This window comes from Malus domestica, chromosome 10, assembly GCF_042453785.1.
Source record: "Malus domestica chromosome 10, GDT2T_hap1".
NCBI classification, from domain to species: domain Eukaryota; kingdom Viridiplantae; phylum Streptophyta; class Magnoliopsida; order Rosales; family Rosaceae; genus Malus; species Malus domestica.
In genome coordinates, this window is record NC_091670.1 from 33,829,071 (window position 1) to 33,889,436 (window position 60,366).

The 60,366-nt window shown below is 36.9% G+C and overlaps 3 protein-coding genes and 1 long non-coding RNA gene across 6 annotated transcripts; 2 read left to right on the plus strand and 2 right to left on the minus strand.

The window, feature by feature from the left end:
- Window positions 1–14,033: 14,033 nt before the first annotated feature.
- LOC103446022 (ABC transporter D family member 2, chloroplastic-like) lies at window positions 14,034–20,967 on the plus strand. The gene is made up of 11 exons (XM_070806705.1): window positions 14,034–15,220; window positions 15,305–15,494; window positions 15,602–15,669; window positions 16,068–16,394; window positions 16,486–16,556; window positions 17,160–17,253; window positions 18,022–18,250; window positions 18,788–19,026; window positions 19,126–19,450; window positions 19,931–20,202; window positions 20,582–20,967. The coding sequence occupies exons 6-11, from the start codon at window positions 17,206–17,208 to the stop codon at window positions 20,747–20,749; spliced, it is 1,281 nt and encodes a 426-aa protein (XP_070662806.1). The 5' UTR covers window positions 14,034–15,220; window positions 15,305–15,494; window positions 15,602–15,669; window positions 16,068–16,394; window positions 16,486–16,556; window positions 17,160–17,205; the 3' UTR covers window positions 20,750–20,967.
- A 112-nt stretch (window positions 20,968–21,079) lies between these two features.
- Window positions 21,080–24,256, minus strand: LOC139188822 (uncharacterized). 2 transcript variants are annotated; one of them, XR_011572146.1, is made up of 6 exons: window positions 24,091–24,256; window positions 23,901–24,003; window positions 23,731–23,799; window positions 22,948–22,976; window positions 22,200–22,267; window positions 21,080–22,059 (listed from the first exon to the last, which is right to left on the minus strand). It is a non-coding gene; the product is annotated as an uncharacterized lncRNA (long non-coding RNA). The 2 variants fall into 2 exon arrangements; XR_011572145.1 differs by having other exon boundaries at window positions 21,251–22,059; window positions 22,200–22,976.
- Window positions 24,257–28,441: 4,185 nt separating this feature from the next.
- Window positions 28,442–33,812, plus strand: LOC103446023 (ABC transporter D family member 2, chloroplastic-like). The gene is made up of 10 exons (XM_070806706.1): window positions 28,442–28,731; window positions 28,817–29,006; window positions 29,113–29,180; window positions 29,503–29,829; window positions 29,921–30,085; window positions 30,311–30,539; window positions 32,090–32,328; window positions 32,434–32,758; window positions 32,851–33,122; window positions 33,505–33,812. Exons 1-10 carry the CDS (start codon window positions 28,591–28,593, stop codon window positions 33,679–33,681), a joined length of 2,133 nt encoding a protein of 710 aa, XP_070662807.1. The 5' UTR covers window positions 28,442–28,590; the 3' UTR covers window positions 33,682–33,812.
- Window positions 33,813–37,718: 3,906 nt separating this feature from the next.
- On the minus strand, window positions 37,719–44,226 carry LOC139187716 (uncharacterized). 2 transcript variants are annotated; one of them, XM_070806799.1, is made up of 22 exons: window positions 43,725–44,226; window positions 43,278–43,477; window positions 42,511–42,590; window positions 42,304–42,390; window positions 42,130–42,180; window positions 41,924–42,041; window positions 41,757–41,813; window positions 41,535–41,599; window positions 41,271–41,354; window positions 41,132–41,182; window positions 40,802–40,864; window positions 40,644–40,690; window positions 40,432–40,501; window positions 40,275–40,337; window positions 40,076–40,165; window positions 39,914–39,952; window positions 39,576–39,803; window positions 39,399–39,484; window positions 39,206–39,254; window positions 39,009–39,089; window positions 38,814–38,907; window positions 37,719–38,274 (listed from the first exon to the last, which is right to left on the minus strand). In XM_070806799.1, the coding sequence occupies exons 2-22, from the start codon at window positions 43,393–43,395 to the stop codon at window positions 38,084–38,086; spliced, it is 1,812 nt and encodes a 603-aa protein (XP_070662900.1). In that variant the 5' UTR covers window positions 43,396–43,477; window positions 43,725–44,226; the 3' UTR covers window positions 37,719–38,083. The 2 variants fall into 2 exon arrangements, with proteins under 2 accessions (XP_070662900.1, XP_070662901.1); XM_070806800.1 differs by lacking the exon at window positions 43,278–43,477 and having other exon boundaries at window positions 43,725–44,214.
- Between the last annotated feature and the right edge of the window lie 16,140 nt (window positions 44,227–60,366).

Consider the following 60,366-nt stretch of genomic DNA (forward strand, 5'->3'; position numbering starts at 1 on the left):
ACTTTGAAGTTCAACAAATGCTTTGAATTTTTTGAACACATTTATCACATCTGATTTGTTTTTGAGGAAATATACCCAACACATCCTTGAGTAATCATCAATGAATGTGATGAAGTATTTGTTCCCTCCAATGGACTCATTTTGCATTGGACCACATACATCTGTGTGCACCAATTCAAGTGGATTGTTTGCTCTCCAAGGTTTCTCATTCTCAAATGGTTCTCAGTGACTTTTACCATACACACAGCTTTCACATACTCCTTCTTTTTCTGAGAAATCAGGTAAACCCAACACCATTTGTGTTTGCTGCATTTTCTTCATGCTAGTAAAATTCAAATGACCCAATCTTCTATGCCAAACCCATGGATCTTCTTGTATTGCTGCTTTCCTTGCCACTGAGTTGACAGATTCCATGGACAATGGAAAACATCTATTTCCAGTCATTGCAACTTTAGCAACAACATTATCAAGACTACTATCATCACATATTAATGCACAGTTTCCTCCAAATAGAATGTAGTACCCATGCTGCATCATTTGCCCTATGTTCAGTAGGTTTTCATCTAATCCAGGAACTAGCAGCACTTCATTTATGTATATTCTCCTTTTTCGTGTCTCAACTACAAGTGTCCATTTTCCTGTAGCTTGAACAAGGTCTCCAGTGCCCATTTTTACTTTGCAGGTCACTGACTTATCAAGATTGATCAATAAGGACTCTTGAGAGGTCATGTGATTGCTACATGCGCTGTCCACAAACCACACAGACTTGCTTGATGCAATTGAACTTGCATGACAAGCATAGAACATTGTTCCTGTGACTGCATCTTCTTCCTTTGCACAATTTGCAACCTGTTTACCATTGTCACAGTCCTTAGATAAGTGACCAAATCGACTGCATCTTCCACACTTGGGTTTTCCTTTATATCTGCATATACCAAAATGGTATTTGTCACATACTTGACATAGCAGTTTCACATTTCCTTGGCTGCCACTTGGTTGTTTGTTGTGTGCAGTAAATTTGTTGTTCCAGCCACTACCACTGCCATTATTCCAGTTGTTACCACTGCCATTGTTCCAGTTGTTTTGAGACCAATTCTTACCCTTCTTATACTGACCCCATTTTGGGTTTGTCCTATACTGAGACCCTTTGACACTTCCAGTGCCATTTCCATTTCCTCCAACTTTAAGGCTGCTGAAAGCCCTCTCAGTACCTGTGTATTTCTCTCTTTCATCATGCAAGTCTTCTCTTTTATCATAGACTTTCACTGAAGCTAAGACTTCCTCAACTCTAATAGTGTCTAGATCTCTGGTTTCTTCAATGATTGACACTATGGACTTATATCTCCTACTTAGACTCATCAACAACTTTTGAACAATTCTTTTCTCTGTTACATCTTCTCCTAGAGATTTCAAGTTGTTTATTATCTCAAAGAACCGAGCCAGGTAGTCATCTAGAGATTCAACATCACTCATCCTTAGATATTCAAAATCAGCTCTAATGGCTTGTAATTTCACAGCTCTTACCTTTTTATCTCATCTGAACTCTCTTCTCAGGATTTCCCAGGCACCCTTTGCAGTCTTCTCATTTCGGATTCTGGGAAAAAGTTCATCAGTGATTGCTCCTTGAATGAGGCTTAGAGCCTTGGCATTCTTGATCTTTTCCTCCTTTGAAACAACTGGTCTTTCAACTGGAATGTGCTCTGACTCGTTTTCTCCTTCTTCCTCAGAGATTTCCTCTGTGGAAGTTTGTTGTCCAGCAAGACCAGCTTCAACCACATCCCATAAATCGTAGGTTATGAGAATGGTTTCCATTTTTACGGCCCAAAAATCGTTTGATCCATTAAATTGTGGTGTTCGTAAATCACCACCAGATGAGCTTGATCCAGCCATCTTCTTAGGCAGCACCGCTCAAATGGTTATAAAGGTACCACCTTTAAGGTTTTTTTTTTCGGAGATGGATCTTTCTCACAATATCACGCCATTTCTTCGGAATCAGACCTAGAGCTCTGATACCATGTTTGAAATGGTACCAGGCATGTTGTTTGAGGTTGATAAAGATTGAAACTTTGAATAAAGGTTTGAAGAAATTTGTGTTTTTTCAAGAGAGAAAATGGAGAGCAAGAGTCTGTGTGTATTTTTCATATATCTCAACAAAAGCAAATTACAAGGACTATATTTATCATCGCTGGTCTAAAAACAGATCCTACATATAGGGACCTAGTACTCCTCTCCGGCCATTAATGGTTATCGGAGGATATCATCCATCCACTTGGAAGAAGATGAGAATGCTCAGTACAATTAAAAAGATAAGAACACCAGCTGTAATCTTTCTAAAACTAGAAAAAGAAACTAGCCGTTGCATTTAATGGCTCCTTCTAATTTTAGTAAGGTCTTCATTTCTTCACACTTCTCAGCTTCCTTTCGATTTCATCTGCAGGTTTACCTTCTGCAGGTTAACTCTAAAGCTAGGAAGCAGCTTAATTCTCAACACATACGTGGCCTTCAAGTAACGCAATATACGTTTAACTGCCATCCAATGGGTATCCTTGGGTGAATGCATAAATTGGCATACCTGGTTAATAGCGTAAGAAAGATCAGGCATTGTGATAGTTAAATATTGTAAAGCACCGAAGACGCTTTGATACTGTTCTTCATCCTTGTAGGCAATGGTGGACCCATAGAGGGACCTGGGAGGTCCAAGGACCCATCGGCAACCCTGAATCGTTGCTTGAAATTTTCCAGAGACCCCTCGCACTCAAGAAGGAAAGCATGTGTGTGTAAGCTGCAACGGCTGATCGGCGGCGTCTTTGGAGAAGACGATTTCGTGAAGAAGTTTTCTTTTTTTAAGGCTTGGCCCAAAACGCTAGTTTGGCCAACTATTTTTTATTTTTTTAATTAAAACAATATACAAAACGCAGTCATTAGTGTATATTTTGTTTTAAATTCCCAGCTAGCACGTCTCCCAAGTCCCACTCTTCCCCATCCCATTGCCCTGATTTTCACATATTCACCCAATCCCCAATTCTCTAATTTTCAAAACCCTCAAATTCTAAATCCTACCTGATCCCATATTTAAACTTTACTCCAATATCATACCTCAATTTGTTTCAAATCTCCACACCAACACCATTTGGTTCAAAATTCATGCTAGTTTTTTGGTATTCTAATCTAATCTCAATTAAATTATATTAGATATTGATGGAGGTTTATAGTCAATTATTTGATATGATTATTTATATGTTTTATGTTTTATGTTTGTATTCTCATGTGATTATTGGATTTTAGATGGAATTTTTGTTTATTGGTTAATTGGTATATGTTTTTGTGTTTTTATTTTTTTTATCAATTATGTAATGTAGAGAGATAAGAAACATGGAAAGATTTTCACCAAAGCCAATAGCATCCTCTATTTGTTCAGATAATTCAAGTTCAAGATAACATGAGTGTTACATTGATTTGAATAATCTTAAAAGAGACCTGAGAATAAAACTTCAATGTTATAATTAAACTTTTCAATGTTATTTTTATCTATTAATTTTTTTACCTTTATTATTGGGATCCTTCAAGTTTAAAATCTTGGATCCACCACTGTTTGTAGGGTTCACCATCATAGACACTGAGTTTATTTCCTACAGGAGCCAAAGTAGCAATAGGCTTGGCATTTGTAAACTTTGTGCGTTCCAACAAATCAAGAGCATACTTTGATTGCATCAGATGCATGTGATCATCAAAATATGTGACTTTAACACCCAAGAAATAACTTAATGGACCCAAGTATTTCATGGAAAATAACGTGCTGATCTTCTTGATTAACCATGACATTTGAGTGTTGTTGTTCCCTGTGAGCAATACGTCATCAACATATATTAACAAGATCAAATAAACTCATCTTTGATTAAAAACAAACAGAGAGTAATCACACATGGACTCTTGGAACCCCAATTGAAGCAAAAAATCAGAAAACCTCTGAAACTAGGCCCTCGGTGCCTGTTTTAATCCATATAAACTTCACTGGAGTTTGCAAACATGATCAAGATACTGTTTATCAATGAAACTCGGTGGTTGTCTCATATATACATCCCCATTGAGATACCCATGCAAAAATGCATTTTGGACGTCCAACTGTCGAACATGCCACTTCTTTGAAATTGCAAGACTTAAAACAAGTCTAATCGTGCTATGCTTGACAACAGGACTAAAGGTCTCCTTGTAATTGATCCCTAGTTTCTTATGAAAAGCATTTGCCACAAACCTCGCCTTATGCCTCTCAATCGAGCCATCTGCACGTTGTTTGATCTTAAACACCCGCTTATTTGGCAATGGGTTCATGCCACTATGATAAGGGATAAGGTTCCAAGTGCCACACCGCTGCAAGGCACTGAATTCTTGGGCCATTGCAGTCCTTCATTCCTTGTGTTTTATTGCCTGGCTAAAACACGTTGGTTCAAAAACTTTCTTATCAATAATAACATGCAAAGCATATTTAGGATTTGACTTTTTTGACCCCAGCTTTGGACCGAGTCATCATTGAGTGTACTGGAGGTGAAAGATGATTTAAAGCATCAACCGTTGTAGATGGTATTGACTGAGATTGGTTCACACTAATTGAAGGCAATAATTCTTGCTCATTTGAGAGAGAAAGCGGTGCACGAAAGCAGGGAATACGATCAGGTTGTATTATAGGTGTGGTGTGACTATTTGTGGTGAAGGACACATGTAATCTAGTGGAAGGCTCATGATTGACTATGGGTGAGGCTAAGGTTTGAGGAGTCGGTGGTGGATGAGTGTTTGAGTTTGGAAAGGTTATGATAAGGTCAGGTATATGTGAGTTACCTGTATCGTGGACGTTTTCCTTGAGAGATGTAAGCTCCTTGAATGAAAAAAAGTCCTCATCGAATAAAACATGGCGAGACAAATAAATTCGTCTCGTGGATAAATCCAAACACTTGTATTTTTGATGATTCAACGAGTATCCTAAGAAGACACGCGACTTAGACTTGGGTCGAAGTTTATTCCGTGAGTATGGTGTCAATCAAGGAAAACATTTAGAGCCAAAAACTTTAAAAGATTCATAACTCGGTTAAACAACTTTTCATACGGGGAGACATTTGACAAAACTCTAGTTGGTAATCTATTTATTATATAAGTGGTTGTCAAAAAAGAATCAAACAAATATTGATCAGGCATGTGAGCATGAGAAAGCAAGACAACACTAGTTTCGACTATATGACGATGTTTTCTTTCCGCAATTCCATTTTGCTCAAGATGTTTGGGGCATGAAAAAAGTTAGGATATTCCCTCAATTGCAAGAAACTGTTTAAAAACATGACTTATATACTCACCGCCCTCATCACATTGAAGAAGATTGATGCATTAAACATTTTTTCAACATGTGCCTTGAATGTAACAAAAATCCCAAACACTTCAGATTTGTTTTTCATGGGAATCATCCACAAATAATAAATAGTAACGAAAACCTTCAATTGACATAACTGGTGAACACCACACATCTGAATGTAACAGTTCCAAAGGAAATTTAGACACATACTCTAACTTGTGAAAAGGAAGTTTTGTACTCTTGCCCAAAGGACAAGAATCACAAAACGTTACATCTGCAGTACCAAGACTTGGTACTTGATTATTGGAAATTAAAAACTTAATAATTGAGGACGTAGGGTGACCAAGACGGGAATGCCATTTTTGGGTCGAGACTCTAACTCATAATTAAGAACGCTGAAATAGGATACTTGGACAATCCACCGCCACCTGGAAATGGGTATAACCCATTCTCACATCTCCCTCAGAAAAGTGTCTTCCGGGTCTTGAGGTCCTTAACAAGAAAAAAAATAAGGGAAGATTAGTAAATAACAATGGTTATCAAGGGTAACCTATGTGCGAATATAATGTTTGTGGAGGCAGATGGGCAATGGAGAATTTGGTTTAGTTCAAATGAGCAATCTTTAGTGTGAATGTGATTAGAACCAGAATGTGAAATGGAAAAGCAAGTATCATTACCTACACCACCAATATTTTCTTTACCATTGTACTCCTTAGGGTTTACCAGATTTTGAATGTCAGGAGTCACATAATCGTTGGCACCTGTGTCAAGCAACCAAGTTCCATTTTGTTGTCGATTCAAAGTGATTGGTGAAGAGGCCATAGCAGTGAGACGTTTTGTTGGCACACGTCCCTCATATGCAGCATTCATTCGTTGATAACTGTCTAGAGCAGGATGTTCAAGCTTGCCGCAAATCTGGCAAGTGATTCTTTCTCCACTTGAAAACCATCACGTCCATTGCCACGGAAACGTCCACCACGTCCACGGGCAGCAACAAAAGCATTAATCAGAGCAGCTTCAACAGCAGGTACAACTCCATCATTCGCCTCTCTATTGTCAGAAGAAGGGCTTTAAGGGTTGGGCACATGATAGGAGTATCACGTGCCTGAGCTGCACTCACAAGCATCTCGAATGCAGGACCAAGATTATTAAGAATAATTTGAACCAGTTCATCATCACTTACTGGTTGTCCGGCAAGAGCAAGGTTATAAGAGACCACGTTCATACGATCTAAATAGTCAGCCACAATGAAGTCCCCTTTTTTTGTCTGGAGTAGTTCATTCCGCAGAAAGAGGATTCTATTCTGAGAAGTAGAGGCATAACTTTGCTCAAAAGCCTCTCATGTCGCACAAGCAGTGCGCTTGCTGGCTACCATTGAAAGAACAGATGCAGTTAGCAAGCCATTAATCCAACTGAGGATGATTTGATCATGTTGTGTCCAAGTAGTGTAAGCAAGATTGACAACGGTACTGCCCGCTACCTGCTTTGCAGGGCAGACGAGAGAGTCGTCGACATATCCCATCAAATCTCGACTCTTTAGGATTGGCAAAATCTGAGTCAACCATAATGGATAGTTGGTGCGGTCAAGCTTGATATGAACTACGGTGGTCATGGTTGATGAAAAAGGGTTGGTCGAGGAGATTGCAACAGGGGCAGTGGTGTTTACGATGTTGTTTTCAGCCATTGGGAAGGTGATGGGCTTAAAAAAAATTGGATCTTTTTGTGGTCGTTAAACGGAAAGGCTCAATACCATGTAAAACTCGGAACACTTAAGGTTTTCAGCTGAATTTGCCTATCCATATAATGATGGATTGCTTGTATTTATATCAGTTTACATATTACAAAAGGGTTTTGAAAAACCCCATTTACACACACAATTTGAATTTCAAATGATACAAAGCTATCAGACTTAGCTAAGAAACATTCAAAAGAAACCTAGACCTAACAAACTTGTCCTGGGATAACAGTTGAACTTTAGAATATCCAACTGAAGAGTTTGAACTAGAGTTAGACGCTTGATAAGTCTGACTTGGTCTAACATATATATGATCAGATTCTATACAAAACTTTCCACTTTATGTCACTTATAAACTATTCAAACATGACACACGAGCCATTTGCCTTTAGTTTGTGCAGCAGTTTATAGCTCTTCCAGTCAGGCACGTTGTACACTTTGCAAAAGTGAAGTGACTTCCATGCATCCTTTTTCTTCACTACGTTTATTTTTGGTGTTTGAATTGAATAAGTGTGCGGAAATCATTTCTTTTGCAAAATGATTTTCAATATATGCTTGCACCTAAGAATCAATGCGTGTAAACAACTCCATGATTAAGGTATTGAAGTTAGGGTTTGGGACATTTATTTTGCAAGCAATAACTACCCTATACGCAAGGAGACTACAAAGAGGGAAAGATGAACTTGAAACAATGAAACCTCTGATGTTAGATCGAATATGATTTGCTTGTCATAATCCATGGTTTTAGGGTGAAATTGGCCAATGAGTTCGTGAAGAAATTGTAGTAGCACGAATTATGAGCTCTCCAGTAACGTAACTATCGATCAATGAAAGAAATTTATTTTTCCGAGGCTTGCAAAACTCTCGTCATTGTCCTTTGAAGACTGCACCTTTCGCTTTCTAATCCATTTTTGTGAGAGTCTGGTACTGCCCTCCTACGATTAGGTTTGGCTTCATCATCGAATTGATCCGTGAATGATCAGTTACTCCAATGAGAACTCTCGGCCAGGTACGTTTCAGTTTGTGACATTTTCATTTGAGCTCATCCAATCTGTGGAGGAGGGAAAGAGAAACTTCAAGACTTTGTACGGTAATCTTTTTTTTTTAACAAACGATATGAGGGTGGGTTATGCCTCTCAATTGGCTAAAATAATGTGGTTCAAATTTGTTTTTAACGATAATCAAATCTAAAACTTCTTACTTATAAGTGAAGAGAAATATCATTAAACTGTAATACTAAATGACGTAGGCTAATATTTAAAACAAAGAAAAATGGCACCTCTTACAAAACAACGACTCTTTGTATTTGAGGTGCTTCATAGTGTAATTTTCAGCTCTACCCCTATGTAAATCTCGCGAAATATCATAGTCGAGCCCAAGACCCCAACAATCCTCTCACCCCAACCCCATTAATCGGTTTACATGTGGGCCCATTTGTAGCAGACTACTCAATAGGGCAAGAATTGACTGAAATTCAACTTGAGTGGTCTGAAGTCAAGATGGCATCTGCCACGTCCAAATCTCAAACATTGGAAAATTTGGAAAAATAGTTAAAATTTAGATTATGAATAAAATTATAACCAACAATTATAACTTTCTATAATTTTAACTAAAACTTGATATAAATATACTATAATGCCTGGAGTTTACACCCATTTACTTTGCTCTACTACGTTCACACCATTTGTCAGGCACACAGTTGTAAAGCTTCTAACCCACGAGAAATTTTTCATTATGTCTAGTCATACGCGTGATACACTACGTATTATTATGTAAGCCATGAGAAGTTTATTTCTTGATTTGTTAATTTTTTAACATAAATATCTCACAACTTGTATAATGATACATGATGTATCACTTGTATTCCGGTACACTGAACTATATCTCCTGACCCAAATGTAGCATTTCGACAAAGACCAGGAATTTCGAACTGAGCTCTGAATATTTTCAATTTCTGGAGCTTTAGAGTTTTGGGCTTATCCTACGACAGGTTCTTGCAAAGAAACACTATGTATTTGAAGAGAGGATTATGACTGAAATTGCAGTGAAGGAAACTTGAGTCTCTGGGTGTTGACTGCAGAGCTTCTTATTGGGAAATTAGTCCGGGAAGAAGAAGGGAGAGAGCGGGAGAGAGTTTGGGAGTTGTAGAAAAAAGAAGAGGTTAAAGAGCACAAGTGATAGCCATTTTCCCTCTTTGTAATTGGGTTTGACTCACTTTTGCGTTCATAATTTTCCAAAGCAATTGCAATCATCGAATTCCACTACACAATCTCTCTTTCCGGCATCCTGTCAAACAAAACTCTCGCCAAACCCCTCATCACACCTCTGAGTAGTAAGTAATCAAAGAATTAACAACAAAAACATCCGAATCAAACCCACAACGCACAACAAAACAATGTACTTAATTCCTTAGCCAATTTTAAAGCAAGGAAAATTAGGAATTGAAATTTGAAATAAGGATTGAGAAAAATGGGAGAAGGGTTTTTACTTGGAAAAGGGATAGAACCATAAACTCTAGTAAAGAGCATTATAATATTTTTATGTTAAGTTTTGGTAAGTTATGAAAATTTATACTTGTGGCTAAAATTCTTTGTTGGTTAAAATTCTATGCATTTTTATCACAAATGGTATCTGAAATTGACCATCCAATCAAGATAATTTTTGAAATTGAAAATCAATCAATGTAGTCTCTAAATATGGATGCTACAAATCAATGGCATCCATATCCGTCAAAATTTATGTTAATGTGCTAATGTAGCACACATGTGAGTCCCACATGGATTAAAAAATAAAAGAAAATTAAGAGTGAATTTGCGACTCAAAAATCCCAGAAGGGTAAATTACGAGAGGGACGACGAGGGATTACGATCCCATGAATCCAGAAAGAAATCCCAGAGGAATTACGATGACGAATTGGACGAGAGGACGGTAAGTGCTGCGGGTCATCCTCCTGGAATTCCATGGCTACTACATAGTCATGTGATGCATTCCCAACAGCAAATTGCAAACATCAATTGCAACAACCACAGTAGCAAATATGATTATATGACACCAAATGGGATTGCACGTCAATCTTCCTTTTAATTAAAATCAAAATTCATTTGAATCTGGTAGCTCATTGACAATTGTTCATAAGGGTTGGACCGTCGAATCGAGACCCAGATCAATTGCGTGAGGAGAAACCGAGGGGAATCATGAACTTGGAGATGTTACTCGGAAATGGAAACCCCCGGATAATTTTCGTAAGTTGTCGATTGTAAAATCTCATCCCCGGAATTTCACCATTCATTACGTATCTAGTATTTTAAATTCGTATTTCACGATTACGTTATCTTTATTAGTTAATTTAATTCCGTTAATTTTAAGTTTAGTAATTGATTAGTTATCGAGTTGGAAGTTTCTTAATCAATCTTTATCTTTCGTTGATATTTCGAAGTTACAACTAGTGTTTTTAAATAGATCTCGAACACACGAACGCATAGGTGAAAGCCGTTTGCGAGTCTGAATTATAACGGTATAGTTGCTAACGTTTGAAGTTGTGAATTATAGATTGTGGGAATTGTTTAATTTCCACATGTGGGCTGAAAGTTAAGTTAGTCTAATAATAAAAAAGGGACAATCAGATTTTTGGAGGGTAGAAAGGACCAATTAAAGGGAGAAAAGCAAAAATCTTCCTCTCCTATTTGTGAACCTGTGTGCTCCACCAGCACACTTTCAAACCGGCCAATTTCAGGCCAATTCCTCCATTTCTCATCTAATTTTCCTATCTCCTTCACCTGCAACTTGCTCAACTATCTTCTTCTTTCCATCTCCACCAAAAATCAAGGATTTTTTAAGGCCTAATTCGGGTAGAACTCCACAGGAGAACCCGAGGGTTCTTCTTGACAAATTGTCGTTCAGGAGAGTATCATCATTCACCATCACCCTTAATCAACTTCCCTTAGACCTAGGAACAAGACCCAACTGGTGGGTGGGGCGTTGGAATACCAAGGAAGCCGAATTGAAGAACACCCACCTTAGGGTTTCGATGGGTGCGAGCCAATTTGAGGGCCTTTCCGGCCAAATTGGACTCGACCACAGATATAAAGTTTACTCTATTTGTTGAGATCTTCATTCTTGTAAAATTTGAGAATTTTTGGAAAAAATCAAATTTCCCAATGTGTGACATTTGATTTATGAAAATATTGTTGGTAGAGTATATTATTGATAAGGTTCACCACTTGATTATTCTAACAATTGACAATCTTACCATTGAATTGACACCCAATTTTAGTATGCTATGGTAGATATTGTTTAAGGACCTTAGGAACTTGCAAGGGAAAACCTAGTGATTGGATCTTACAGAATAAGTGACGTAAGATCATGGACCCTACCTTAGAATGACGGTTTGATTCCTCATTAAATGTTGTTGTGGGAGACATATGAGAGTTTTTAAGTATGTGAATTATCGAAGGAAATCTAAATGTTGACTTGTACCTTGTTTAGGCAGTGATAAAACGTGATGCCTTGACTCTCGTGCTAGGGTGCATTAGTGCGGACTCCAGGTGAGTGACTTTAACATATGTGATATTGGTGATTACCTTGTTTTCGTAATTGTTATCCTGTGTGGATATGACTTGGTTTTATATATATGTTTTCTATTGAATTGTTATTTTTAATGCTTAGCCATTGATTCAAGTTATGAAATGAGATTTGATGTGTGTATATTGAAATATGCTTTGATTTGTTTGATTGGCATGATGTGACGAAATGTGAAGGCTAGTGGTTGGCCGTTAACCCATTGTGATGGGGATTTGTTGCTTCGATATTTTTTTATTTCCCGCTTCATTGATTCGTTCTAAATTTAGTATTTGTGCCTTATTTCCCTTGGTTGAGCTTTTGTAAATTAAGTAACTTGTGCTTGTCTCATTTCTTTGAGCCGTTATACATTATGGTTGTTGGTCTTTCGCGATTCCGTTGAGTGATGGTCCGGGATCGTGTCCACCTTGAGTTTTATTGAGTTTGGATTGAGATAGCTTCAAAGGTGTAGGTTTCGGCCAAACTATGTCGCCCTAACCCTACCTTTCATTGTGTTGTATGAGAATATGGTTGTGAGATGTTGTGATTGTTTCAGATGAATTGTTGAATGTCTGGGTGACTCCTTCGAAGTTTTCAAAAGTTTGGTATTGATTTCTCATGCATGATTTATATTCAAGGTTTATAAATTGTGATTGATGGCTGGTTTTATTATTGTATCACATACTTTGTATTATTGTCACTCACACGAGCTTCGCAGCTTAACCGAGTTGATGTTTGCCCGATGCACCATTTCGATGGTGTAGGCATTGACCATACAGGTGACAGGTTTGATTAGACTCCGAGAAGTCCGTAAGTGGGGGTAGCAGTGAAGTTATCAAACACGTGGAGCGTTAGGTTACCCTTGATTCACTCTTGTACCTTATCTTTTGGGACTTTCTTTTGAGCACTTCAAACTTGTTCTTAGTAAATCAAAGATAATACTTCTTTTTGGGATGTACATATTTGTAAATATCTTGTGAAGAACTTAGCCACCTTCTTTTTAGTTTGGGTTGCAGTTAAAATATTTCATTCCGTATGGTATGTCATATTCAACGAATGTTATTTTTCCTTTGCCACGTGTCAATTTGCGACGTATGTTGGGATCGGGGCGTGTAAATTTGGGGTCTTGAGAATATGGGTTTGTGGTATAAGAATTAGGGATTTTAGGGTGATCAATGGAGTTTGGCGTCGAATAAGGAAATCAATTGGGTTATTCTACTCCAGCTCCAGCTCCAGAACATGGGTTCGTCCCACTCCAGCTCCAGCTCAGAATATAGGTTCATCCCGCTCGAGCTCGACTCCAATTTTGAGGAAATCATTTGGGTTGAGGATTCTAAGGGAAATGAGTGGAGGTTGTTGCTTAAAGTTTGAATGGGTGGTGGCAATGGAGAAAGGAGGAGATGGAGGTAGATATTCCGGTGGAGGGGAAGAAGAAGGTAAACATTTTTTTAATTAAAAAATTATTTTTTCAAAGTAATAATTAAATTTTTTTTTTCTACATGGCCCAAGTGTGGCAACACATAAGCATAAATGTGACAGGTCTAAATGTGGTAGTATTTAATTAGACTTGTGGATCTATATATGTCTCACATCAGATACTAACATAAATTTTGATAGGATTCTAACGAAATGACGATATTGATTTTAAACAATCGTATTCAAACACTACATTGATCGATTTTTAATTCGGATAAGTTAATTTTAAAGATCATTTGTGATAAAACTCAAATTCAATTCATGATCAAAAATTTTAATATTTTTCTAAATTCCCAAACACTGCAGCTACTTCTTCTCTTGCTCGTATGTGCTTCTTCTTCTCAGCAACTCAGCATATCAATGGAGCCAAATTACAGCTGCCCAGAACCCAAAATCCACCAATTACCTGTTGTGTTTGGCTCATATACTTATGAGTTGGCAACAATTTTGATAGTGTAACTTTCTGAGTGCTACAGGGAAATGGCAGTAGCCACTTTGTGTTAGGCTTTCGGTTGTGGCATGGATGTCTTGTTTCAAGAGAAGACATGGTGACTACCACAAGCAAAGTTGGAAGCAAGACTTGATTTTGTGGTTTCTTGCACACAATTGTGCATGTTTTATTTTATATGTATTAAATGACAAATGGAGAAAAGTTGTACTTTATAGACTAGGTATAGACTTTGATGCATGCTAGGTAGGCTAGGTGATAATTATGTCATGTGAACTTAAGACTTTTTGGTCTTGTTTGTTGGCATAGTTGTTAGTGTATGTCTATAACTAGATGCAATATTTGTGCATTTAGAAATGCATTGAGAGAGCATCTGAAGGAGAATACAAAGGAGAGAAAATATAGAGTGAGAGTGAGAAACTCTTGGGGAGAGTGAGGCTCTTAGTAAAATTCTATGAGTGGGTGTACAAGGGATTTGGGATTGGGTTATGTCGATTTAACTCATGTTTACTTGTACTGTTATTCTCATAGTGAAAAGCAATATATCTCCGGGGACGTAGGCAGGATTTTTGCCGAACCTCGTAAATTTCTCGGTGTCTTTATTTCTTGTATTTTATTTTGTTCAACTGAGTGTGATTTGGTGAGGTTGTAATATGAATCTCGTTTCCGCACTGACAAACGGGCCAAGGCACAACATTACCCACTTATTCTCTCAACGTCACGGTACGAATACCATATTTGCAAGCCCATAATTACATCCTGGGCAATGCTTTCAACTCCACGGAAAGAAACTCTAGCTTCAAGAATTTCAAGAACTAATTTTTTGTGGATAGAAAGAGGGGAGAGAGAGAGTGATGAGAGAGAAACTTGCCATCAGGTTGGTGAATTGATGGGAGCTAGAAACTGAGAATTCGAGAGAGAAAGATAGACGAAGAAAAAGAGGGAGGAGTGGAAGAGGTCAACAGAGATTGACGGAGAAAACGAGCCAGGAGATTGGCGGAGAAAAGGAGCCAACAAATTATTTTTGTAATTTTAAAAAAAAAAAATTTAATATCAGTTGCCTTGCTTGGACAATTTATTTTACGTAGCGGATATGCCGATATGCAGCAGGACGGATTACCGTTAGCGGTGGCGTTGTATAATTGGTCTCATTCGTACGATGAAAACTGCTGAAATGGTTAATTTTTATTTTCAGAGAATCTGCACTGCAGTCTGCAGGTAGATACTCATTTCATTTGACATTTGCAATGCTAATCACACTATCACACCTGGACTTGTTTGGATGGAAGGAAAATCCCAAGGAAAATCAGTTCAATCACTGGAGAATTAAACAAAAAGAGAGAAGACAAATGGAAAAAATGATAATGCAGGCACTTTCTCACTCTGATCCTCCTCCGCCTATAACTCCCCCAACTACCGCCATTGCCGCCACATTGGAGTGAGAGTGAGCGTCGGAGTCGAAAGAGGAGCAACGACCTCGCATGCTCATTGGCTCCTCTTCTCCAGATTTCCATCATTGTCCACCATGTCCACCACTAGTAGAAGCGGCTGCAATTGGATGATGAGGAGGAGAGAGAGGAGCAAAGACGTCGACTCATCACCTGGGCGCTGTGCAGCCGCCTCGGGCTCTACAGTGCCGCCGCCAGTTCCGCCAGCTACAGAAAAGGTCCACTCTCTCTTTACTTTTGCTCTTTGATTTGATACTATTCTTCTTCTTCTTCTTCCTCATGAGCTGGTCGCATTATTGCAGCAAAGGGAGGTGCCTAAACTGCGACCGCTTCTCCGAAGATTCTGGAAGGTGGCGGCTCCCTATTGGTCCTCCGATGACAAGGTACAAGCGAGGATAAGGCTCGCCGTAGTCTTCGCTCTCTCTCTCGCCACCACCGGTATCAGCGTCTGCTTCAATTTCCTCGGCCGTGACTTCTATAACGCCATTGCCGGTCACTCTCTAATTTGTTAATCTTATTGGTAATTAATTAAGTTAATTTTTTTACTGAATTTTGTTTCCTCTTTGCTTCCATAATTGGATTTTGATGATAATTTGAAGACAAGAACCAAAAACAATTCACGAAGCAGCTGCTTTACTACTTAGCTGCATTTGCCGGTGGAATTCCGGTGAGTACTTCCTCTGCTTAGTTTTTTTTCCCCTTTTTTGGGGTCTTCGCCTTCATCCTCCTGTAATCACAAGAAAGGAAGATACAAAAAGGCAGTTGTTAAGATTTTGTCAAAAAAGAAGGCCACAAAAGAACAATGAATGGTGAAACTAATGCGAGAGGTTTATGCCAGTAAATTGCAACCCACAATGGAAAAAGCTTAAAAGTTGCTAGGTTAGCTTTTCGGGTATTCTGTTCACAAGTTTCCACTTCTTTGCATTTTGATCATCGCCAATGGGTTCATACTCGTACGATTGTTGTTGATTCGTTTGCCTATGCAGTTATGTGGTCATGGGAACAATGACCTGGTCTTACTGATGTTGATATATTTGTTACATGAGTTGACAACTTTTTGTGCAGATTTTTGTGTTGCGATATTATGCAAGACAAACTCTTTCTTTGAGGTGGAGAGCTTGGATGACAAAATATTACCTGGATCGTTACCTAAGCGACCAAACCTTTTATAAAATTCAATCCCAATCAATCATTGATAATCCAGATCAACGCATTGTTGATGATCTAAATTCGTTCACAGAGATTGCCCTATACCTCTCCGTAACACTTTTCAGTGCTGTGATAGATCTCATCTCGTTCAGTAACATCTTATTCAGTATCTATCCTCCGCTGTTTGTTGTTCTATTTGTATATTCAATTGGTGGAACAGTCATAAGTATCTTTCTTGGAAAGGTAACTTTACCTCTGTTTAACCAAAAAGTATTTCCTATGTTGTATGCAATTGGAACTCGGTTTAATGAAAACGTTGTATCCGTGTTTTCAGAATTTGGTTTCTTTAAACTTCATGCAAGAGAAAAAGGAAGCTGATTTTCGTTATGGACTTGTGCGCTGTTGGTATATGGTCCAGCCCATGATCAATGTTCTAGATTATTCTAGTAAGCAAGAGAGATGGCTGGAGCATGCTAGACAATTCTAGCATGTTATTAAGTTGATGGAAGAAGCTAGAGAGTACTAGCTTCCTTGGTTGCAAATGGAAAGATCTAGAAGCCACACTTTTGTGGCTAGTCTAGATCTTTCTATGCTAGAGGTTTGAAGAATACACTAGAAACTAGTAGAATGCCAAACCCTCACCTATAAATATGGGTGTGATGTTGTAGTGAACCAACAAATCAAGAGAGTAGTGAGTAGCAAAGGATCAAGTCCAAAGCTAGAGTTCCACTCCAAGAGTGAGAGTGAGAGTGTTCCACTACACATTGTGTGAGTGAAGTTTAGTGTGATAGAAAGTGTGTGTCCTACTTTCTTGTATCCATCAAGCCTTGTCTTTGGCTTGGTAAGACTACTCTTGTTGTACTCATCTTTTCATATAGTGAAGATTGATCCTTGTTTGGTGGACGTAGGCATAAATTGCCGAACCACATAAATTTTTGGTGTCCATTTTCTACTTTACTTTGTGCATTCTCTATCTTGTAGTACCGACATTCCTAACATGCGCGTCAGAGAAAATGCTGAATCCATTGCTTTCTATAGTGGTGAAGCAAATGAAATGCAACTTTTGCTACAACGCTTCACAAGTGCTTTCATAAATATGAGCGTATGAATAATTTTATCTTCTTCTGTTTTCATTTACACTGAAGACTCCTTTTTCTCTCACAAATTTAATTTTACGCAATATTGTTGTGTCTAGTGTACTCACTTTAAACTACATGATCTACTTTAAATAAACTTGGATCGATTTATGGCAGATGCGCTGGTGTCATTGGATTATTGATGATGCCTACTGATAACCCCTATAAACAACTTCAACATCCACTAAAAAAATCTGTTTTTCTACATGTAATTTTTCTTCACAACATAGGTTTATTATCAGTGTATCACCATGTATGGGCTCTCATTACCCTTATTCAAGAAGCAAGAAAGATGAAGATGCTAAACATGTGTTACTTAGCGTCTATAATTTAATTTGTAAGCATGCGTTTGATTTCTTAAGTACGTTATATACATGTATCTCATCTGATAAGCATCATGTTCCAGTTTTCAAAATTGATCACGTTGTTTCTGATATTTAGACTTCAGTGCCTGGGTCTTGATCTCTGTTGAATCTCTGTTGATGTCACTGTGATATCGGTGGCTCATTCAAGAGACTGAGCTGCATCATTATGCCTAAGAACTATACAGTTATGCTTAGGACTTGCTGGTTTTTTTTAAGTTACTTTTGGTACACAGATGCCTGCGAGGATTGATCTAGAGCATGTTCTGTTTACATTTAATATATTTACTGATTTAAAATTACTATGCGTGTTGATTGTTATGCCATGCACATCCAAGTGATTGTGTTTTAACTCATATTCCAACCTTGCAGAAATTGTTGATATGTTCAAGAAATCTCGAGTTTTTCACTAGTGGATACAGCTATCTCATTCAGATTATTCCCGCTGCTGTTGTTGCTCCTATGTATTTCTCAGGCAAAATTGCGTTTGGTGTCATTAATCAGTCAGTATCTGCTTTCAGTCATATTCTTGCAGACTTCTCCCTTATTGTCTACCAATTTCAGACTATCAGTGCATTTGCAGCTGTAATTGATCGACTTGGTATTGTCTCTGTATCTTTATACACACACACACACACACATAATGAGGATCTGTTGCGTAACTTTGATTTGACCAGATAGAACTTCATAAGGAAGCTGTCTAATTTGCGTGATACAACGGGGTCTTAAAATTAAATGAATATGCATGAGACTCCCACTAGAAAGACATTGACAAAATACTGACACGTTTTCTTACAGACATCATTTGCCCACATCGTATAACTTTTTGTACTTGTTCAGGTCATCTGAAGCCATCTTCAATAATATTTGTTACCAAAATTTCCACTCAACTTTTCTACTCTTCACCATAATACTCGAAGTTCTGAGGTTAACTCTTGAAGTTGATTAGATTTATTCAATCGTTTACAGATTCATAATAATATGTACCTTGTCATACTGTCTGACTGTTAATAAATTGACTTATGATGTCCAATATGGCAATGCTTTCTCTTCTGACTCCACGCAAGGAGATCTTTAGTGGCGTAGGTGTGTTTTAACTGTAAACACTTATTTGCCTAGTGATATCTAAAACATACAGGTGAATTTGACGATTTGTTGGATAGCAGCAACCCGGAACGTCATTCTGACCCCTCGGAAGGGATAAGTCTGATATATAGTAACGTCAAAAGTTTACCGGAACCGGAGTCAAATGGATCCATTCCCATAGAAAAGCAACAAAAGTTAGTGGATATAGAGCACTTGACCGTGGAGACTCCAAGTGGTACTGCATTGGTTAGGAATTTATCGTTGGTAATCAACAAGAATGAGCATTTATTGGTTAGTAACTCCATTGATCTATTGAATTTATCATTAGTTTACTAAGTATATCTTGACACGGAGCTGAAGAACTTTTCCCGTACATGATCATTTGAACAGGTAACAGGACCAAGTGGAAGCGGTAAAACATCTTTGTTAAGAGCTATGTGTGGTCTTTGGAGTACTGGAAAAGGAAAAATCATATTCTATGTGAAGGACGTTGAAGATAATCAACCGTCCATTTCTTCTGGTGTAGTAGTTCTTGAGATAGATACTGGTAGTGATAAATATGGGGAACTTGGAAGGCCCTCAAATAGGAATTATGAAGGCATATTTTTCCTTCCTCAAAAACCATATATGGTATTGGGAACACTTCGCCAACAGTTGCTTTATCCTACATGGGCTGAGGATGCGATTTCCACAACCGACGGTACTAAACCAACTGGTATGGACTTCAACTCCTTTTGCCACATGGTATGTATGCTGACTGCTGAGGAAGCTATAATTGTTGAGAGTTGTCCCACATCGATGATGAGGCACAAGGTTTGCTATGTACTTATATGGTCTTGGGCTACTTCTCATATTGCAAATTGGTTTTATAGTGGAATCCCAATTTCATCATGGTATCAGAGCGGGTTGTCCTCGTGTGAAGTCAAACGGCCACACACGCTTCACGTCACCCAATTGTTGTCCACGTGTAGGCTTGAAAATCGGCCACACGTGCGGGGGCGTGTTGAGAGTTGTCCCACATCGGTTAGGGACAAGGTTTGCTATGTGCTTTTATGGTCTTGGGCTACTCCCCACATTGCTAAGTTTGCTATGTGATTTATGGTCTTGAGTTACTTCCCATATTGCCAATTGGTTTTATGGTGGAACTCAATTTCATCAATAATCAGCTGTGACAATTGTTTTGTAATTCTTGCAGGATCACTTCCTTTCTCGAAGCAGGCACCAAAATCAGAACATACGAGTGAAAAGCCTAGTAAGCCCACAACGGAGGACCTGATACAGGTTTTGGAGGATGTCCGACTTGGCAATTTATTATCCCGATTCAGCAGTTTGGATACTTCAAATGACTGGTCTAGTGTTCTCTCCCTTGGAGAGCAGCAACGCCTTGCTTTTGTACGTTTACTGCTTTCGAAACCACAATTAGTTCTACTGGATGAATCTACCAGTGCTTTAGATGAAGCCAACGAGGTATTACCACACTCTTTCCTAAGAATTTCAAGGTTCATTTGTTTATCTTCCTAGTCCTTCCCACATGTATTGGACTTTTCAGTCCAGAGTATCTTCGGGAATTGTCCCTAACGCATTTAGTCAAACTTCGCGCTATGTACACAAACACCTGAAACGAATAATCTAGTCTATAATCCGTTGATACGCATAAGCTAATGAACTTGTTCCAAGTCTTTTGGAAGTGTTGGTTTTGTACCACTCATTCGATATCATATGCACAGGATGTCCACCTGCTTCAATTTTTTTCCCATGAGGCCTAGAAGCATAGTTGTTGAATCACTATGAAGATAACATGACATAAGTCGTAATGATGATCTCCCGGTTGTGCTTCTGTTGGCAGGTTCATTTATATCAGCAGATTGAAAAGGCAGGCATAACGTATATAAGCGTTGGCCACCGGCAAACTCTATACGACTTCCACAAGAAGAACTTACGGATCTCCACCGAGGAACCCAGCAGCGCCGAACCCAATTGGAGCATTGAATCCATCAATCGAGAAACAGTATAAAACTCATGAAACCTATAACTGTAGCTGCCTTTTCTTACATTAGGTCACTTGTTTGTTCTGTTTCTGTGGTGCGGTGCAAGTGTTTTCCGGTCCTTTGTAGCATATGTAGTTTCTGCAAAACTTTCTAGGGTTTATATATGATCAGATTCTATACAAAACTTTCCACTTTATGTCACTTATAAACTATTCAAACATGATATGCAAGCCGTTTGCCTTTTAGTTTGTGCAGCAGTTTATAGCTCTTCCAGTCAGGCACGTTGTACACTTTGCAAAAGTGAAGTGACTTCCGTGCATCCCTTTTCTTCACTATGTTTATTTTTGGTGTTTGAATTGAATTAAGTGTGCGGAAATTATTTTCCCTTGCAAAATGATTTTCAATAGATGCTTGCACCCAAGAATCAATACGTGCAAACAACTCTATGATTAAGGTGTTGAAGTTAGGGTTTGAGATATTTATTTTGCAAGCAATAACAATTCTATACGAAAGGAGACTACAATGAGGGAAAGATTTGAACTTGAAGCAATGAAATCTCCGATGTTAGATCGGAATTTGATTTGCTTGTCATAATCCATGGTTTTAGGGTGAATTCGGCCAATAAGTTCGTGAAGAAACTGTAACAACATGAATTATGAGCTCTCCAGTGACGTAATTATTGATCAATGAATGAAATTTTTTTTCTAAGGCTTGCAAAATTCTCGTCGTTGTCCTCTGAAGCTACACCTTTTGTTTTCTAATCCAATTTTTTGTGAGAGTCTCGTACGTACCCTCCTACGATCAGGTTTGGCTTCATCATCGAATTGATCCATGAACAGTTGCTCCGGTGAGAACTCTCAGCCTCTGTCGACAATTTCAATTGAACTCATCCAATATTTGAAGGAGGGAAAGATAAAGTTCAAGACTTTGTACGCTAATCTATGAAACACAAAAAATGACACCTCTTACGAATGCACAAGACTCTGTATTTTAGTTCCTTCGACAGTAAGTTAAGCACACTTGGTGCTAGAGCCACCACCTAAATCTCGAGTTAATTTTCTTCATTTTTAACGTATTACTTGAGTTGAGGTTAGGGCCTGGGTTACACGTGGGCCCAATTGTGCCGGACTACTCAATCGGGCAAGACTTGCCCGACCTTGCACCTGAGTGGTCTGACGTCATGCCACGTCCAAAACCCAGACACTGCAGCTTCTTCTTCTCAGGCTCGTCTGTGCTGCTGTGACACGCCCCGATCCCGATAATTCCCCGAATATCAAGATAGGCACGTGCTAGCCGACACCCGAGGGTGACGAAAGCCATTTATTGAGTGCAAATGCTGAAAACAAGGAATTGATAAGGTTTATAATATAAAAGAGTAAAGAATATGCATTTAAGGAACGTGTTCAGAGCATACAACTAACTAGAACACTAAAAGAATGATATAAAATGGAATGAATAAAAGAATGAGTCCCACACCAAGAGGACTCGAAGATGCCGATGCGGAAGTGCCTTGATGCCGGAATTGTATGCCTCGATTCTAAGTCCTGAAGGGGGCGCAAAACAAACATGAGTGGACCAAGTTGATATATATATAATAAAACAGTTATCAACGTACTAACCCCCAGGTTTTATGAAAACACATATATAATGTTAAACATAGGTTTTCCGAAACCTAGCATGTCGTGCAATGTCTCAAATCATAACTCATATATAATAATCACTAGTGAATTGTCCGATAACCCCCAGGCCCCATGCCGGCTCCCTGTCTCTGAGCAGACAGTCAGAGGAAAATACACTTCAGGCCCCATGCCGGCTCCCCGTCCCTGTGCTAAATAGCCAGAGGAAACACACTCCAGGCCCTATGCCAACACCAAACCGTCGCCCGGGACGGACCGGAATCTATCCCTACGTCCCGTAGCGGAAAGGACCACTAGGTAAGTACAAAACCATTGAACATATATATATTGAAAAACAACTTCATAGTATAAAGTCATCCATCATCTATACTATAAAGAGGTGTTCGAAACATGTTCTAAATATCATATCGTCATCCATCAGATATTCTATAAGAACATGGGTTATAGGAAAAATAGTAATAATTCAAACTAGCCTTAGTAAGCATGTTATCTCACAAAACGTTTCATAAAACGTAATCATCAAATCATACTTTTCATGTATGCATTTCTACTATTAAAACATGCATTTTTAGAAGGGGTCCACTCACAGTACTTCGCCGTCGAAAAGCCACGCAACCTATCGAAGAAGGAACGCCACTATAATTGCCCATAAGCACATAAAGAGTCCAATAAATAAAACTATATAATAGCAATTGAATTTGGGAAAACGGACATCAGAAACGGATTCAGAACGTCAAATTACCCTAAAAAGAGTCCCGGACGAAAACCCGAAAAGTCAACCCTAAAGTCAACGTTGACCGGGGGTCAATGGTCAAATTAGGTCTAACGGGTTTTAGGCTTGAAATCCGGATTAGGGTTTAGGTTAAATAGGATTAGGATCTATTGGGTTTTAGAAACCTAGGGTTTTTGGGTTAAAAGGGTTTTAGGGTGAAAAGGCTTTAGGGTGAAGAAATGGGGTTTGGGCTTAAACCCAAACACACACACACACCACAAACACACACACACACGGGCTGCACATGCAGTGCACAGCCCACACAACACACACACACATAGGCCGGCCCTAAGGCCTCACCAAAGGGCTGGGCTTTAGGCCCTAATTAAAAGGAATTGGCCCAAGGCCCTTTGGGTCTTTAAAACAATATAAATAAAAAATAAAAATGAAACGGGCCAGGGGATTGGGTTGGTCCAAAACGGGCTAAGGCCCGTGGGTGAGAGGAGGTCGGATGGCCTGGGTTTGTCGAAGGAGAAGGCCGAAAATTCGGCCGGAAAATCATCCAACTTTAAACGGCCATAACTTTGTCACTACTCAACGAAATCAAGCGAGACAAAAACGAAAGTTGTAGCCCTCGAAGAGAAAAAGAGAATGGTACCTCACACGACGTCTAACTCGCCGTGGTTTGGCCAGAAAATGCTTCGAAAGCCTCGGAGGTCGCCGGAAACTGGGTAAGATTCAAATGGATATAACTTCTTCAATACTCAACGCAATTGGGTGAAACAAAAAGGAAAGTTGTAGTACTCGACGAGACGAAGAGATTGATACCTTGCACGCCGGCCAACTCGCCGTGGTTTGGCCTGAAATTGCCTCGAAAGTGGCGGGTTCCTCGCCGGAAATGGGTGTTCCTACACCCGAGTTTGTTTTCATCCTAAAACCTCCAAAAATCACGAAATAAAACCAATTAGAACCCATTCTCACAAGATTCTAGGACGAAAGAGAGGGATTTGAGGCTTACCTAACCGGAAAATATAAAAATCTCGCCGGAGATCCTTTCCGGTTTTCTGTGTTCGCAGACACGAGAGGGAGAGAGAGCAGGACGAGATGATGATGATGAGTGGCTTCCTCGCGTACGCCTGCGTGCGTGCGTGCTGCTGCGGTGCAGAGAAGAGGGAGAGAAGAGATATGAGAGAGAGCTGAGAGGGAGAGACAGAAAGACAGAAAACGAAAAAGAAGAAGGAAGGGGCTTCACGGGGGGACAGAGAGAGTGAAGGGGGTGCTGCCACGTGGCAGCTTGAGGGAGAAAGAATACAATGTTAAATTTTTCAGATTGGGTAGATAAAATGGGACCAAAATAATATATTTAAAATGTTTTAGGGTAATTACATACATATATTTTTATAAATAGGGGGTGAGTGTTACATGCTGCTTCTCAGCAACCCAACATATCAATGGAGCTAAACTACGGCTGCCCAGAACCCAAAATCCACCAATTACCCACTCATTCTCTCAACATCTCAGTACAAAAGTAACATATTTGCTAGCCCAAAATTACATCCTGGGCAATGCATTCAACTCCACCGGAAGATACTCAAGCTTCAAGAACTAATCTTTTTGTGTAAATAGAGAGAGAGAGAGAGAGAGAGTGTGATGAGAGAGAAACTTTCCGGCGGGTTGATGAATTATTGGAGGTAGAAACTGAGAATTCGAGAGACAGTAAAAGGAGTGTTTTCAATTGAGATTTTGAAAATTTTCATTCTTTTAATTCATATTAAGGGTAGTATGTAACTACACCAAATAAGAATGGTTTAAGTTTGTTATGCTTTGGTTAGTACAGTTGAGTGAGTTAGATAATATAAGATTTGTTAATAAGCAAAATGTATTGTGTATATACACCTACCTTCAATGTAATTTTATTACGGGTAAATCGCCAAAATGGTTCCTGAGATTTGCATAACTCATCACTTTGGTTCATGAGATTCCAAATCGATAAAAGTGGTCTCTAAGATTGTCTATCATCCATCATTTTGGTCATTCCGTTAAAAACTCCGTTAAGTGTCTCAGAGCTCTTGGCATAAAGTTTGGGCAATTTCAAAGTTTCGTAACTCAATCGTTTCTTAATCAAATTCGACCCATAATATATCAAAATAAAGATAGGAAAGTATAGAATAAGATTATACCAATTTCAAAGCCCAATGGTTGCCGGAGATGGTTAGAAAATAGCCTCAAAGTTGACTGATCCGAGTGAAAACTTGAAAACTCGCCGAAAACTGGATAAATTTTAAACGTTCATAACTTCTTCAATACTCAACAAAATCAAGTGATTCAAAAACAAAAATCATACTTCTCGATGAGACGAAGAGAATGGTACCTTTTTTGACAGCTAACTCGCTGTGGTTTGGCCAGAAAACGGCTCAAAAGTGACTAACTCGAGACCAAGACAGCCAGTTTCGTGCCGTCTTCCGGCCAAATCACGGCGAGTTAGCCATCAAAAAAGATACCATTCTCTTTTTCTCGTCGAGAAGTATGATTTTCATTTTTTAATCACTTGATTTCGTTGAGTATTGAAGAAGTTATGAACGTTTAAAGTTTACCCAGTTTCTGGCGAGTTTTCAAGTTTTCACTCGGACCAGTCAACTTTGAGGCTATTTTCCAGCATTCTCCGGCAATCATTGGGCTTCAAAATAGGTATAATCTTATTCTACACTTTCTTATCTTCATTTTGATATATTATGGGTCGAATTTGGTTAAGAAACGATTGAGTTACGAAGCTTTGAAAATTGCACAAACTTCCAACCAAGAGTTCTGGGACACTTAACGGAGTTTTTAACGGAATGACCAAAATGATGGATGGTGGACAATCTCAGAAACCACTTTTATCGATTTGGAATCTCAGTGACCAAAGTGATGAGTTATGCAAATCTCAGAAACCATTTTGACGATTTACCCTTTTATTACACAATGAAATGAATCTTGAGCTTTATTCAACCTAAAATTCTTAGAAATTCGAGTGTATTCAATTAGGATTTTAAAGAAGTTTATAAAATCCTAGGTGTTTTAAGTAGGAATTATTCAAAGAATTTTAAAAAGTTGAGGAATTTGAGATAATTGGAGATATTTTATAGTGTATTTTTAACATTCACAAATCTTATCTCTTCCCTTAAAATATCGATGGAATTGAATCAAAATTTTACTTAAAATCTCTACAAATCAATTAAACTATAAGAACAAAACAAAACACATGAAAGGGAAAGGTGGGGTTTTTTTGGAGATTAGCGGCAAGACTGAGTACAAATATGTACTGTGTCTACATGCTATAATAAGGACGACTATATATTGAAGCACCATGAAAATAATAAAGAGTCCTTATACAAATTCGGAAGAGAAAAGCAATACCTTGAGGAATGGAGGAAGACTGTTTTTCTTTTGTTTGAGAGAGGAAGACTGTTCCTCTTCTATATGATGAACGTGAAAAGAAATCAAAGGAGGTAGAGTTGGATTCTTGATGTCATTCATTCATTAAAATCCTAATAAATGTTTGGTATTTTTACTACACCTAGAATTTGGTGGATTTTTTTAAAAACGTAATTAACTACCCATGGATTTGGATGTATTCTTTAAAATCCTCTAAAATTCTAATTTAGTCAAATTAAAATTAGGATTTTAATGGATTTTAAAATCAGAGTGTAGTCAATTAGAATTTTAGAAAATAATTTTATAAGACTTTAAATCATGGTGTAGTCAAATTAGGATTTAAGATAATTTTAAAAATCCTTCCAAATTCATAGGTAGTCAAGTGAGATTTTAAAAGACATTTTTAGAATATAGGATTTCTTTCAAGCTTATGTTCCAGTCTCTCTCTTCGGCTCTCACTCCTCAGCCGTAAGCAGCAGGAGAACTACTTCTCTAGTCCGTATACAGGTGAATCAACACTCACTCACACACCTTTTGCCCTTTCCACTATTTTTCTTTATATTTTTATGCCTCAATTTGGTAAAGGGTCATTTAAACTCATTGAATCTGCCATGGAAATGGTTGGTTTGTCAACGAAGTTGCAGATTGACTTGAGCTATGAAAATATTCCATTTCAAATCAATCGGCAAAGTAAGATCAAAATTCAAAACCCATAATCTATAATGTAAGAACATATTGACCCATTTGTAAAAAAATCAAAACCAAAGAAGAAGAATTTGATTTGCACCTGAAATCCAATTGAATCACTTGTCCATGCCCCCGAATTGAATTTGAATCAAAACCAACCATTCTTCAGGGAGACAAGAAATGGATAAAAAATAAAAAAAGTGCAAATTGGGTTGACAGGGCAGCTTGAAAAGCAAGCAGATGCAGAACCATGTTTTAGAGGGCTCGAAGGGAGAAATTTTTTTTTTCTTTTGTTATCTAAAAATAAAAATAAAAACAATCTAAAGATAAATGAAAAGAAAAAAACTAGGCAAATCCATCAAAACCCACAAATAAAATCTATACAAATTCATAAAAATCTATAATAAAAATCTATATAAATCAGTCAAAATCTATATAGAATTGTAACGACATTAAAATCTTTTGAAATCTGTCATTTAAAAAAATCTATTAAAATCATCTGAAATCCAAATTGACTACACCCCTTAACTACCTATGATTTCAAACTCCTTTAAAATCCTCTTTTTAAAATACTAATTAACTAAATTCGAAATTTAAAGTCTACTAAAATCTTACCAAATTCTAATTTAACTACACCTCTAAAACCTTTCAAAATCTTAATTGAATACATCCTTCTAAGATAGAGAGCAGAGAAATAGAGGGAGGAGTGGACAAGGGCAACAGAGATTGACGGAGAAAAGGAGGAGGATACGGTGAGGTCCATAAAAGGTCATTAGATACCGACAGAGAAAATATAAGATAATATTATTTTATATTATATTTTATCTATTTTTGTTAACATAAAATAATAATTTTTTAATATCAATTGCTCGGACAATTTAATATTATTTTATATCATATTTTATTTGTTTTTGTTAATTTAAAAGAATAATTTTTTAACATCAATTGATCGGACAATTTATTTTACGGAGGGGATACGGCGAAAACTGCCGAAAAGAATAATTCACATTTTCAGAGAATCTGCACTGCAGTCTGCCGTTAGCGGTGGCGCTGAATAATTGGTTCATTGTTACGATGAAAACTGCCGAAAAGAATCATTCATATTTTCAGAAAAGCAAACACTCATTTGGCATTTGCAATGCTAACCAAACTGTCACACAAGGACTTGTTTGGATGGAAGGAAAATCCCAGGGAAAACCAGTTCAATCACCGGAGAATTGAACAAAAAGAGAAGACAAATGGAAAAAATGATAATGCAGGCACACTCTGTCTCATTCTCCTCCTCCTCCGCCTATAACTCCCCCAACTACCGCCATTGCCGCCACATTGGAGTGAGAGTAATCGTCGGAGTCGAAAGAGGAGCAAGACCTCAAATGCTCATTGGCTCATCTTCTCCAGATCTCCGTCATTGTCCACCATGTCCACCACTACTAGAAGCGGCTGCAATTGGATGACGAGGAGGAGAGAGAGAACCAAAGACGTCGAATCATCACCTGGGCGCTGTGTACCGGCCTCGGGCACTGCACTGCCGCCGCCAGTTCCCCCAGCTACAGAAAAGGTCCGCTCTCTCTCTTTACTTTTTTCTCTTTGATTTGATTCTCTTTCTTCTTCTTCTTCCTAATGAGCTGGTCGCATTATTGCAGCAAAGGGAGGTGCCTAAACTGCGGCCGCTTCTCCGAAGATTATGGAAGGTGGCGGCTCCCTATTGGTCCTCCGAAGACAAGGTGCAAGCGAGGATCCGGCTCGCCGTAGTCTTCGCTCTCACTCTCGCCACCACCGGCATCAGCGTCGGCTTCAATTTCCTCGGCCGCGACTTCTATAACGCCCTTTCCGGTCTCTCTCTAATTTGTTAATCTTATTGGTAATTAATTAAGTTAATTCTTTTACTGAAATTTGTTTCCTCTTTGCTTCCGTAATTGGATTTTGATGATAATTGAAGACAAGAACCAAAAACAATTCACGAAGCAGCTGCTTTACTACTTAGCTGCATTTGCTGGTGGAATTCCGGTGAGTACTTCCCTCTGCTTATTTTCTTCCCCCTTTTTTCGGGTCTTCGCCTTCATCCTCCTGTAATCACAAGAAAGGAAAATATAAAAAGGCAGTTGCTAAGATTTTGTCCAAAAGAAGACTACAAAAGAACAATGAAGGGTGAAACTATTGCCAGAGGTTTATGCCAGTGAACTGTCAACTTCTTTGCATTTTGATCATCGCCAATGGGTTCATATTCGTATGATTGTTGTTGATTCGTTTGCCTACGCAGTTGGACATGGGAACAATGACCTGGTCTTACTGATATATTTTTTTCATGTGTTAACGACTTTTTGTGCAGATTTTTGTGTTGCGATATTATGCAAGACAAACTCTTTCGTTGAGGTGGAGAGCTTGGATGACAAAACATTACATGGACCGTTACCTAAGCAACCAAGCCTTTTATAAAATTCAATCCCAATCAATGATTGATAATCCAGATCAGCGCATTGTTGATGATCTAAATTCGTTCACTGGGACTGCCCTATCCTTTACTGTAACAATTTTCGATGCTGTGATAGATCTCATCTCGTTCAGTAACATCTTATTCAGTATCTATCCTCCGCTGTTTGCTGTTCTATTTGTATATTCAATTGGTGGAACAGCCATAAGTATCTATCTTGGAAAGGTAACTCTACCTATGTTTGACCAATAAGTATTTCCCATGTTGTATGCAATTGAAACTCAGTTTAACGAAAACGTTGTACCCGTGTTTTCAGAATTTGGTTTCTTTAAACTTCATGCAAGAGAAAAAGGAAGCTGATTTTCGTTATGGACTTGTGCGCGTCAGAGAAAATGCTGAATCCATTGCTTTCTATAGTGGTGAAGCAAATGAAATGCAACTTTTGCTACAACGCTTCACAAGTGCTTTCAAAAATATGAGTGTATGAATAATTTTATCTTCTTCTGTTTTCACTTCTCTGCATGCAGTTATGACTTGCTGTTTTTTTTTAAAGTTACCTTTGGTACGCAGATGCCCTCGAGGTTTGATCTAGAGCATGATGTTCTGTTTGCATTTAATATTTTTACTGATTCAGAATTACTGTATGTAGATTGTTATGCCATGCGCATCCAACTGATTGTGTTTTACTCATATTCCAACCTTGCAGAAATTGTTGATATGTTCAAGAAATGTCGACTTTTTCACCAGTTGGTACATCTATCTTGTTCAGATTCTTCCCGCTGCTGTTGTTGCCCCTATGTATTTCTCAGGCAAAATTGGGTTTGGTGTCATTAATCAGTCCACATCTGCTTTCAATCATATTCTTGATGACTTCTCCCTTATTGTCTACGAAATTCAGGCTATCAGTGCATTTGCAGCTGTAATTAATCGACTTGGTATTGTCTCTGTATCTTTATTTATATATTTGCTATAACGAGGATCTGTTGCGTGATATAACGGGGTCTTAAGATTGAATGAATATGGATTAGAGTCTCACTAGAAAGACATGGATCGACAAAATAATGGCACGTTTTCTTATCGATATTTTAATTTTTATTCATGGTTATTGCCTTCCTAGATTCAGTCAGATAGTTACCGACATCATTTGCCCACATCGTATAACTTTTTGTACTTGTTGAGGTCATTTGAAGCCATCTTCAATAATATTTGTTATGACTAGGGATGCAAAAACTACTAGAATGCGAACAAAATTTCAACTCAACTTTTCTATTCTTCACCATAGCTTTAAGTTGCACTTACCACTTTTTAAAAATGGAGACTTTGGATGCGGTTTTTTACTATGAATATTCTTTTATTGAAACTTCGTTGATTTTTAATTTTTGATCGAGGTCCCTGAAATTAATGTGATAATTTATTTTTATGTACGTTACTATATTTTTTAAATTAAAAATTAGAAATTTTAGTTGTTTATATAAATGAGATTTTAAATAAAAATCCATAATTTGTGGGATTAAAAATATTAAAATATAAATATACTATTGTGTGTGTGTGTGTGTGTGTGTGTATAACATGGGTACATTCATCAAAATTAACCAAAAAAATTCTTGTATCAAAACATGGGTACATTCTTCAAAATCAAAAAAAAAAAAAGATATTAGGCTTAATAACATTAGTAAATTTCTTCGATTAAACTTGACATGGATACATTTTAAAATCAAAGAAAAAAGAATGTACCCATATAAGTTTAAAAATAGATTAGAAAAAAATTGTATAGATTTTATATAAAAAAAAAAAGGTACATTTTACATATAACAAATTGGTATATTTAAGAATGAGTACATTTTAAGATTAAAAAGTTGTACATGAATGGGTACATATAATTAGCATGGGTATATTTAGCAAAATAAAAAGTACAAATAAAAAAATATATGGGTACAAATACAAATAAACTTTAAAAAATATGGGCACAAAAAGAAATTAATATATGGGTACAAATTAAAATTGAAAAGAAAATTGGTACAAATTAAAAATGGGTACAAACTAAAACTAAAAATATATGATAAAAAATTTAGTCATAAATATAAATATACTAATTGTCACATTTTTAACATTAAATTAATATATTTAGAAATTTATTATTAAAATAATTAATAATGTCATTAATACCCAAGGATCTTGATCAAAAATTGAAAATGAATAGGATTTTAATCAATGGAGTAGCAAAAAGAAGGATGAGAACCTAATTTCTTCTTTTAAAAACAAATCTTTTATACTTGAAGTTATGAGGTTAACTCTTCAAGTTAATTAGATTTATTCTATCGTCTACAGATTCATAATAATGTGTCCTTGTCATTTTTTCTGACCCATCTATGATGTTCAATATGGCAATGCTTTCTCTTATGGCTCCGTTCAAGGAGATCTTTAATGGCGTAGATGTGTGTTAACTTTGAATACTTATTTGCCTAGTGATATCTGAAATATACAGGTGAATTTGACGATCTATTGGATAGGAGCAAGTCGGAACGCCATTCTGACCTCTCAGAAGGGATAAGTCTGATATATAGTAACGTCAAAAGTTTACCGGAACCGGAGTCAAATGGATCCATTCCCATAGAAAGGCAAGAAAAGTTAGTGGATATAGAGCATTTGACTGTGGAGACTCCAAGTGGTACTGCATTGGTTAGGAATCTATCGTTGGTAATCAACAAGAATGAGCATTTATTGGTTAGTAACTCCATTGTTCTATTAAATTTATCATTAGTTTACTAAGTATATCTTGACTGTGACTGGGAGCTGAAGAACTTTTCCCGTATATGATCATTTGAACAGGTAACAGGACCAAGTGGGAGCGGTAAAACATCTTTGTTAAGAGCTATGTGTGGTCTTTGGAGTACTGGAAAAGGAAAAATCATATTCCATGTGAAGGACGGAGAAGATAATCAACCGTCCATCTCTTCTGGTGTAGTAGTTCTTGACGTAGATACTGGTAGTGATAAATATGGGGAACTTGGAAGGCCCTCAAATAGGAATTATGAAGGCATATTTTTCCTTCCTCAAAAACCATATATGGTATTGGGAACACTTCGCCAACAGTTGCTTTATCCTACATGGGCTGAGGATGCGATTTCCACAGCGGACGGTACTAAACCAACTGGTATGTACTTCAACTCCTTTTGCCACATGGTATTGCGCTGACTGCTGAGGAAGCTATAATCAGCAGTGACAATTGTTTTGTAATTCTTGCAGGGTCACTTCCTTTCTTGAAGCAGGCACCAAAATCAGAACATACGAGTGAAAAGCCTAGTAAGCCCACAACGGAGGACCTGATACAGGTTTTGGAGGATGTCCGACTTGGCAATTTATTATCCCGATTCAGCAGTTTGGATACTTCAAATGATTGGTCTAGTGTTCTCTCCCTTGGAGAGCAGCAACGCCTTGCTTTTGCACGCTTACTGCTCTCCAAACCAAAATTGGTTCTACTGGATGAATCTACCAGTGCTTTAGATGAAGCCAACGAGGTATTACCACGCTCTTTCCTAAGACTTTCAAGATTCATTTGTTTATCTCCAAGTCCTTTATAGTAAAACGTTATTACCCGTTTACCGTCATGGAATGGATGCATGCAAGCAACATTTAGTCAAATTTTGCACTATGCACACGAACACCTCAAACGAATAATCTAGTCTGTAAAAGTTGATACGCATAGGCTAATGAACTTGTTCCAAGTCTTTTTCAAGTATTGGTGTTGTACCACTCATTCGATATCATATGCATACATTGTCCACCTGCTTCATTTCTTTCCCATGAGGCCTAGAAGTGTAGTTGTTGAATCGCTACGAGATAACAGAATATAATTCCAAGTTCTAATGACAATCTCCCGGTTATGCTTTCTGTTGGCAGGCTCATTTATATCAGCAGGTTGAAAAGGCGGGCATAACATATATAAGCGTTGGCCACCGGCGAACTCTGTACGACTTCCACAAGAAGAACTTACTGATATCCACCGTGGATCCCAGCAGCGCCGAACACAATTGGAGCATTGATTCCATCGATCGAGAAGCATCATGCAACTTATGAAACCTATAATTTTAGTTGCCTTTTCTTACATTATGTCACTTGTTTGCTGTCAAATCTGGAAGCTTTTTGCTTTCAGAAACTGCAGAAGATGTATGAAGTTATTTTGATGGTAATGTACTAAATTTTATGCTCTTTTGAATTTCCTTCAGGGTGATTTTGTATAAAATCAATAAAAAGTTACAATATTAACAATATATCAGCCACTTAGTACTACGATCTAATGCATTTCTCTTCACTTGTAAGTCAGAGGTTTTAGGTTCGATTCTCGCTGCAAGCGAATTTGAACCAGCCCATTGTGAGGCATAACCTACCCCTCCCCCTTAGTGTAGATAATATAATTTGCTCAAAATATATATATCTATATATGACGCCGCAGAGCTTTTGAACAGTGGTTTTTGGAGTCACAGGCTTCACCAAAAATAAGTGGACAAAAATGCCCTTCAAACAAAAAACTTTAAAACAACCCAAAATAATGCATCAAATATGGTAGGGGTATTTTCGTCATATAAATATTGTTTTTAATATTTAACTATTTACTGTACAGTGATAACAATGTTTTTAATATTTAACTTTTTCTTGTGCAGTGGTTTTTTTATTTTTTTTCATTTGTACCTCACAATGGACTAATAATAATGCGATTCAATCAGTTGTTTATTAAATATTATTTTCTCTATTCTTAATGTAAATTCAATAGAATGTAGATCGAAATTGAAAGACCAATTTTATTATGTGGATTCAGCTGCTTTGATTGATTTATGAGGGATTTCTTCTAGTATGGTCTAATATTATTTATTTAAAACGTGTAAGTCGCACGTAGCACACCGTAATTTAAAAATGTCTTCTGCACGTATGTGAGCGCATGCAGAAAGGCTAGTATGTATGTATGTATGTACATATATGCCTTTAAAATAGATCAATCATATATTGTGATACTTAAATGCCTTTAAAATAAACAAAACTTACAAAATCTGCTACAACAGTTGGCACCCACTCCAATTGACACCCCATTTCTCATTATTATTTTTTATTTAGGAATAAGTCAATACGAATCAGACACTGCGTGTAGTATCTGTTTCCAAATTCTATTTTTTACATTCGGATTTAGACAGTGCGTTGCAGTGTTAGTTTCCTAATTTCGTTTTTTTTTTTTCATCGCTCACACACCTCCTACATGTTCTTTTTTACATTTGGATTCAAAAACTGCAATGCAGTGTCTGTTTTCTTGATTCTGTTTCTTACTTTTGGATTCAGACGCTGCGTTGCAGTGTCCATTTCCTAGTTCTGTTTTTTCCATCACTCACAAGTCTCCTACCCTTCACACCACACGCGACTCTTGACTTTTCCATTTGGATTCAGACACTGTAATGCAGTGTCCGTTTCCTGGCTCAGTTTTTTAGATTTGGATTTAGACACTCTAATATAGTGTTCGTTTCCTTGTTCTGTTTGTTTGTTTTTTTTTTTTTTTTTTTTGTCTCAAATATAGAATTTATTAGATTCTAATTGAAATGTTTACATTGAAAATAAAATCTGGGGCAATACAATCCCATAAATGGACATCTCCATACTTAGAGACATAAGAGGCAACAACATGAGCAGCGTGGGCACACTTGAACGTTGCATTTTGGAATGTTTGAGCGAGATTCCAGAGGTCGTGAATGACACCCTACAAAGGTGCATCTGTTCCAGTTTCCTTATTGATCATCAGCACGATCGGCTTTGCATCAGTTTCAATCTCAATAGATTGGATATCTTCCTTTCACATTCCTATAGCACTCCCTTTAATGCAGTACCTTCAGCCATTTCAGCGGAATGGAAGTACAAGTCTCCCAACCCTCCTGCAGAGTGCAGTAGGCCGGCAAAGTCCTTTATAACCCATCCCACTCCACCTTTATGTGATTGTGGATTCCAAACTGCATCACAATTCACCTTAGGTGTCCTAAACTCTGGTATTTTCCATCTCACCTCAAATTCCAGTTCATTGACTCCTTCCATTGCATTTGTGGTTGTTGTGCTTCTTTATATTCGGACATTTGGATTATGTTTTCACATCTGGATTCAGACACTGCAATGTAGTGTCCGTTTCCTTGAGTTGAGTACACTCCTCCATGTAAAAGAAGGGCACGAGAGAGAGAGAATGATAGAATATTCATGTTCTAACTATTTATAATAATTAAAAGCTTATATGACATTCATAAAAAGAGAAAGAGAAAGAGAGAATAATAGATGAGTCAAGTTCAAACTATTTTTAATGACTTAAAGCTCATATGGCATTCATCATTGATTTATGCGTAATTAATAAAATATATCATTGATTAAGTCCAAAACAAAAATATATCATTGATATATAGCTAAATAGTAAATTTTTTATTAACTTTTAGCTTAATTACTTTTTTTTTTAATTAAAAGAGGAGAAATTGATTCCTAGTTTTGTTGCTTATCTATTCTTTCGGTCCCTTCCTCTCCATCTCCCTTCCACTTCTTCCCTTGAAAAGCGAAAAGTAAGAAAAAAAACTTATCGAGCCATTTGATACTTGTGCACATGGCGAGGCAAGATTTTAGTCGAGAAGGGTCTAAAAGTCTCAATCTGAAATACTCTCTTATCGTATAAAAATAACTCTGTTATGTGGTGAGAAACCGACCACCGTCATTTGGGTCTGGTATGGTGTCATCCTCATTATCATTTTCCTTAAACCTCAAGCCTCTTTAACTTTCTTCTTCTCTCTTTCCACTCATCCGCATATCAGAGTCCTCAAAGCTTACAAGCAATAGATAGACTGCCTGAACTCCATAAGAGTCACCAATCTCAAATCAAACCAGATGAACGAAGTTAAAGTAAAAACGTTGGTTTTGGATCCTGAGTCTACCGAAAAACCTTGAAAATCATAAACATAGCACAATTTTTTTGTGTGGAAAAAATGTCAAGATCTAGTCCCTTCATGACTACACATTTGTTTATGCAAATAAAATGCTAGGTGGGGCCTAATTATATTAGCAGTTCGTCAACTCTGTTAGAGAGGTGATACAATTGGATCCATTGTGGTCACCTTTGCAAGACGCGATATACAATGAAAGTAGCTTGGGGAATATGCTTCTTGTCTTTTTCTCAATCGTAAATCGTTGTAATAAAAGTATGGTTGGGTTGCGTATGGTTCGGCCAGTAGGCTAGGGCGATGCGTTCACCTCCTTTGCATTTGAGTTCAATCTCTTCGTAAAGTACAGTTGTTTCAACTTTCAAGTTACTACTTTGCATCGTTCAATCACTTCCCTTTCTTTTCCGACACTTACTCTTAGAAGGTTTATAAGGCCTTTGAGTTTGTAAACAGACTTGAGAAGACGATACTTGGGAAGGCCTTAGACCTTGTCAAAATGAAACCGATGGATGATAAGTCACTGAACCTTGTGAACTAAAAGCTTGAGATTACCTTGGAGCTTCTTGTTGTGGTTGTGGATTAAGAGTAAAAGAGGCAATGCTTGAATTTGAATTGGCCAACTGTACACAATACAAAACAAAAAAGCATAAATTACTTCAATTGTTATAAACTTAAAAAAGCCTGCAAATGCAACAAAACGCATCCAAAAACAAAAAAAAACAAAGAAAGTTCTTTTATTTGAAATGATTAACTTGCCCAATTTAACACTTTCATAGAAATTGTAGTCAATCGAAGGTGCATCATCCTCCAAATTAAATATTTTTTTATTTGCGGTATGATTGTATTCCAAATGTTCAATACCAAAGCTGTTTCAAAACCACAAAAACAAAAATGTTCAACCCAATCTGGTTTGGTCTATGTTTCGATTTCGGTTCCAAGTGCCCATCCTACCTTGAGATGGTCCTAGCTTGGAAATATGGAACAAGTAACAAGTCATTAGCCAAACTTGTGACACAATTAGACGAGAAAACGTGTAACAAAATCCTAGTGACAAGATTGTCAATAGACTAGTCTAAAGATTACTTTTCTAACCACAAATCCCCACACTATCCAATTGATCTCAAACAAAAAGGAACATAAGAAACTATCACAGGGGAACACAGCTCCTTGGTCTTAATAATTATTCAGATTAAACAAAACATGTTAATTCTTTAAAAACATATATTGAAAACTGAAAATGTTGCCTGTAAACTCTTTTGCCAAGGCCAACACTGTCAATAGTCCTCACATATATTGAAAGAAAAGAAAAAAAAAAAAAAAACAGTTCAATGGAGCAACATCAAACTTCAAGCCAAATCTTCTTTGGAGTTACCAGCTGTGTCATTCAAAAACTCAAAATCCAGCTTCATCCCGAAGACAAGCCCTCTAGCGCTACGCCATCTAGCCATACTCAGCGTCTGTACACATAACCGACACCTACCAAAAGCAGTTCCGGAGAAACCAATACCACGAGGCCATCACCGACTTCTCTCTCAAAAGTGGATGCCATTACCGTTGCTATACACACCATTTAGGGAGCCATTGGATGGCTTGAAGGCGTGTCCATTTTGGTGGGCTTTAACCGTCACACGTCCATTACTCGTCCCATTTGCAACCGGCTTTGGCACATGGCCATTGATTTGTGGGATTGTATTTGGATGCCTGCATGCTGCTGCTATTAGTCCTGTGACAGAACAAGAAATTAATCCCGTTAGCCAACTAGACGCAACTTAAAATCAAGCTTCCTGGTCACTGAAAACAGACAATAGTCAATGCTACAACCATTGTGGCTCTCTGACAATGAACCACTGTCGTACAAAAAAAGATAAAGTGAACTCTAATCTTCATCCCCAGTGCATCCCCCATGTGCTGATGGTTGATGTAAAGCACAACTGTCTTGCCTTCTTGAGGCATTGCCCTCACTGATGGCCAGCTTAGCAACAGAGCGGTCACCAGGACCAACGTACCCTAAATTAAGCATCCAGAGACTTCCACAAAGATGTAATCAAAATGCCACCTAGACTCTCAAAATGACCTATGGATGTCTTACTAAATCATCCAGAATAGTTAATTACATAACAGAGTACCCAACACTTGACAGACGAAATTTCTCATTCTTGCAACTTTTATCGATAGATTACTTGTTTCATGAATGTAATGCGGCCTGACCAAAAAATAGTTCAGAGAAAAGCAGGGGGAGGGGAACAAAGAACAAAACAATACCTAAGAACAGAGCAGAAGGTTTCCCAGGCCTTGACTTATATTCAGGATGAAACTGAACACCAACAAAGTATGGATGGGTAGGCAGCTCAACAATCTGCAGGTATTAAATAATTATATGTTCATAATTACAAGAAATGGAATAAACTAAATTGTTCAGCCACTTGGATTCATATACAGCTATCAACATATGCTTACCTCCATGCGCCGACCAGTTTCATCTCTGCCAACAAACGATAAACCAGCATTTTCAAGTTGCGATATCATATCAGGATTGACCTACACATAACAGAGTCTGTTTCATGAAAAAGAAGACAATTCCTTTTCTTTATCATTGTACGTGGGGTCTGTAGAATGCATGTAAATTACATGTGCTGACTATGAACTAAACTTACCTCATATCTATGTCGATGTCGTTCATCAACAAACGCCACATTACCATACCTAAACATGAACCCAAACCATATTGCTATGTTAGCATGACTTGAGAATGCATAATGGGGATCCATGAAGTTTATAGAAACACATACATTACACATATGTACTGTATATATGAGATGTTAGCTTAAATCAATTCGAAGTGCTCACAGTTTTGCAGATTTGCAGTCAGTAACCTTGAAGTAAGTCCTCCTAGAACCCAGACGCATAGTTCCTCCCATATGAGTTTTTGAACCCTTCCAGTTGAAAAAGACAGTTTTAGAAAACCTAAAGCCAATTCAAGTATAAAAGTTATATCACCTTCTGAACTGGTATAAAATCACATACCTCTGGCATAAATATGACACAAGGGCTTGTAGTTTCAGAATCAAATTCTGTGCTGTTAGCATCAGCGATGCCAAGAACAGATCGTGCAAACTCAATGACAGCAATTTGCATTCCCAGGCATATGCCAAGGTATGGCACTTTGTTTTCGCGAGCATACTTGGCCGCAAGAATTTTCCCTTGCACTCCTCTATCTCCAAACCCTCCTGGAACTAGAACACCATCAGCACCCTGTAACAAAGAGCATTTAGAGGATCAATGAAGGAACTACTGCCTGAATATACAGCCTTATAACATTATGAAAAAGGACCACCCAACGCAAAAAATTATAGAAGGATCACCTTCAATAGATCCCACGCAGCCTTATAAGCAGCAGGGGCCTGCAAGCATTAAATTAGTAAATTAATAATATTAAGAAGGGAGCGGACAAAAATGCTATTCGTTGGGAAATGTTTCACTATACTAAATTTATGGCAATATGGTAAGTTAAAATTAGTGCTAACCTCTGCAGCAGTAACATCTTCAAGGTCACCTGCTGCAACCCAATCTACAACAAGTTTGCGGCGGCAAGCAACAGAAGCATGTAAAAGAGCCTGGAACAAGAAGCTAAATATTAGAATCTGATCTCATAATTTTATACTATGCAATTAATATTCTAAGAGGTCTGAAATAAAATAAAAATGAGATTACAAAATGATTTACCTTTAAAACAGAGAGGTAAGCATCTGAAAGACCTGTGTATTTTCCAACCATAGCAATTCTGACCTGTAATGCACATAAACAGTTAAGATCAAGATACTGGTAATTACATACATAAAAGAAATCAAAATCCAAAATTGAGGAAGTCTTGAAAACTCACAGGATCATGTAAATTGGCAGAAATTTCTGTCCTGGCTGTCCATTCCCTCAAATTTGGCTCTCTAGCAACACTGTTAATTAAGGGAAGGTTAAAAGGTAGTTTGAAGTAGACAAAATTGTTACTGGAAGACCGTGGAATGGGGAGCATCCATGCAGCAAAATAAGAGAGCAAGATATTATATTAAAAACAAATAATTAGTTTGCAAGACAAACCCAAGAAGGTTGAATCCTTTCAAGATTGCTTCGTGTGCATTCTGATCCTATTTGTGACAACAGAAGAACAGAAAATAAGAACACAGAAAAAGAAAAACGAAAAAATTCTTGCTGTAAATAAGTATAGCCAAATTTGGTTTCAAGAGCATTATACTTACTCTTAAAAGCAAAGGGATGTGCCAAATGTTTGGAACATCATAAAGAGTGACAATATTTTCAGCCTGCATAAGGTTGTTTCCTAATTAGTAAATAACAGTTTTGATTGAACAAACGATATTATCTACACTAAGGGGGATGAGGGGGTAGGCTAAAGCCTCACAATGGGCTAGCAATAATGTGGTTCAAATTCGCCTTTGGCGAGAATCGAACCTAAGACCTCTCACTTACAAGTGACCAGGAATACCACTAGACCGTAGTACCAAGTGGCAGTAAATAACAGTTAAAGTCAAAGGAAGAACATTCGCATTCATATTATATCATTATGGTACCGGCACGTGGCAAAATTGAGCGAGTTTTGCTTTAACGTTATCCTCAAGTGGCTGTCAAAGACAAAGAAAACAAACTTGAGATTCTGCAACCACAAACTACTAGAGAAAGAGATCAGCGGCGGAAAGCAGAAGACAAGACCTTTGTACTCCTACAAGCTAGAATATTAGGTGTCAAACCCTGTCCTCGGAGTACCCGAACGCTGTGCTGTGTAGGCTTTGTTTTCTACAAATTCAATATTTAAACAAAAAGTTAACTAGAGCAGGTATTTGACTGCAAAATTTTGTCAAAAATATGCATGAGTCATAGACTATGCTTTGGCAGGTTCCATATTAGTGGAACTGACAACTACTATTGACCTGCACAATGTTTATAATACAGCAAAATAGACACTGTTTCGATTACCTGTTCACCAACAACATTGAGAACTGGCACAAGACTGACATGAATCAAGCAGAAATTTTCAAGTCCTAATACAAGAAACATTTGCAGAAAGAAAACCAGTTAAATCAAAGAGAAAACAATTTTAGGTTACATATCTGTATCAGTGTGTGTGTGTGTGTGTGTGTGTGTGGTTGTGTGTGTATGTAATACAAAAAACTATGCTCATCAAGTTCGTGGTCTTACCTACACGATATGAAAACTGGCCAAGGGCCTCAATAAAAGGCATTGATTCAATATCCCCTGCAATATGGGAGCGAAATGTTAATTAATCTATTTCAATCAGAGTGTATTTTAACTATTTAGCAATAGGAAGATACGTCAACCTAAACAACTAACAGATTTTAAAGTACCTATAGTTCCACCCAATTCAATGACACAAACATCAGCTGGACCTTCTTTCCCATCCACAGGTACCATTGCCACACGCTCAATCCACTCTTGGATGGCATCTGTAATGTGTGGAACAACCTAGTGTGAAGGGAGAACTAAAGTCAGGTACAACAGGAAAATAAATTCAAATACTGGAAAGGTAAAAAACAAAGAGTGTTCATATTACCTGGACAGTTTTTCCAAGATAATCTCCCTTTCGCTCTCTGTCAATAACAGACTGTGAAAACAACCAAGAAAATAATAAATGAAGAAAGTGGTTTGGCATGGCTTTATATGATTCTTTAGTTATATCAAAACATCAAACATGGCTCCACAAAAAGAAAGCAGCAAGTAAAATAACCTGATAAATTTTTCCAGTCGTGATGTTGTTATCACGGGTCAAAGTCAGATCAAGAAACCGCTCATAGTTTCCGAGGTCAAGGTCCACCTTCAAAAACAAAACAAACAGGTCATGACCAAAGATTCTACCTTAACAACAGAAACCACCAAAACCCACAAAAGTTAAACAAAAGCATGAAATATTAAATCCATTTATCAGGTAATCTACCTCGCCACCATCATCTAAGACAAACACCTCCCCATGCTCAAAAGGAGACATTGTCCCTGCATCCGTGTTTAAGTAAGGATCTGTATACATAGATAAAACTCAACATAAGCAAATACTGATGTATGAAGAAACACTAAAACTTATATTTCCATGTAAAATAAAAATACAAGTAAATTGTACAAGGATATGTGGTAGAATATCCCGTAAGTTTGATACATCATAAGCACGAACACTTCGATATAGGGCTGAGACTGAGGTGAAGTATATCGTGATTGACTAATATAATTTCTCTGTCAGAGAAATTGACCTCCAAAATAGCATCACATAACTATATTCAAGAAATTAGGGTCTGTTCGGGATTGCTTCTTCAGAAAGCACTTCTAGCATATAAACACGTTGAAATTTTATTAAAGATCAGAAGTGCTGCCTGGAAAATCACTAGGAAGTGCCTCCTAAAAAGCATCTGGCAGGTGCTTTTGCAGAAAGCAGTTCTATGATATATTAAGCATCTTCAAAAAATGTATGCCTTCTGGCTGACAGAAAGCTTTTTTATCCCTTCCAGAAGCAATCCCAAACATGCCCTTATGCTAGTGGAAGAAACTTGTACTGTAACAATGTCGGAATCGATCGAAACGACATTTGTCCTAGTACAATAAAAAAGAACCTTGCAAAATTGTTTTATACACACATCCAAAGGATAAAACAACCCGAAAAGCTGCTTATTTAAACCAAAACCAGCTGAGAAAACACTATAAAGAGAAAAGTACCAATTTTGATGGATGTAACACGAAGGCCGCAGGCTTGGAGGATCAATCCGATACTACTGGCTGTGACCCCTTTTCCGAGTCCACTAACAACACCACCCGTCACCAATACGTACTTCATTTTGTCTATTTCTGTCAAAAAATTGTATCTTTTTCCACACACAAAAAAGGAACCACTCTCTGCTGACTGCTGCTATCAAAATCTGAGAAAACCCAACTCTCTAAGGCTAAGACAAACCCATAAAACGCAGAATAAATGTAGTAGCAAGAACAAGTAAGACTGGCACTACTTATAGGCTTATCAGTTATAGCCAGCAAGACCCAGTTGTCTGATAAAACCAAAGAATAATAATTAAAATTTTCAACCAATGAGAGGCTAATCTGCATAGCTATTAAGGGTACAGGCTAGATAGATAAGGAGGGATGAAAAAAGAGAGAGAGAAATCAAACCTTGTTAACAATGGCGGTGTTTACAAAGGGCTCTGTCCTCTCCTACGCTTTGCTCTCTGGGATTTGATGTGGGTTCACAAACTATCAGATAAATACTCAACTGGGTATCGCCAAAAATCTACGCCGCGTATGAAACCAAAGCCAAAACCAGAGAAAACCGCAAAAGCAATGCAACTTTTTCTTTTTTAATTCTTCTTTTGTGCACTTTTTTTCCGTGGAAAAAAATGGAAACAGAGGAGAGATTGGTATGGTTATCGTTAGTATAAACGAGAAAGGGAGGACTTTGGAATACAAGATAGACCCCCAAGGCCTCTCCTCTGTTCTTGTTTCACCAGGCGGCGGGTGGCGGAAACCAAGCGCTTAAGAAGCAAAAAGACCTTGGCTTCTGACTTGGGCAAAAACCCGACTCACCCCATTTCTTAGATTTTTCATTTTCTCTCTTCTAAATAAAATAAAATAAACCTAGCAGTTAAACATTTTAGGGTTTTCAAAGTGCTAATTTGGTATTCTTGTGCTTCTAAGAAAACTATTTAATTGTGTTGTGTGAATAAATAATTATAAAATAAAGTTGTTAACTGTTTGGTAAACTTTTTTTTTTATATTTTACAAAAGAAAAATAGTGTATGAATGTTTAATAAACTTTTATATAAATTGTTGTGAACATATTAAATAACTAAAAAAGATATGGCAATTAATATGAATAATAATAGACCACGAGAATAATGTAGAGGCAACGACTATAATTTTGTAAAATTTGTGAAGGTATAATTACCATTTGAACATTTATTAAATGGCACTGATTACTATACTTTGAAAAGAAAAAAAATCATGGTAGACCCTCCTTTTGTTTTTATATGATTTTCTACTGTTATTGACAACAGTTTCTTGTTTTGTTTTACTAAACATTTACTGTTCCAGATTTTTTAATAAGCTATTTTTTTTAAAGCATCACAATTCCAAACCAAAGGTCAATTTGGTATTATTGTACTTTAAACAAAATTAAAAAAAAAATTATTCTACCATGTCGTGAAAATAAATAGTTGTAAAATAAAGTTTATGCGTATTTGGTAAACATTTTTTTTTTTGTAAAAATGCTTTTAACAAAAAATATATGATATTTAATGTAATGTAATAATTGTCAAAGAGAATAATATAAGAGCAAAGATTGTAATTTTGTAAAAAATGTGGGAGCATACTTGTCGTTTGAAATTTTCTTTAAATGGGCACGAAAATTAATTTTTTCAGAAGCATCATAGACCCTACTTCTGCTTTTCTACTGTCATTGACAGCCTTTTTTTAAAAATCACTTTTTTTTTTTGTTTTACTAAACGCATTTGATGTTTCAGATTTTTTAATAAGTTTTTTTTTTTTTAAAGCACCGCAATCCCAAACCAGCTCCAACCCTAAGAGGACCCTTGTGGTAATTGTCTCTAATCTCTATTTGCAAGTAGGAGGTATAACGTTCAACTTTATGTGAATGACAAATTGGATATTAAATTATTTTACTAGTTCATTGTTGTGATTTAGCCTAAATATTATATTCACATTAATAAAAATATATTGTCGTATAAAAAATAAATATTTTGTAACCATGTAGGGGAATTGAATTATTCTCATTTTCAATTCTTCCACATTTATTAAGACATAAAAAATTAAAAAATGGAACGAAATAATAATTATTATATTTACTAATCACTAAAATAAAAAATTGAAATCAGTTCAATGCCAATCAGACCAATTTGATGACTAAAATATTATTTTCCTAAATAATTTTTGGAGTAATAGTTATGAGAAAGCTTGAAATTTCGAACATATTGTGAAAGCATGATGTTTAAAACAAGTGAATTATTGATGGGTTATCCATGAATTAGAACATTTTGGTGGAGCAACTTAGGCCATCTCCAACAACCGAAGGAGGGCCAGATGGCTCGTTTTAGCCCTATGGCCCTCCAAGAAATTAATATTTGAATGAACAATACATGGTCATATTTCTTACAATCTCCAACCGAGAGCCATATGGCTCGTTTTAGCCCTGTCACAAAAAAAATCTCCAATCGAGGGCCAAACATAATTTATTATTTAAAAAAAATTGTAAAAAAAAACTGTAAAAAATAAAATAAAATCAAATCAAAAAATAACGGCTAACTGACATCAGCTAGTTACCATTGGAATTCAAATTTTGGCCCCGCCAGGGGTCGGCTGGCTGGCTAGTTTGGGCCAGCCGATTGGCCATTTGGCCCTTTTTTGTCCAGTGAGGCCCACGGGCCCTTTGCCCTGGTCCTCGGTTAAAGACGATTTTCAGGCTATTTTCTGCCATCTGACCCTCTAAACCATTCGGTTGGAGATAGTCTTACCTGCACTTGATATGTCATTATAGTAATATTTCAAGTTAATAACGCATTGTTACGTGGGAATTCATAACACATGACAACACATTATCAATTTGCAATACTACCACAATAGCTCGCCAATTTAAGTAATCATGCTCAAAATGAAGAGTTGAACTCTTGAAATTTTGTGGCCCCAAATTTTATTTATTTTTATTAGTTATAGTTGCATTGTCATATGTTTTTTTAGTACAGCAATAGTGCTAGTAGGTGAAATGGTTAATAAGGAAAGAAAAAACAGTCGGGGTTAAATTCGTTCTAAGATATATAAATATGATTATTTTATGTCACTGTTGTAAATCATCATCTACTTGAAAAATTCATTATCATATGGTTGGTGACGAGAAAATTAAGATTTTTAATTTTCACTTTATCATTTTTAAATAAAATTACAAATATCTAGCAATTAAACTTTTTAGGGTTTCAGGAGGTACACTATAATTGGTGGTCACCATAAAGATTTAGGGCTTTGAGGGGAATCAAATCAAGAGATTAAAGATAAGATAAAAAGAGCCAAAGAGTACCACATCTTTTTATTTTGTTTCTTTCTTTTTACCATTTTGGCCATTCATTCACACCAGACAAATTAGGGATTTTAATACTAATTAACACAAAACCATACACGTGGCACTGACCATGTATCTAGGGTTCACTGAGTCACTGACAGTTGCATATGCTGATAGGAGGAGGATTCTCTCTCATTCCTTTCTTTTTTATTTTTCTTTATTTTCTATTTGAACGGTTACGGTTAAATTATGTTAATTTTTTATATTAATTTTTTATAAAGACAATAAGACAAAAAATAATGTGTGAGAGGAGGGGTGAGAAAGGGATAAGAATATGAGGAGAGATAAGCATACTACATGCTGATATGCCCCTATAGCAATTAGCAATGAATATGAGAGATTTTTCAATATTCCAGAAACACGGTACGATACATCAAATGCAATATTACAATTAGTTGGAAGTTAAAAAAAAAAAATTTTAACCAGTTGTTTTATAACACTTATATACCAAACATGTTCTCAACACACTAAAAATTTTATCGCCGTATAGGCCATCCCCGTGTGCAGAACGAGTCCCTACTCCTTGTTGAATATGCTCTTTTGCTTAATTAATCTACGTTATCCCTTACTTAGGTTACATCTTAGGTCTTTATCTTAATCCTCCTAATCACTTTTTATTTTTAATATTCCTTTGAGATTTGGCTTTTCCTATTAATCCAAAGCATGCTTTCAGACGGTCCCTAATTTTTAACTTTTTCGTTAGAAAAATTTAGACCCTTGGTAGTTATGTTAGGTTGGAGGTTGCGACGAATGATGCTCGAGTGTTATCTAGTCAAATTTTATCCGACTTTCTTTGACGTATCTTGTCAAATACCTTTAATACTAAGAAGTAGCACTCGTCATTCAGTGTTATAGTTGATTGGTATTTCTTTTTATTTATAAGGAGGAAATCTTTAATTCAATTCTTGTCAAAAGTGAATTTAAACAACATTATTGCTAGCCCGTTGTAAGGCTTAGCCTACTCTCCACTTCATTAGTATAAATAATATCGTTTGTTTATAAAAAAATTAGCACTCATTGTGACGTAAATTGGGTTTTTTATAATACATATATGGAAAACGGATTTGATATGAATTGTGGGGGCCCTAGGAGGCCCATATTGAAGTCCAATTAGAATAATATTATTCATATCATGTTTTTATACCACATTTTCATACTACTTTAGGTGGCATTTGATGTGGACAGCCACATCATTTGAATTAATCGGATTTTTAAATTTAATTTATTATTTAATAAATTAATAATTAAGAAAAACTAGTTAATTAAATAATGATTGTGGTATACGAGGAGTCTTTCTTCTTCCTTTTTTTGGGTTTTGCAAATTTTTCAAATGATGTGGTTGTCCACATTAGATGCCCACATTAGATGCCACCTAATGTAGTATAGAAATGTGGTATAAAAACATAATATGAATATCATTACTTGTCTAATTAAGGTTTCAATATTTGTGTGACAAAGGCAAGCACTCAGTTTGATCAAAGCTTATAATAAGTTAGAAGGCTGGAAATTTTTCCTTTTGGCATTGTTTTTAATTGGAAAGTTTGATTTTAAAAGATTGTGGCAAACAATTTTGCATAGTTATGTATATATTCACTAGTTTGTGCGTTTTTGCTTTCTTTAAGTTTGTAAATCCACTTGAAGAAACTATGTAATTTGAGGGGTAAGTTTTTTTTAGACGAGCGATGCCACACCACCGAATTAGAATATGATGCCCCACTTAAGCTAAAGCATCCGCAATAAAAATTAGCCACACATAACATATGAGAGAACGATACACTTCGAAATCGACAAGCCAACTTTTGGACATTATAGATTGGAAAGAGATGTCAGAGAGAAGATCCACCATTAATGACACCGATAAGGATCTTCGAATCCCCCTCCACCTCCTATCGCAAAAATCCCTTGTCTAACGCAATCTTAAGACCATCCACCAGAGCTTGTCCCTCAGCCACAAGAATGTTAGATTTCTCAATTCTCCTAGCAACAACTACTAAAGGAATCCCCACATCATCACGATGACTTCAGCACAAGCAGCTTCATTAGCAACAATAACCGATCCATCAAAATTGAGCTTTCTTCACAGCACTATCAAGAGGGCTCCACCTAATCAAGGAGAAATTTTTAGTTGCAATAGGAATACGGATAGTACACCACGTGTTTTTATGCAAGTGGTGAAAAATTTTAATTTTTAAGTTATTAACCTTTTAACACACATAACCCACTATTTATATAGGGACACGTGGTGTGCCACCTCGTGTGACGGTCACAGTGTCACACTGAAAAATCTCTCATAATCAAGGGGTTTAGTTAATATACCGGAAGAAAAATTACAATTTCAAAAAGTAAAACCATTCTAGAAATGGAAAGATAACAACCACGAAGATTATTTTCAAAAGAGAAGCAAAGGAAGATCACATGCTTTGAAAATTGTTTCTTACCTGAGTTTCCGTCTTAAGTGACAACCCTTTTGTCTATGTCTTTGAATTAATTTATTAAATTCTTCACTCTTATCCAACTCAATGTTGAAATTTGTTAATTAGTAGCTCAAACTTTTAGACTTTTTTCTCCCAACTCTTTAGCCTAAAATTTAGGCTCCTAATTGGGAACAATGGTTATGGCCACAACCTGCTCTCAGCTGGTTTCGAACCTCTGCCAAAAAGGCATCAGGGAATCCGCTAACTGAATATGGCAATTTGCCAATCGCACCTAAACTTGTGGTTTAACTTAAAAATATTCGAACTCTAACGAAGTATGAAAAAACAAACAATCAACCCGTTCTAAGGCACACTAACCACGCATCAAGTTCATCCTACAGACCCACCATAAGGGGTGTTCAAGACTCATATAGATGGGGTTTAGCTTCAAAACCATAAGGGGTGTTCAAGACTCATATAGATGGGTTTTAGCTTCAAAATCCGTGCGAAGACTTAACATAGATAGAGATGTATGCTGCATGATGGATGCATTGGATAATAATCTTAAATTTCTAAAGGGTTATGTCCTTAACCCCATGGCGTGTCCAAGAGTCATATGGATAAATATATGCCAGCCACGATTTAAGATACACTTGCATATATATATATATAACGTGTGGAGAATCAACACAATCACTAATCAACGAAAGCGAGTTTAACCGTAATATAAGGAAATCTATTTTTAATTGAAGTAAAAGGGTTGAATATAAAGTTGAAACCAAGAAGCCTTCTATATCGATGTCAATGAGGGATGGCATGCGTGCTTGGATTCAACAGAACCGAAACAAAGATTTTCTTACCTTGTCCACAGGTAGGCAAGATTAAGGGACGTATATGTATGTAATACATGTGGTTCTTGTTCCATAAATATAAGATTCGTAGGCGATATACATATACAAAGTATCAAAACAACAAAAGCCAACAACAAAAATTAAAACTACATTTTGCTTTTAAAAAGGCTAAAAACGCTTTATGACAACCAAAAAAAGCTTCTGACTGTGTTTGATGACATAAATACTTAGAAGTGATTTTGGCTGCATTTCTAGCTGGAAGCACTTGAATTTTTAATAAGAATTTCAAATGTATTTATAATTAAAACGCTTCTAACATAATTGCTTTCTAGAAAAAACAATCCCAAATAACCTTATTAAATACATGATATAACATACGTTTTGTCTAGAAATGATATTACTATTTAGCCTATCTTGTTAGCCCTAGCTATATTTCAGCAACTTATATAATTAGTCGAACATATGAGAGTTCCCTTCTGTTCAAAGGGAAGGAACACTAGGAGGTTCAATTATTGTCTCTGGGAAATTTTGACCCATAATTGCGGAGAATTTTAAATAATGGAATAAATGATCGACTAAAAAAACCTTCACTGGGACAGTTCTTTGAACACCTAATGGGCACTGCTGATTCTATTATAGACATTTTCCGAAGCTTACGCCGACGTATGTCAATAATTATTATGATTTGTAGACTTGTGGAGGGTAGAAAACATGGACGATAGAAGAAAGTAATATTAGAAGAAGAAGGATGAAGTTGTAATTTGATTTGTCATAACCATTTATATGGGTTAACACAAATACAGAGAAATATACATGAAAATTTTAATGCTGTTGAGTTCATGATAAGCAACCAATGGTTCCATGCTGCATAATTGGTAACCTGGGTTTCGTGTCAACACTGCTGGCAAAATGCTCCGTAGGGACCTCTATTCGACACATAATATAGGCAATTGGAACAAGATATGCAAAGACACGAGTACATATTCTGTGCCTATGTCATATCTGTAAGAATGTGAGTATGAGATAGAGGAGTTTTAGGACCGGCTATAGGTGTTCAATTAGATAGAAAAGTCTTGTTAATAAAAGGAATGCTAATCCCTTTTGGAGAGGGGTTTTGTGCAGCATTGAGATAAGAACAAGGAAACAGGAATTTGTTTCCTGTATGGATTTTGATAGGGAATCCTAATCAGTTATGGTAAAGATTATATGTATATATATAGTGGTCTCTCTTCTCACAGAAACATGCTCATAATTTCGGACTTAATCCTATTTGTAAGTCGAGCTCTTGATAATCTGCGAGAGAAGAGAAGGCACACTGAAAGCTTGCTGCTATGGCTTCGGGTTCTGCTACAGGTGCAGGTATGTTCTTCTTGCTGTGTTTCTCATATACATAAACTGAATATTTCTCTCTAAGTTGTAGTTCATGTTTTGGTCTTGGTGATTATGATTAAGGGTCTTACATGTGGTATCAGAGCCACAAGACATATAAACATGAGTTCAATCTGTAAAGAAGAAATTTTGTATGTTACTATAAAAAAAATAAAAAATAAAGTCTTTTATGCTCTTATGGAGAATCGAAGTCTGGTTCTATAGAAAAGTAAAAGAAGCGGTAGTGTAAACCGACAAGGGAACCCTTAAGTTATTACCAAATGAAGTTTTCCCAGATTATAGAAAGCAATGCTTTCTTCTATAAACATCGATCTGGGTTTTTTCCTTTCAAACACCGATCTTCTATTTTCAAATTCTAAATCGCTTCCGCTGCCCGATTCGTGAATTTGAGTTATAATGATTAAAAGGTATGTTGTTAATTGCTTTGAATCTTTTGGTTAAATGTATAGATGAATATGTTTTGGTTTTTCCAAGTTCATCGACTGCAATCGTGAGTCAGATGCAGATGTATTTTGATCTTTTAAAATATAAATTCAGACCTTGATTAACCATTCGGTGCATTCTATGATCACTTTCAAAATGCTTTTCACATGTATGAGACATCATTAAACCATTTGGTGTCTAAGGATATATGGCAGAAATCAGCGAATCGTTTTTCAAGTTCTTGCTTAATCATTCCACTCTATGTATGCTTATCAACATATTGTTGATTAAGACTATATGTATGGGTCTGTGATTATAGTCATGATGTGCAAAGTGATGTTGAGATGAAATCAGGAACTAATAAGTTCATATTTGTGATTTCATAACAGGTTCAACATCTGCAATATCGTTCCGGACTATGAACTTGGCAAACATTCCTGTTCTCACAGGGGGAAGCAACTACAAGAAGTGGAGACGTGAGATTGGGCTCCTATTGACACTCAATGACTTTGACATAGCCCTTGAAACTCCCAAGCCGATTTTGACTGATCAAAGTACAAGGGCTGAGAAAACTGATGCAGAGAGATGGGTCAGAGCAAACAAAGTGGCACTTTCTATACTTGAAAGTGCCATGACTGGTACTGTTCGAGGTGGAATCAAGAAGCATGAACTAGCTATTGAGTATTTACAAGCAATTGAAAGAAAGTTCAAAGAATCTCAGAAGGCAGAAATCAGTCACTATATGGCAATGCTGACCACATACAAGATTGAGGGCATAGGGTCAATCAGAGACCATATCTTGAAAATGACTGATTCAGCTGAGAAATTAAATTCTCTGGATGTTAATATTGGTGAAAAACAGTTAGTTTTCATGATCATTCAAGCTCTTTCAAACAAATATAGTCAGTTAAAGGTGTCTTACAACACTCAAGACAAGAACTGGGATGTTGATGAGCTAATAGCACAATGCGTTCAAGAAGAGGCTAGACAGAAGCAAGAAAGAGGGAAAGAAACTGAAACGGTGAATTTTGTGCAACCAGACAAGGCGAAGAAATCATTCAAATCATTCTCTGGTAAGAACAATAATACCAAGGTAACCTCTTTTAAGTCTACTGCATCTGCCAAACTAAAGGACTCTATTAAGGGATCTAGCCATCTTATGGTCAAAACTAAAAATATTGCCAAACTCAGATGTTTTTTCTGCAAAACTAAAGGACACTTAAGGAAAGATTGTCAAGTTTTTCAGGACTATCTTAAAAGCAAGGGTGTAGAAAATGTCAATGTCTGTGTTAAGTCTAATTTGATTGAAATCCCTGTGAATTCTTGGTGGTTTGATACCGGTTGCTCAGTTCACATCTCAAATTCTTTGGAGGGTTTTGTGAAATCAAAACAAACTGGTTTTAAAAATTATAATGTCTTTGTGGGAGAAGGTACTAAGGTTGCGGTAGAAGCTATAGGAATGGTGTGTTTAAAATTGTCTTCTGGTTTTATACTAAAACTAAAGGATGTACTTTATGTGCCTAAAATGAGGAGAAATCTGATCTCTGCTTCAAGAATTGTCAAAGACGGTTTTGCCTTTCTAGGTGATGATGAAAATTTAAAAAAAATTTAGAAGAACCACCTAGATTGTGTTTTAGGAACTGCATATTTGAGTGACAATCTGTGGTGTCTGAATTGTACTTTGGAGTCCCTCAATCAACATGTTTTAAACACAAGCACTAAGAGGATGCAATGCAGTGATGATTCTTTCCTCCTTTGGCACAAGAGGTTAGGCCACATATCCAAAGAAAGAGTTTTAAAACTGTCCAAAGCTCAGTTGATACCTGAATTAAATCTTGCTACTGCAATTGAGTGTGTTGATTGTGCAAAAGGCAAGATGACCAATTCTAGGAAGCTAGATGCCAAAAGGAGTCAGAATTTGCTAGAGATAATACACACTGACATCTGCGGCCCTTTTCCAACGAAAACTATTTGCGGTAATTCTTATTTTGTCAACTTTATTGATGATTTCTCAAGGTTTTGTTACACTTATTTAATTAGTGAGAAATCATTTGTCCTTGATTATTTCAAAGTTTATAAAACTGAGGTAGAAAAACAATTAGGCAAGACCATTAAGATTGTTAGATCGGATAGAGGAGGAGAGTACTTTGGCAAGTACAGTGAGGCTGGACAACACAAGGGTCCGTTTGCGCTCTATCTTGAACAACAAGGCATTGTTGCTCAATACACTACACCAGGAACACCACAGCAAAACGGAGTTTCAGAAATGAGGAATCGAACTCTGATTGGAATGGTAAGAATCATGATGACAAGATCAAAGTTACCAAGATTCCTATGGGGTGAAGCATTGAAGACAACAACTTATATACTGAATAGAGTTCCGAGCAAAGCGGTTTCATCAACACCTTTTGAAATCTGTAATGGCAGGAAGCCTAGTTTTAGTCATTTCCATGTTTGGGGATGTAAAGCTGAGGCTAGAATTTACAATCCAAATGAGAAGAAATTGGACTCTAGGACAGAATCATGCTACTTCATTGGCTACTCAGAGAAATCTAAAGGCTTCAAGTTTTATTGTCCTCAAGCTCACACCAGGATTCACGAGACTCACAATGCTAGGTTCTTTGAAGATCAAGATATTGCATACTTATCACAGGGCAGATTTATTTTTGAAGAGATTGATCAAAATGAGACGTCCTTTTGCAGTAATTCTTACAAGGAAATGTTGATCACTCCTGCTTCCATGATTGAATTGGAGGAAGAACAATTAGACTGTCCAGAAAATATTGACAAAATGGAAATTGATCTTGGGTCCCAACCACAGCAACAAGGGGATCAAACTCCAACTACTGATGCACAAATGAATCCGAACACTGAAGTTCTCCATGATCCGACATTACCATTGAGACAATCTTCAAGGATCAGAAAAACCACAATGTCAAATGACTATGTTTATTTGCAGGAGCATGAGTTTGATTTTGGCGATGTGGATGATCCTCTCACTTATTCTCAGGCTATGAATAGTTCTCAACAATCATTATGGCACAGTGCAATGAAGGAGGAATTGGAGTCGATGTCAAAAAACGAAGTATGGACATTAGTGGATTCCAATCCTCAATTCAAGGCTATTGGGTGTAAATGGGTTTATAAGACCAAAAGAGATGCTCACGGCAATATTGAAAGGTACAAGGCAAGGTTAGTTGCCAAAGGATTCACTCAGAGGGAAGGGGTGGATTACAATGACACCTTTTCTCCCGTCTCTTCCAAGGATTCTATGAGGGTTATAATGGCACTTGTTGCTCATTACAATCTGGAACTGCATCAAATGGATGTAAAAACTGCCTTTCTTAATGGTGAACTGGCCGAAGACATTTATATGAAGCAGCCTCCTGGATTTGTTGAAAATGGGAAAGAAGACATGGTTTGTAAACTTAACAAGTCAATCTACGGGCTTAAACAAGCATCAAGACAATGGTTCTTAAAGTTTGATCAAGTCGTTACAGGACAAGGTTTTGTGGAAAACAAATTAAATGATTGCATCTATGTTAAGTTCTCAGGCAATAGTTTTATATTTTTAGTGTTGTATGTCGATGACATCCTCCTTGCCAGTTCTAACATGAAACTGCTCAAAGACACTAAGACCATGCTCAGTAAGAATTTTGAAATGAAGGACCTTGGTGAAGCACACTATGTACTTGGTATTGAAATTGTTCGAGATAGCTTAAGAAATTTACTCGGTTTATCCCAAAAGGGATACATAGAAAGGGTACTCATGAGGTTCAATATGTCAAGCTGCAGTAATGGTGAAGTGCCAGTAAACAAGGGAGACCGATTCTCAAAGGCTCAATGTCCCAAGACGCCTATGGAGCTAGATAAAATGAAAAATAAGCCTTATGCACAAGACCGGACATTGCTTTTATAGTTGGAATGTTGGGTAGGTTTCAAGCAAATCCAGGAGAAACACATTGGGTAGCAGCAAAGAAAGTTTTGAGGTACTTGCAAAGAACCAAGAACTATATGTTGGTTTATGGCAGGAATGAGCTATTGGAGTTAGTTGGCTACACTGATTCTGATTTAGCCGGTGATGTGGATGATAGAAAATCCACTGGAGGTTATATCTTTATGCTAAGTGGTGGTGCAGTCTCTTGGAAAAGTGCAAAACAGACTATCATCGCAACATCGACAATGGAGGCATAATTTATTGCTTGTTTTGAAGGAATGAAACAAGCCGTATGGTTGAAAAACTTTGTGACAGATTTGAAAGTTGTCAATTCTGTGCAAAGGCCTATCATAATACATTGTGATAACAATTCTGCAGTATTTTTTAGCAAGAACAATAAGAGAACTTCAGCTTCAAGACTGATGGATGTAAAGTTCCTTAAGGTCCGAGAAAAGGTTAGAGAAGGAGCAATTCAGGTAGAGCACTTAAGCACAAATGCAATGATTGCGGATCCCTTGACTAAGGCATTGCCGATTGGAGTATTTAAAACTCATGTCTCTCGGATGGGAATACTTGAATCATTTGATCAGTGGGAGTGATTTGTTAGTCTGATTATGATTGTTCATTTGCTGCTGTGAAGTTCAGAGAGCTGGTGCAGTGATATAGACAGGTTTCAATTTCCAAATTTTAAAAGCTTATGGCTGGATATTGATATTATTAGGTTTGTTAGTTTTGTTTTGTTTATTTTATCGAATTGAGATCAGTAATGATGATCTATTGTTTCAAAAAATAAAGTTTGATATAATTCATTTGTTGCTTTTATAATGGTTTATCTGTTTAAAGCATTTATAGATGAATTGTTAATTCATGCATTGTTTTGAAGCAAAGATTTATTTTACATCTTGCTGACAATGGTTTGAAATAGTGGGAGCAAATTAATTTGCTTATTTGCTGATATTGATCAAGTTCACAACGTTGAGCATACAAATTGAATGTCTGTGACTCTTGAAAAACTGTTTGCTTTATTGTGGTAATACAGTTACAAGCGTTCTGCATTTTGAGATGTATGATAGCTGGTTGTGATTGAAATTTTTATTAACAGGCTTAGTGATCACTTCTATCTGAAAATAATTGACTTGGCTGAGTACTTGAAACTGTTCTCATACTCAAGTGGGAGAATGTAAGAATGTGAGTATGAGATAGAGGAGTTTTAGGACCGGCTATAGGTGTTCAATTAGATAGAAAAGTCTTGTTAATAAAAGGAATGCTAATCCCTTTTGGAGAGGGGTTTTGTGCAGCATTGAGATAAGAACAAGGAAATAGGAATTTGTTTCCTGTATGGATTTTGATAGGGAATCCTAATCAGTTATGGTAAAGATTATATGTATATATATAGTGGCCTCTCTTCTCACAGAAACATGCTCATAATTTCGGACTTAATCCTATTTGTAAGTCGAGCTCTTGATAATCTGCGAGAGAAGAGAAGGCACACTGAAAGCTTGCTGCTATGGCTTCGGGTTCTGCTACAGGTGCAGGTATGTTCTTCTTGCTGTGTTTCTCATATACATAAACTGAATATTTCTCTCTAAGTTGTAGTTCATGTTTTGGTCTTGGTGATTATGATTAAGGGTCTTACAGTATCATATTAGGCACATCATAATGTCCCACTGGCATGCGTGTGTCTGTTGAAAAAGTGAAAAAGAACTCAATTTTCTGTAGGTAACGTGGAGAATGTTGAAACCAATAATTTTTAATAGGATTTAAAAGCCTTACATATTTAAAGTTAGTTGAGCCAGATCAAGCAAGAGTATCGGATCAGATTGGGTGAGAATTCAATTCTCTTCCGTCGTAAAATAAAAAAGACGAATCCTGGAAAGTTTTTTATTGGACCTTCTCGTTTTTCTTTCTCATTTTTTAACGATTATTAGAACTGTTTATTTTCTTGATTACTAGTTAATTGGTCATCTCTGCAAAAAGCTAACTAAGTATAAAATCATTTAGTCATCTAATGGTTATCTAATAAATAGATATACCATGCTTCTCACTTGAACATTGAATTTTGGTCAATGTTAATCGAACGGTTAAACAATTTCTGATTTGGTAAAATTTTTACCGTGTTGATCTTTAAAGGGTGATATACAGATCATCAACAACATTGCATGATAAGAAGAATAGCCAAAAAGATATAACAAAAAGGGTGATATAGAATTTTTACACTGTTGATCTTTAAAGAGTGCTATATAAAAAGTAAAACGGTACAATTCATTAACAACATTGTATGATTAGAAGAACAGCCAAAAAGATATAAAAAAAAGTTCAAGTGAGAATGTTACTAGCTTCCCAACAAAAAATGAAATTGCAACTCATCATAAAAATGAAGAGAGATTTTCACATGCATATAACCAAGTTGTCATTTATATTGTACACCTTGTCACAACTAGGCAAGATATATGAGATAGCATTGCAATTCAGGAAAGTTGAATATCAGAGTGTGCAACAAACAAAATTACAAAATAATAAGAATATTATTAATAGACAAAAATGTCAGAACGGTTACAAAACCCTAAGAGACTACATCGTGACTAACTTGTTATTCATGCTAAATTATAAGCTATATTTATAGAGAGCAAAACCTAGAAACCCTAATTCGGATGGGCTATGCCCATATACTAACTAACAAGCAAACTCAAATAATCATAAAATACTAATATTTTCCAACCCCCCAGGTCAAACTCATGGCGGTATACGACATGAGTTTGCAAACAAGTAGATGCAGACTGGCTTCGTTAGGCGGATTGGTAGACGTGCAAACTTGACTGGACTTGACTAGCAAACTAGCGAACTGGACTTGGCAAACCGATTCTTGTTGGCAAGTTGATTTTGGCTTGCAAACTGATTATGATTCAGACTGGCTAGTGTTGAGTGTATGAAAAGAACCCGTCATTAAACGGACGAGATTTCCATATCTCAATTGTAGCAAGAACAAACAAAAATAAAATACTATTACGTAAGTGGTCACAAATCAAAATACTCGAGTAACTGTCACAAAAGAATTCCAAACAGGCCAACAACCGTGTGGACCTAAAAACAAACTTAACCATTTTATCAGTTTGCCCGTGTGGGCCAAAACAAACAGCCAAATATTTCTTTTCCTTTTTCTTTTTCTTTTTTTTCTTTCCTTTGCTTTTTTTTTAATTTTTTTTTTATTTTTATAATCTTTTCTCGTGTGTGGGCCAAATTCTCAACCAATTTCATTTTTCTTTTGGCAATGAGTCTGCGGCAGAGTACAAGGCGAGGAGAAATTTTTCGTCACACGGGATTGTAAACCTCCTTATATAATTAGCATATGTACGTTAAAAAGTTAAATAATTTAAAAAATAATTTTTTTTATTATTTACATAAAAACACGTACAACTCATGTTCCCGTTACAACTAAAAATTTCTCGAAGGCAAGGACGAACTCGATCCGAGTTTGGTGTTCTTGGGTCGAGCAGCAACGGTGGTGTGGGGCAGTGGATGCAGGCGACAAGCGGGTCGGGTGCGGAGGAGGTATCAATCAGGCGACCATCTTACCATGCGTGCAGTAATGTTTGTGGTACAGCGGTTGTGCGGTGGTCGTCTGTGCAGCAGTGCAACAAGGATGTGATGAGCAGCGGCATGCAATCCTGGGTCAATCGGATCTGGGTGATGGTATGAATACGAACCAGTGGGTCAGGTTCTGGGTTCCTGATTGCAACAGCAACATGGGTGGATGGTGATGGGGTGCGATGATGTCAGGTCAGGTACGACGTGAGGGTTTCGATGAAAATTGCAGAGATGGCATGCGAGTTGACTACAACTTTTTTTTTTCCTTTCAAACTAACAGCGACAAGACAAAGGCCCCGTTTGGGATTGAGGTGATTTTAAAAAAAGCCACTGTGAAAAAAAGCTGAGGGTCATTTTTGTGTTTGGTAAACTGAAAAAAATGGCTTATTTTGGAAGCTGCTGTGAGAATAAGCTGAAAATCAAAGGAAAAGCTGAAGTTGATATTTGCTGCTTTGAAAAAAAGCCAGTTTTTTCAAAGCACACGGAGCTATAGTGCTCCTTTAATGAAAAGACACACTATCATCCTGCTTTTTTTTCCAAAAGCACTTTCACAAAAAAGTTTACCAAACACTCTACTGGCTTTATTTCACAGCCGCTTATTCTCACAACACAGCCGCTTATTCTCACATCAGTTTTTTTTCAAAGCACAGCAATACCAAACCAGCCCAAACTGATACTGAAAAAAGCACATTAAATCCCGAAGAATCAAACCTACTCTGATACCAACCAAGTTGAATATTAGAGTGTGCAACGAATAAGACTACAAAATAATAATATTATTATTAATAGATAAAAATGTCGGAACGGCTACAAAAGCCTAAAAGGTTACATCGTGACTAATTTGTTATTCATGCTAAACTATAAGCTATATGTATAGAGAGTAAAACCTAGAAACCTTAATTCGGATGGGCTACCCATATACTAACTAAACAATCAAACTCAAATAATCATAAATACTAATATTTTATAACAATGAAATGACACGCAAAGTAACAAAACAATTGAACAGAAACAAGCAACAGAAAATAATATTCTAAAGCTTTTCGCTGTGCAAAAGCATTCCTCGACCGAGCAAAATGATGATGAACCC

Excerpts from the sequence above, each read along its gene's own strand:
- LOC103446022 (XM_070806705.1), top strand. The coding sequence starts at position 17,206 with ATGCAACTTTTGCTACAACGCTTCACAAGTGCTTTCATAAATATGAGC. Across the intron at positions 18,251-18,787 it reads AGCTGTAATTGATCGACTTG|GTGAATTTGACGATTTGTTG; the intron begins GTATTGTCTCTG and ends TAAAACATACAG. Across the intron at positions 20,203-20,581 it reads CTTTAGATGAAGCCAACGAG|GTTCATTTATATCAGCAGAT; the intron begins GTATTACCACAC and ends TTCTGTTGGCAG.
- LOC103446023 (XM_070806706.1), top strand. The coding sequence starts at position 28,591 with ATGTCCACCACTACTAGAAGCGGCTGCAATTGGATGACGAGGAGGAGA. Across the intron at positions 29,830-29,920 it reads TAAGTATCTATCTTGGAAAG|AATTTGGTTTCTTTAAACTT; the intron begins GTAACTCTACCT and ends CCGTGTTTTCAG. Across the intron at positions 32,759-32,850 it reads GGACGGTACTAAACCAACTG|GGTCACTTCCTTTCTTGAAG; the intron begins GTATGTACTTCA and ends TAATTCTTGCAG.
- LOC139187716 (XM_070806799.1), bottom strand. The coding sequence starts at position 43,395 with ATGAAGTACGTATTGGTGACGGGTGGTGTTGTTAGTGGACTCGGAAAA. Across the intron at positions 39,255-39,398 it reads GACTGCAAATCTGCAAAACT|GTATGGTAATGTGGCGTTTG; the intron begins GTGAGCACTTCG and ends GTTCATGTTTAG. Across the intron at positions 38,908-39,008 it reads AAACTGGTCGGCGCATGGAG|ATTGTTGAGCTGCCTACCCA; the intron begins GTAAGCATATGT and ends TAATACCTGCAG.